The 72,089-nt window shown below is 35.4% G+C and overlaps 1 protein-coding gene across 6 annotated transcripts; it reads left to right on the plus strand.

The window, feature by feature from the left end:
• Positions 1-16,651: 16,651 nt before the first annotated feature.
• Positions 16,652-30,035, plus strand: LOC141664241 (protein SWOLLEN 1-like). 6 transcript variants are annotated; one of them, XM_074470150.1, is made up of 18 exons: positions 16,652-16,988; positions 17,699-20,118; positions 20,304-20,477; positions 20,551-20,766; positions 21,195-21,308; positions 21,485-21,819; positions 21,916-22,382; positions 23,193-23,245; positions 23,331-23,432; positions 23,517-25,085; positions 25,158-25,354; positions 25,597-25,705; positions 26,368-26,548; positions 27,727-27,794; positions 27,875-27,984; positions 28,089-28,919; positions 29,038-29,129; positions 29,744-30,035. In XM_074470150.1, exons 2-17 carry the CDS (start codon positions 17,709-17,711, stop codon positions 29,125-29,127), a joined length of 7,026 nt encoding a protein of 2,341 aa, XP_074326251.1. In that variant the 5' UTR covers positions 16,652-16,988; positions 17,699-17,708; the 3' UTR covers positions 29,128-29,129; positions 29,744-30,035. The 6 variants fall into 6 exon arrangements, with proteins under 6 accessions (XP_074326251.1, XP_074326254.1, XP_074326253.1 ...); XM_074470153.1 differs by having other exon boundaries at positions 23,523-25,085; XM_074470152.1 differs by having other exon boundaries at positions 23,334-23,432.
• Positions 30,036-72,089: the final 42,054 nt, after the last annotated feature.

A 72,089-nucleotide genomic window follows, 5' to 3' on the forward strand; every position in this document is an offset into this window, starting at 1 on the left:
TAAATTTTACTCATTTCATTCTAAATAAAATCGTTGATTACATATTTATTTACATTATTAGATAAATATCATAAAGATGACTTTGACGTCAAGTATTACTACTTACAGATGGATATGTAGTCAAATAGTACATTAAAAGTTTTATGACTGACTATGTCATCGTAACTTTTGTATTAAATTAACCATATATGTTATTGTTTGCAAATGTTTGTTTAAATATTTATGCGACGCGTTATATCATGTTTTAAATATTTATTTTACATTTAAATAATAAATCTTGCAAAACTAGAGTTTGTTGCTTTGGACGTGTCTAGGGATAACTATCTATTTCGGGTGGTCGATACGGATTTGCACCATAATGTTAATGGGTTAAGATACCATGGAATCAGGAAAAAACTCAAGTGTTAAACAAAATACCAAAGCTATCATTTTCCTTATACATCATATTCATGAAAATTTAAAATTTGATTATCTAACTAATAAGAATCCATTCACCCTTTAGAATAATCTCAAAAATAGATTCGATCACAGGAAACTTACTCTCATGTAATGGATGGAATCACTTTTAATTTTTTGATGGGTATGAGTTGTTGTTAGGTAATGAATAACACACAGAGGGGGGGGGGATGAATGTGTTTTACTGTTTTTGGGCTTTTCTTGAAAGTTAATGGTTGAACAAAGTAAATTAAATCTTGTAGAGAAAAGTGTTCATGCAGAATTTAAATTTGCAGAAAATAAAGAACACGGATCTTTAAAACTCACTTAATTTTATATTAAAAATTAAGACTGTTTTTCTATAAAATTTCTAAACTCTTTGATGTTAAAGAGCTCAGCTTCTTCTTGAGAGTGATACAAGAGATTTGATCTAAATTGTTACAACTGACTAAGAACCAGTGTTAACTTTATAACTCAGTTAACTGTTGGCTTACACAGTGGATAATAAAACATGTTATTAGCTTTTCTAAACTGTCACTTGTCATTTCTATTTATAGAAAAACAGATCTTCCATTTCTGGCTTAGCATATCTTTAGCATCGCGTGTTTACTTTAATCTTCCTCTGTCAGTTAATCTTTGCCATTGATCTTGCACACTTTTCAAGCTGCTTTTTGTAGACTTGTCAATCCAGCTGTTGGATTGTTTGTTGATTGTTTATCTTGGATATTGAAGTGATCTTTAATTCTGTACTTTGAGACTGTACCTCGAGATCTCCAGTTTAAATTTATAGAACACTTGACATCTCGATAAGTATGTAGGCTTATCGAGATCTCTAGCACTCCATATTTAATTGGCTTGTATAGATCTTCAGCTTGTCGAGATCTCTAGTCTTCACATCTTCATTTTCATTTATCGATAAATCTTAGTTCTCTAATGGAACTTGACTTATCGATAACTCAGAGTTCTCTACTGAATGTAGACTTGTCGATAACTCTGAGTTCTCTAGTGAAGGAATGACTTGTCGATATCTCCAATCTTCAGTTCTTCAATTTGGCTTGTCGATATCTTCCTGAGTTCTCTAGTAGCTTTCCTGACTTCTCCACTCCAAATTCATTCATTTCTTTTATCCCGGTGGATATTGCTCATCCGTCGAGTAGTGATTGTATCCCGACGGATGTACCTAACAGCAGTCATCCGTCGGCTAGCCAAACTACTATCCCGAGGGATGTTCCTCATCCGTCGGTACTCTCTGCAGCTCGAATGACTTCTCTATAACATTAAATATGTTACTTGTAGAGATGTTGACTTAGAATATTTTTCTCCAAACAGATTTATTCAACTCCAAGCTTCTTCAAAATTCTTCTGAGGCATGATCTTCTTGAGCTTCTTCCAGATAGAATCCTTAGGCTTGATACTATTTCAGGAAAAAGACTTCAGTCCGCTCCTTTGCATTTTTATAGACTTTAAGTGTTACAAGTACAAAATATAAATTAAGATAACAATACAACTTACTCAGGGTTGACAAGATGTCTTAGTCTTGTTAAACTACAGGCATGTCTTTTACAACAATCTCCCCCAATTTGTGAGAAGATTGCTTAACACAAATTCATGTCTGTTAACAAGACTAACCCCAAGTTTAACATGATGGAAGATAAAATTAATACATAGAGCTTGATATAATTACAACTTGTACAACATAAGATTCACAAGGTTCAGTGGTTATAAGATTCAGGTAAAGACAGATTTTATATCTGCTTCATTTCTAAGTTGATCATTCAATTTGTCAAGAATTTCAAGTTCTTCTATGATAGGTGTTCCACTTAGAGCTTCTACAAGTTTTTGTCTTGTTGTCTTAGAATAACCTTGATCCAGAAACTCTATGCAGAATCTTGAGACTCCACCAACTCTAATGTTTAGAAATCTCCCATCTTTAGAAATTCTGCTCATTCCTTTTGCTTTCAACTCTTCTGATATTTTTATGTACATGTCTATCTCTTCATCATGCCTCATTCTTCTTGTTTCAGCTTTAGTCTTATCTCTTTTCTTTGTTTCCTCCCTTTCACTCAACCATTCAGCTAGAGATGATCTCCATGCCCTTGTAACAGTATCCTTGCCTTTAAACAAACTTAACACTCTCTTAATTTCTGTAGGAGCCAAAGAATCCATTAAGCTTTTTTCAAGAAGAGTGTATGTACCATCTTCAAAATAAATTCTGACTTCTCTCAAGGATACAATCCAAACTCTAACAATTTTCTCAGCTAGATATTTGAAATGGTCTTCATCTGAGGTGCACCAATTTAGAGGTAGAAAGTCAGATTACTTAAAGCAATTATAGATGGCCCTTTCAGTGACTTCCACTTTCTTTGCAGGCTTGACTTTCTTAGGCTTTCTCCTAACATATTTTAGCTTGAATTTTAGTGAAGGTTTGGCTAAGGGTAGGGTTGTCATTTTCTTGAGATTTGTGTGGCTTGAGGTGATTGGAATTTTTAGGAAGGAGTTGGCAGTTTGTCTGTAAAGAAATTTTGGATTAGATGTTTGGGAAGGTTTGATGTTGGAGATAGTTGATGTTGTGGGTTGAGCTGAGGTTTGAGATGGTTGTAGTTGGATTTTTAGGGTTGTTTGAGTTTCTGAATCATCATGAGGCTTTCTACTCTTCCTCTCACCTCTTCTCTTCTTTTCTTCATCGTTCTTGTCATCCTCCTTCTTCTTCCCTCCACCCTTGCTACCAGATGGGTTACTGGACTGACTAGGATTTGAGTCAAAAGGATTTTGATCACTCTTCTTCTGCTCATCATCATCCAAGTCATCATTGTTGAACTGAGTTTTGGGCAAGTTGGCTTCTGCATTTTCCAGATATCTCCTTAGTAGCTTTATCATTTCTATATCATCATTGTTTTTGTTTTTTTAGCTTTTAAGCTAGTTCCTAGGTTCGTGATAAGCCTCTTGTTGCTCATGTCACATTGTTTGGGGATATTGAAATGTCTGAATTATCTGGTGGTTGGACAGATGTATGTTATACCCTTGCTTGACTGTAGATATGCTTCAGGAAAGGCAGCTACCTGAGCATCTCTTAGTGTAGTTAATAGCATGGTATCTTCACGAGTTATAGTTCTAACTTTGCAGATAAAGATATCTAACTCAGATGCCCTCCTTGAGACAAGGCAATTGAGGGACACTTGCATACATCTGTCTGTCTCTGAGTCATTTGCATTAACCACTATCCTTTCTTCCAGAAAGTTGTCCTTATTGACCTTGATCACTCTTATGAAGTTGATTGTCTTGTCCAGGGCCTTTTTATATGTGAAGTGATTATTGTTGAGAGAAGCTTTTAAGGCTTTGAGTAGCTCTTCAAACTCTTTGCTCAGACTAGGTCCTTCAATAGATCTAATAAGTCTCTCCATGTCAATATCAACTTTTTTAGTCTTTTCAGCACCCTGAACTTGCTTTTGAGCCTTTGATCGTGTCAACCTAGCCTCTATCTCCCCCTTAGTCTTGTTGACATGCATTAGAAGATGAGTAGGAATTTCAGGCCTTACTTGTTCAGGCAGAGAAGGTAGTGGTATGTTGAGTTTACCCATGATGACTCCTAAAGCTACATAATTCTGCATTTGAAGATGCTTATGGGAGTCCACCAGAGTTTGGATATCTGTTTGTTGGCTCTTGACAAGAGATGTCAAAACCTGAACTTGTGCATTGAGAGAGGAGTTGGAGTCTTGCAATGCTGTGACTTGACCCCGTAGAGACTGAATTTGCAGATTTGTTGAAGTGGATCCAGGATGATAAGAGCTGCTAGATGTGCCAAAATGTTCTTCTATATATAGCATCTTTGATCCCTTCCATTAGAAATGCTGAAGGCTTAAATCTACTCTAGTGAAGTTGATCCAGCTGGACCTTGGTCTCATTTGAATGAGTAATTTGTTTCTAGATCATTTCATGGAGATTGGTGAAAGATTGTTTGAGGTTTTTGACTTCAATGGAGGCAAGATTCATCCTAGCCATTTGCTCAGTAAAATGCTTGAATTTCTTAGAGATCTGCTCTTGAGATGGTATGATCATGTCCATCTTCTCATTCACCAATTTTCTTATTCTGTCTTCATGGCCAGTAAGCTTGATTTCAAGAGCTTTACCAAACAGATGAAATACTTTGAGCTGAGCTTTGTATACATCTGTAATGGCATCATAGACAGCTTCTGGACTCAATTCTTTTGCATTGCTCCCCCGAATAGTTACATACTCTTCTCTGAATCTGGCCAGAACTTGATTCATCTCCAGGGTAAAGTCACCAGACAGCCATGCATCCACATTCCCATCTGGCTCAGCATCATTGACAATTTTCTCCTTTTGCTCCTCAACCTCTTCATTATAAGAAAGCATGATAGCTTGATAGTCTTGGTTGCTCATGTCTGAAGTCAGAAGACGTTGTGAGATGTTGGCCAGTCCAGAGATCTGCTCTACTAGTAGATCATCTACATAAGTTGATTGAGAGGAAGATTCTTGTAGCCACTGAGAGAGTATGTGAGGTTGTTGAGGTTGAGAGGTGGATGGTTCATCAAAAATACCCGTGATTGAGATCACAGTTTGACTCACAGATTGTTCTGTGGTTTTGACAATGTGTTGTTCTCCACTTGTAGTGGGAACCTCCAATTGAATTGGAGGGGACTTGACTGGGTTACTGTCATGTACACCAGCCTCAAACCCTTGTATATCTTGCAACACACTGCATTTGAATGTGCTATGCTTGCCTCCCTTATGACAGGATCATGTGTAATTGTACTCCTAGCTTCAACTGCAAAGGCAATTTCTGCTAGGGTTGTGAGGGGAGTTGTTGCTACATGAGGAACCTCCAATTGAATTGGAGAGGATTTAGATAGCTCCCCCTCGGGAGTACTACCCTCAAACCTTTCAGTATGTGAGGAGTGTTTTGCACATAAAGGTGCATTAGAAGTATCCATTGGGTCTTCAGTAAAGAATGATGAATCCTTCATATTTATGACGGTGTCATCAAGGTCTACCCCAGCATGTAGCCTTTCACCATCTGAATGAGGTGTCTGGGTGGTGAGCAGAGCTTCTTGAGCTAAGTCACTTGATTTTTGGTGCACTTGAGAAGTGGATTCAAGTAGAGTTGGAATATAAGAAATTTTAGTTATAAGAATTTATTGCTCAGCTGTGAGTGTTGACAGCTCCCCCTGAATAGATGAGGGAGCTTCAAATGATGTGACCTCACAGTGTATGCCTTCATTGTTTCTCCTACCATACACTTGAATTGCTTCTTGTGCTGGCTGTGTAGACTCACTCATGGTTGCTTTTACAACTGCATCATGTTGGGAGGATGTAGAGGAGGGTAGAGTGGCCAACTCAGTTTGTTTACTCCTTTTGGATCTTTTAATCAAAAGTGTTTCTCTTTCAGCTCTCTCCTCACCACTCTTAGTTATCACAACTAGGTTTATCCCTTTTCTCTTCTTTTTACTGACCTCACCCTTTTGAGAGGATGAGGTAGTTGGTTCCCTAGCTTCTAAAGGTTGTGAAAGAATGGTTGCAGCTTGGGAAGATCCCTGTTGGTGATTTTGTGTTTGTACTTCCACAGGTTCATGAATCATAGTTGTGCTAGATTGTGCATTAGATCTCATGTCAGGCATATGATAAGGATAAGTCCTAAACCTCTCCAACATAAATGAAGTGATTTTCAGACTTACATTGACCTTATTCTTTATAGTAAGTGAGCTAAATATTATTTTGGACTCTTGCTTACAATTGCCTATTTTAGTATTATCTATATCATTCAGTAGGTGTATGTCAACTACTTTATTATTTAAAGTGGACATAATAAATCTAGGAAAGAAAATTTCCTTACCTCTAGCTGTCAGAGGCATAATCAGCCAGGTTGGAAGTTCTTCTAGGATTAGCAGACCAACATTCAGGTGTCTGTTGTGGGCAATTGAATACACCAGCTTTTGCACAACACTTGAGATATTGTCATATCCTGTTTTTCTGCAAGTAGAGGCCCTTACTACTGAGTCAAAGATGAAAGACCACTCCTTCCTTAGATTGGTTCTGTTTAAGCTTGACAGGTTGATTCTCCCACCATAGTTGATGAAGTCCATGAACTCAGTCAGCTCATCAGGAGTTGGTACCTCCACCAGATTCTCAGTTGGCAGCCCCAAAGCTCTATTCACATTTTGATCATTGAATTTTATTAGTTGGCCTCCAATTGTGCATGTCACCACCATAGAAAGAGAGTTGTTGTTTACATCAGTCCTCAATACAGCTGTAGTCCAGAATTCATGCAGCACACCTAGATACAGTACTGGATTAGCAGTCAAAGCACCTGCAAGATAGGATTCAACCAGCAGCTTTACAAACCCCTTAAAACTATCAGGGGCTTGGTTTGCATCAGTAAAAGCAAGATAGTTGGTTCCTTTCTCTGGGATAAATGTCCTTGCAACATTTTGAGCCATTGTTGATTGATGATAATGAATGGGTAAGAAAATTTTCTGAGAAAGGATGAAAAAATGAGAGAGAAATCGGTTTTGGATTGAAAGCTAGGTCACTAAAGATCTCGAAAGTTGTAAGTAAGTGTATGTATCGAGAAGTTTGGGTATTTATTGTAAAAGTAGATTACTTGTCGAGAACTCAAAAATAGACATTTGGAGTTTGTCTACCGAGAAGTCATTTTGAGAAGTGAAGTACATATCGAGAAGTCATTTTAAATTACTCTTTTAGAGAACTCAAAATTGACTTATCGAGATGTCAAATAAATACCCAGTTTGTCCAAAAAGTGGACTGAAGTAATTCCAACTTTTATTTGAATAAGTTCAAAATAAAATCAGAATGAATTTTCCATAAGTATTTTACCAAAATAATTTATTAATTTAAATTATCTCAGTTCTAAGTTATTGATAAGTCAAAAATTGCACTTGTAGAGAACTCTGTGAATAAGCACTACTAGAGAAATCTACAAGGACTTATCAATAAGTCACTTTTAATCCTATCGAGAAGTCACTTGAGAAGTCAGTAAATAGAGTTATCGAGGACTCACTCGAGAAGTCCTAAAATGACTTGTCGAGAAGTCAATTTATACTTATCGAGAACTCGGTTCTCTATATACTTTTGGGTTTTTGTAATTCTGCCTTGTGTTAATTTTATATATTAAGAATGTAAATTAGCAACTGGGCAGTTTACTTAGAATTTGAAAAATTCTATGTTAATTGAATTTTGAAAAAAAAATACACATAGATTTCTGAAATATTCATAATTCATATTTCAGTTAAATTCCAATTTAATCAAATTGATTTTGATTTACTGGAGATTAATCTTCTGCAAAATATTAACTAAGTTATTGCCTTAGGATGAAGAGTTAAACATTCCAATTTCACCTACAAGTCTAGTGAAAGTTGTTTCATCCAAAGGCTTAGTAAAAATGTTAGCTAATTATTTTTTTGCTAGTACTAAAATGAGCTCTTGCTAAACCAGGATACAATTTTTTGAAAAGACAAAATTGACAGCTTCCAATGGAACTCTTTCTGTCAACCCTGCATCCAATAAAATCTCCATCTATGTAACCAACAGCTTCAAAACTGATTACCCTGGATACCATAATCCCAATTTAAGCTTCCTTCGAGTATCTGAAGATCCTCTTTCTCCCCCTGAGATGTGCAATTAAACTCAGGTGTATGAAATGAGCTTCCATTTTCATAATTCTCTTGTTGAGTAGTTTCTTCATTTTCTAATTCTGACAGACTTCACAAACTTCAACTTGAGCAAGCTCCATCTTAGGCATGTCTCTTACCTACTCCTTTTTGACAAGGTGTTAATTTCCTTGAAAATCAAGTGAGACAGATTTTTATGTCATAGCTTGTTTATTTCTTCTGATACCTTGGCGTAGAAGCAACAAACACTATTCTTATTTATTGAGTCAAAATCTTCAACAAACAAGCTTCATTTCCTTGCTCCTTTCAGAGCAACTTCACCAGTTTTCCTGCTGATAATCAGTGCATTCTTCTTTGTTGAGTAAGGCTTAAGGTCTTTATTTGCAAATTTGCTAACTCTGAGAAGATTTACTTCAAGACCAGCTATCAGTGCTACATTATCAAAGACAACATTTTCAGAAACAATCTTGCCATCACCTATTGTGAATCCTTTGTTGTTGTCTCCAAAGGTCACCAAAGGGCCAACTTCTCCCTTAAAATGTGATAGCAGGGCTTTACCACTTATCATATGCCTGGAGTATCCATTGTCTATGGTCCAGATGACTTCCTGCACTAAGCCCTGCACACAATGAGTCTTAGGTGTGTTTGGAAACCCATGCAGTATTGGGTAGTTTCTTCTTAGTAACTTGTTCAGCAGAAGTAGAATGAGTAATTTTAGAAGAGATAGAATTCAGTTACTGTTGTGCACGTTTTCCTTCTGATGTGGACTCATTCCATGTTTCTTTAAGGTCCACTCTCAGTTTGTGGCAACTCTTCATTACTTTCAAGTTGCAAGGAATGCAGTCAAACTTGGCACATAATGAATATGGATCATTTGAATTTTCATTGTATTTGCAAGTTCCTTCAGTTGGCTTGCTAACAACCTTTTTACAAAGGTGAGTTAGATGATTTGTAGAGCCACATTTTTCAAACTTCTTTCTAGGAGCATTTGCAACATAAGCAAAATTATTACTTTTATTTATCCCTATTTTCCCATTTCTATTTCTCCTTTTCTTTCTTGCATCTTCAGTTTTGGTTTCTTTAACAGGAGTCTTGGGACTTTGTATGTTCATGAGCTTCTCTTCAGTATTGGAAGACTGAACTGATTATTCAGTTTTCTTCTCTTTATCTTCATCAGCAATTTCTTGCTTGATAATCAATTCTTCTTCACTGAAATTGACTTCACATGCTTCAAATATAGGTGCATTAACCTCTTTCAAAAAGGTTGGAGCATTCTCAGTTTTCTGTGCTTTCTCTTTGTCACCCAACAGTCTTCTTTTTGTTATTCATGACATCATAGTCAAGGCCAATAACAATGTTTGCACACGGCTTATTCTTTTCATGATATTGTCCGACCAGTTCGGATGCATTCCTGAAAGATTTTATCAACACTTCATTCTTTTCCAGCTTTTCCCTGAGCACTGCTTCAATTTCATTTGCACACTTGAGCTTGTTTTTAGATGAGCATTTTCTTGTTTTAAAGCTTCAAGCTCCACCAACAGCAATTCAGATTCTTTCTTCTCACTTTCAAGCTTCTCATTTATCTTTGTTAATCTGCTAACTTCTTCATTAGCAGCAATCATGCTTGTGTGAATGTGAAACATTTTTGTGCTCATCTTTTCAACAGTTTCCTTGTATTGATTTATATTTAAATCAATAGTGGTAAGAGTTGGTGTCTATGCTTTTGATGAGGATGATTCACCTTGCTCCAAAGCCATTAGAGCATAGTTTCCAACTTCCTCATCTTCATCATTATCTGAATCATCCCAACTCTTTCCCTCCGCAATGTAAGCTTTACTTTGTTGCTTTTTCAGAAGAGCTTCATACTTTGCTTCTAGTTCAAGATAAGCTTTGTCTTTCTTAGCCTTCTTGGGTTTCCTGCATTCTGTAGCAAAGTGGCCTATTACATCACAATTGAAGCACCTTATATTAGATCTGTCAACAGATCCAGTTTTGTAACCACTCTTGCTATCAGAATTGTACTTCCCTTTTTCTTTCCAGCTGTTGTCTTTGTTGAACGACTGTCCTTTACTCCTGACGTACCTTGGCTTCTTTACTCTAATGTTAGAGAATTTTCTAGCTAAATAAGCCATTGACTGATTTAGCTCATCCAGTTCCTCAAGAGTATAAAACTCATCTTTTTTCAATTCTAGTATGACTTGCTCCTGTGAATCATTTGTTCTCTGCCCACTTGTTGAGGCAGCTGAAGTTTGAGATCTTAGTTTATCATTGAATGTTTGGCTTTCATTTACAATTAAAGCACTTGAACCTTCCACAACATGTCCTTGACCAGACCTCAACGATTGCCTTTGAATCATCTCTAGTTTATATGTTTTGAGAATTCCATATAGAACTTCCAGCGTTATTCTGCTCAAGTCTCTCCCTTCCCTGATTTCTAAGATTTTCTGTTCCAAATGATCAGGGAGAGTAAGCAAGAACTTTAGATTTACTTCTTCAGCTTCATAGTATTTGTCAAGAAGCTGCAAGTCATTTATCAGCTTGTTGAACCTTTCAAACACATCAATAATGTTTTCCTTTGGTTTAACCATGAAACCCTCATACTGTGAAATCAGTATCCTTCTTTGATTAGATTTAACTTCCTCAGTTCCTTTACAGAGTATTTCAATCTTTTCTCATATTTGCTTGGCAGTGTCACAGTTGACAATATTATTGTACATCACATTGTCAAGTGACTCAATCAATATCAATTGCAAGCTGCTCTACAGGGAAACTTTCTCCTTTTCAGGGTCAGAATACTCAGCAAGATCTTTTGGAGCATAATGGGTTGGGATAACCATGTCTCCATCTGTAGATTCCTCAACTCGAACCATAGGAATGAAGGGCCCATTCTTGAGGATCTGAATGTAGAATAGATTGGCCATACTGATAAACAACATCATTTTCTTTTTCCAAAGAGTGTAGTTAGCTTTGTCAAACGTAGGAATTTTGATGCTACTGATTTTCTGTGTATTCACTCTTCCAAGATCATGAATCTGTTTATTTTCAGATTTTGCTTTGATACCACTTGTTAGGTAATGAATAACACACAGGGGGGGTGAATGTGTTTTACTATTTTTGGGCTTTTCTTGAAAGTTAATGGTTGAACAAAGTAAATTAAAACTTGTGGAGAAAAATGTTCATGCAGAATTTAAATTTGCAGAAAAAAAAGAACACAGATCTTTAAACTCACTTAATTTTATATTAAAAATTAAGATTGTTTTGCTACAAAATTTCTAAGCTCTTCGATGTTAAAGAGCTCAGCTTCTTCTTGAGAGTGATACAAGAGATTTGATCTAAATTGTTACAACTGACTAAGGACCAGTGTTAACTTTATAACTCAGTTAACTGCTGGTTTACACAGTGGATAATAAAACATGCAATTAGCTTTTCTAAACTGTCACTTGTCATATCTATTTATAGAAAAGAAGATCTTCCATTTCTGGCTTAACATATCTTTAGCATCCCGTGTTTACTTTAATCTTCCTCTGTCAGTTAATCTTTGCCATTTATCTTGCACACTCTTCAAGCTGCTTTTTGTAGACTTGTCAATCCAACTGTTGGATTGTTTGTTGATTGTTTATCTTGGATATTGAACTGATCTGTAATTATGTACTTTGAGACTGTACCTTGAGATCTTCAGTTTAAATTTATAGAACACTTGACATCTCGATAAGTACGTAGGCTTATCGAGATCTCTAGCACTCCATATTTAATTTGGCTTGTAGAGGTCTTCAGCTTATCGAGATCTCTAGTCTTCACATCTTCACTTTGACTTATCGATAAGTCTTAGTTCTCTACTGAATGTAGACTTGTCGATAACTCTGAGTTCTCTAGTGAAGGAATGACTTGTTGATATCTTCAATCTCCAGTTCTTCAATTTGGCTTGTCGATATCTTCATGAGTTCTCTAGTAGCTTTCCTGACTTCTCCACTCCAAATTCATTCATTTCTTTTATCTCGATGGATATTGCTCATCCGTCGAGTAGTGATTGTATCCCGACGGATGTGCCTAACAGCAGCCATCCGTTGGCTAGCCAAACTACTATCCCGAGGGATGTTCCTCATCCGTCGGTACTCTCTGCAGCTCGAATGACTTCTCTATAATATTAAATATGTTACTTGTAGAGATGTTGACTTAGAATATTTTTCTCCAAACAGATTTATTCAACTTCAAGCTTCTTCAAAATTCTTCTGAGGCATGATCTTCTTAAGCTTCTTCCAGATAGAATCCTTAGCCTTGATACTGTTTCAGGAAAAAGACTCTAGTCTACTCCTTTTCATTTTTACAGACTTTAAGTATTACAAGTACAAAATATAAATTAAGATAACAATACAACTTACTCAGGGTTGACAAGATGTCTTAGTCTTGTTAAACTACAGACATGTCTTTTACAACAGTTGTATGAAAAGATTGGGAACACGTCTTATGGACGTTGTGACAACCTGCCTTTATGGGTCACTTGATATAGTGACTTTCATATGAAATTTCCTGAAAGATTAAAGTAAGAGGAAATAAAGCCTCATCATTTATTCTCAAGTAAATTATAACGATCAAAATATGGCTTTAAGTAGCATGGTCGTATATGGTATAACATGCTTAGTGAATACCAATTGAGTGAGGGGTATAAAAATCAAGTGTATTTATGTATGTTTATTAAAGGATCTCAAATTGGTTTTGTTATTATTATTGTATACTAACATAAATCTCGTGCGATGCACGGGTTCCCGTTAATATTTAAAATTTTTATTTATCCTGTCATATTATAATTTTAAAATATTTAAATAAATTAATAATAATTATAAATTTATTATAAAAATAATAGGATAACTCATGGTCATAGTTTAGTAGGATAAGTATACTATATTTAATAGTTCAATAATTTAGTAGTTTAGCTGATATATAACACTATTTATTTATATATTTTTAATAATATGATAAGTTGTGCTTGTAGTTTAATAGGATAAGTAGACTGTGTGTAGTAGTTTAACAATTTAGTAGTTTAGTGGATATATAACACTATTTATTTATTTTTAATAACCAAAATTAGGGAATAACCGTTGAACCAAATTATACCCCATTCTGATTATTATAGTATAGTATAGATGTTGATGATCTGAATATTTGAGGTAACCCAGAATAAGTTTATAATGTCACCAATTATTTGAAAAATGAATTTGAGATGTAAGATTATGGAAATACAAAGTTTGGATAGGTATACAAGTGGAGCACTTGTCTTCAGGAATATTTGTTCATCAATCAACCTACATAAAGAAAGTTCTTGATCGGTTTTACATGAACAAATCTCATCCACTAACTAAACCAATGGTTGTTTGGTCACTTGAAGTGGAAAAGGATCCATTTCATTCTGAAAAAGAGGATGAAGATGCTTTTGGACCCGAAATTTCATATCTTAGTGTAATTGGCGCTCTTATGTATATTGCAAAGAACACACAACCTCAAATTACATTTGTAGTCAATCTCTTGACAATATTTAGTTTTAATCCATCTAAAAAATATAGGGATGAAATCAAACATATATTGAGATATTTTCATGGAACAATTGATCTTTGATTATTCTTTCTAAATAATTCAAAATTGCAACTAGTTGGATATGCAGATGATGTGTACCTATCAGACCCACATTTTGGATGATCACAAACAAGTTGATTATTCACATATTGTGGAATTGCTATCTCTTGAAAAGCTACAAAATAGATGATTGTTACAACTTCATCAAATCATGAAGAATTACTTGTAATCTATGAAGCAAGTAGGGAATGTGTCTAGCTAAGATCGATAATCCAACATATTCGACAATCGTGCGGACTATCAAATATCACGTACCTATAGTCTTGTTTGAAGATAAAAGAAGGATTTATTAAAGGAGATTAAACAAAACATAGCTTACCAAAGTCCTTCTATACACACGAATTACAAGAAAATGGTGACATTGCGGTGTAACAAGTTCGCTTGAGTGATAATCTAACGGATATATTTACAAAGTCACTACCCACGTTAACTTTTGAAAAACTGTGAAATACAGTCGGAATGCAAAGATTAGAGAACTTGTTAGGGCTGTTCAAAAAATCCGTCAAACCGTGAATCCGGACTAAACCACGACAATCGGAACCAAGAAAAACTGAAACCGTCAAAATCGTTACTAATGGTTTGGTTGACCGGGTCGTTTATGGATAAATGGTTTGATTTTAGTTTGTAATATTCTAAAACCGGTTAAACCATACTGGACTGTTATATAATAATATATAAAAAGTTCTATTATAAAACTATAAATTAAGATTTTGATTTATGGTTTTATGTGTCAATAGGTGTATAGGTGTATGTGATGTCAAAAACATCAAACTACTTTAAAAATAAAAACTTAAGCTAAGTGTTAACATGTTGTATTTTGCGCTAATTATGTACTTCAAATTTATTTAAATTAAATAAAAGGGTATGCATGTTATTTATAAACTAAATATTTAGAAATATATATTAGTATTTATATATAATATATAATACATACATGTAATAATTTTCATGTTACATCTACTTAAATATTTGTTTTGTTGTAAGTTTAACAAAACCGAAATAAAAATAAATGAGTAAAACTCAAATCGTGGTTCGGAACCGAACCAATCCAATCCATTATTTAATGGTTCGGTTTGGTCTTGCCATTTAAATGGTTTGGTTTTGATTTTTTAAAAACCGTTCATACTTGATCGGTTTGAAGAAAGCGAGAATCCGGTTCTCCAGATCAAACCAATATGTAAGCACCCACTAGACTTGCTATATCAAGATGTCAACATGTGAAACTGTACCTTTTTTTTCCTCGTCAAAGTTTTTAATCTCACTAGATTTTCTCTTGCAAAATTTTAATAAGGCAGTCAATTTCTAAAATAATTAACATTAATAATCAAGGGGAGTGTTATAATATTAAATTATGATTATCAATGTTTAAGTCAACTGGAAGTCTTAAAAATTCACATTTACCAAGACGAGACGGTGTAAAATTCACCTATAAATAGGTCAGCTTGGTTATAATTGTATAAATACGAAAGGGAACAATTATTCATTACTTGTATTTAACCACAATTCATTCATATGCATATTCTCAATTCAAATTTCATATATTATTTCACTTTTTTGCTTGAATAGTTAATATTTTACGACCCGCTTAAATTTGTTGTTACTTTTATTTAAATTAAAAAAACTAAAACTTTGCTTCCTAGTTTTTTAAAGGGAAAGAAGTAAGTGATTAGAAGATAAAGTACTTTCATCTCATTTTTTGAGTGAAAATTTGTTAAATTTGCATTCAAAACCCCTTGTTTTCGCTTCTTTTAAAAATTTGGGAGCATAATTATGAGTGCAAGTAAAACTACTTTACTAGCCCTCCATTTACTTTCTTAACTTTTTAAAACTCGGGAGTAAAAGGAATAAATGCCCCAAATGTCACTATTTGGGAAGGATGACCCTAAATGTCACTTTAGAAAAAGATGACCCAAAATGTCACTTCAAAATGAAGTTTCGTTTACTGATTATGTACATACATCAAAAACGCAAGTGCGTGCTTCGTTTTCATTTTTTTCATTTTTTTCATTTTTTTCAAACTTGAAAACGTTAATTCAAAACATGAATTGGGCCAAAAACTCAACTTGGTCTTCCGTTTTCCCTTTTCTTATAATTTTTAAAAGATTAAGAACGACATTTCAATTAGTATTTTATAGAATAACGCTAGTTGTTTTGCATATCTTTTTTATTCTTTTAACCTAAAATGCTAGATAATATTATATTTTTAAGTTTAAAACGCTACTTTAAGAGATATTTTGTTCGTATCTTATTCATATATATAAATATTTTAATAATTTGAAACCTTAAATTGAGAATTGGTAAACACAAAAATAGTAAAAAGTGGGCTATAATTTAACAATTTTTTAATATTTTAGGATTCACCGACCCCCTTTTAGGTTTTAGAAATATTAAAATATATATTAATAAAACGTAGGCCGATTTAGTGTTTAGGATTTAGGGTTCAAGACATAAAACCCTAATTTATTCTAGACCCTAAATCTTAGGAACCGACCTCTAATTATTAACCGTTTTTAATATATTAGAATTCACCAATTCCCAATTTGGATTTTAAAAATATTAAATTATATATATATATATATCAATAAAACACAGACAAAACACCTCTTTTAATAAAGTTTTGAACTTGAAAATAATATTATTGAGTATTTTGGGTAAAAAAATGCAAAATGATAATGCATTTGCCGTTAACATTGATAACAAAGTTTGGAATCACGTTTATACTTTTAATAATATTATTTAAAATTACGTTTTTCAATTTGAAAAATAAAAAGAAATAAAAAAAATGTAACACGTAATTAAGTTTTTCACCAATAACAAAAACTGCAACTAAAACTCCGTTTTAAAATGATTTTTGGGGCAATTTTTTCCGAGAGTGACGTTGAGCCCAAATAGTGTCATTTCGGGCATCACCGGCTAAAAGTTTGTGGTTATACCCGTTGACTCAACCGGGTTAATTGCACCCAAATTCAAACAAATTGAAAAAAGAAGCCCTAATTGTCAATAACATTTCGTCACTTCACTCGTTTATCACTCTCTCTTCTCACAACTCAAAATCACGAATCTCTCTCTACATATACACACAAATTTAACATCTATACATACACACGGCCAATTGTTATCAATCTTCTCTATCAAACGACCTCACTTAATTTGTGTACAATTAGTAAAAGGAGTTGAAACCCTAGGTTTATGAAGCAGATAGTCAATTGATCAAACAGAGGTTTTGATTCTGTATCTATATGGAGGGAGGTAGCGTCTCTACACTTACTACTTGTTATGGTACTATTCATTTCTCTATTCTATTTGTCGAAAACTAGTTACTTATTTTCGAATTGTGCTGAATATTTGTTAGGTAATTATTCGTTCCTGTTTGATATAGAAAGTGTATGTAATTAGATTATTGTGCGTGTTTGACTATCTGTTTGCGTAAATGTTTACGTTTTTGAGTTTAATGTTATTAGGAAGTGTGAGTAGATTAGGTTTGTTTCGATTTGTAAATAACGTATCTCCTCAAAGAGAATTATATGCAAGGGTTTTAGTAATTATTGTACGCGCATGCGTAGTTGTTTGCCTGTATATAGCTAATACTGTTTTTAGCATGGTTAAGAACCTGTTTCTTATGGAATATTTTTTAAACAATTGATTTACAAAAACTTGTATTATTCCCTATTTTGGACCGTGTAAACTGTTGGGGTAAAAATTGCGTTTTTCTAAATTGACATGCATCTTTTTATTACACAGAACTCTCTATGTACATAGACATATATAAATCATGTAACATAATTTTTTTTTAGAGATTGAAAGTGAAAATAATCAATAAAATTTATATAGAATGATGATTGATAGGGGGTCTGTAACATTAGCTGACACCTTAAGAACCATTTTCCCTTTCGCTCTATGTCTAATATATAGAAAGAGAAAGAAAATTTATATTTTCTATTTCTAGGATTGTAGTAAGTTTGGCTCTTTGCTGACATTGATATTTTTAGGCATACTCCAATGGATTATGACAACGATGACTCTCAAGACCATAGTCATTGGTTAAGTGGTGAAAAGAGCTCCAAGCCACCTCCAGTTTTGTGTCCTTATGATCTTCCAAAGTTCGATTTTGATGATAATCTCCAAACTCAGCTAGACTTTGATCCTTTGGTTGAAAACGAAGTTTTTCTTGGAATTTCAACTCAGGAAGACAATCAGTGGATTGAGGATATCTCCCAAGATAGTGGTGCAATTGAGTTTACTTCAAGTGCAACGGAATCCTGTTCCATTTCAAGGCGTAACAATGTTTGGTTTGAGGCAACATCCTTAGAATCTGTTGAAATGTTGTTAAAAGCAGTTGGGCAGGAAGATAGCGTCCTTGGAGAAGCTGCTATAGAGGAATCATATTCTGAAAATCAGACAGGTAGTTTAGTAAAGGAAATGGAGCCTATTCTAAAGCAAGATGATGAAGTGGATGATAATATTCTCACACAATCTGTATCACAGATAGACATTGTTACGGATGGGTCGGAAGGTAGTGCTTTGACTGATAATCCTAGTGTTGTATATACGTCAGATGCTCAAAGAGATAATCCCCCCTATTGTGGAATCTCTGGTGAAAAAGAATTGAATCTTGCTGGTATGGTCATTGTGACTGAGGAAAATTTGGAACCTGATAGAAAGTGTGATGATGCCGATGGAAGGGAAGCTGAAAATTCAATTCTTAAATCACCAACCGACAACACCATGGAACTTTCTTCTGTCTCCGGAGTACACTTAGGGATAGTAAACGTGGAGAATGCAGGTTCTGTTACACATAATGTTATTTTTAACTCTGGAGAAAAAGAATCGAATCTTGCTGGTATGGTCATTGTGAATGAGGAAAATTTGGAACCTGATAGAAAGTGTGATGATGCCGATGGAAGGGAAGCTGAAAATTCAATTCTTCAATCACCAACCGACAACACCATGGAACCTTCTTCTGTCTCCGGAGTTCACTTAGGGACAGTAAACGTGGAGAATGCAGGTTCTGTTACACATAATGTTATTTCTAACTCTGGAGAAAAAGAATCGAATCTTGCTGGTATGGTCATTGTGAATGAGGAAAATTTGGAACCTGATAGAAAGTGTGATGATGCCGATGGAAGGGAAGCTGAAAATTCAATTCTTCAATCACCAACCGACAACACCATGGAACCTTCTTCTGTCTCCGGAGTTCACTTAGGGATAGTAAACGTGGAGAATGCAGGTTCTGTTACACATAATGTTATTTCTAACTCTGGAGAAAAAGAATCGAATCTTGCTGGTATGGTCATTGTGAATGAGGAAAATTTGGAACCTGATAGAAAGTGTGATGATGCCGATGGAAGGGATGCTGAAAATTCAATTCTTCAATCACCAACCGACAACACCATGGAACCTTCTTCTGTCTCCGGAGTACACTTAGGGATAGTAAACGTGGAGAATGCAGGTTCTGTTACACATAATGTTATTTCTAACTCTGGAGAAATGATTGATCAGGAGAACAGAGATCAAGTTACCGATATATCTGCTGAATCCGTAGATGCTCTTCTTGCAGACAACTCTGAAGGAGTTGTGGAACATAATGGTCAGAGCACAGAGTCCACTATAGTTGATGAAATATTAAATGGAAGCACAGGTAAAACTTCTGCCGACAGGGGAGAATATCCACATTGTGTTTATACAATGGTGGAGTCCTTGATAGAAAGTAAAGTCGAGGTTTACACCACCACTTCACAGGAGCCTTTAGAATTACCTACGAAGGTGGACAGTCATTTGCGTAAAGAATATGTCGACGATATAACTTCCAAACAATCCTCTCAGCATTGCAAGTATGTGGTATGTTCTGAAGGCCGTGAACCTCTGCATGAGGACTCTCCTGCAGTCTGTCAAGGGGATAGGAGTCATGATGAGAAGGCAATTGAGGCTAAAGATACAGAGCCTGTGCCTTTAGCGACTCCAGAGCTTAAAGTGGGTTGTGTTGAAGATAGTAAGTGTCTTGGCAATCAAGTGGTTAGCTTAGAGGGCCAAAACATTGTCATCTGCAGTAATGAGGTAGACACTTCATCTTGTCCAGAGATAGAGATGGATTCTGAGGCTGGAAAGGATAAGTTTCTTGAAAATAACCATCAAAGGAATACAAATGTTTCATTAGCGGCGTCTGTGTTTGTAGACGATGCGTCTGGTAAACAGGATGTCGGAAGTGCTGAAGTTCTTGATGGTCTTTCTAGTTTGACGAGTACATGCTCTTCAGCTGAGTTGCTTATGGGACGGTCTGTGAAAACAAATTTGATTCCTGAAGGTTGTCGATTACCTTATACACTTGGCGAATCAGAAAAGTCGATAGAGAAAGATATTGATTATCAGGAGGTTGCAAAATGCAAAGCTTCTAGCGGCACCCAAGAACAAGGTTTGTATCATGAAGCAGGTTTTTTTCTTAGTTTTTCAAAGCACACATCAATAGTTTTTCATAAGCTACTGAAATTGCTTTCTTTGGTTAGTCAGCTGTTCCTCTTTACTTTGTTTAGAACAATTAGGGAGACCCCGGACCAAATTCATCCTATTGCAACACACGTATTAAATCTGTTTTTGCAGCTGAGGAAGTTAGTTTCAATGAGCCGGCTGAACCTGAGGTTGGGGTGAATTCTGTGGACGATGACAGAACATATGCAGCTGAAACTGAAGGCCGTGAAGACACAGACTTGTCTTCTCTGAAGGAATCTTTAGAATTGGCAACTGGTCTAAAGCCTGTGAATGAATATGATAAAGGTACCTTTTGTAAAATCACACTATAATTACTGCATGGGACGGTTGCTCAGCTATGGTAATATATGTCTTGCAGCTAGCCAGGGCGACCAAGAAGCAACTGATGCTGGTACAGAATGCTCCGAGAAGCTAGAACTGTGTTCCGCTTCAGTCATTTTGATAAAGAAGCCGGTTGATGTCACTGCAGCAGCAGAGAGTGATGATAATAATAATATACCGCTTCGAGAACCAGGGGTTTTCGAGCCTGCTGCAATGGAGATACACGACAAAGCGGCATTGGTAGAAGCTTCAGGTGACTTATATGTGTCAGTTTGTTTGACAAGCCCGCTGTCCTTTTGTATTTTCTTGTTTTGTAGTTTTTACATTTTTCTGGTAATCTTATTGTTTCGGGACCCCTCCATTGTCCACATTCTTACTAAAATGTACTTAATAATATGATTTTTAGTTAATGGCACTTCCACTACAAACCTTCATATTTAATATAAAGTTGAACATTTATTTTCCTTGCTTCTCAGTTGTCATGACCTTTACTTGTCACATCTTGTAAAACATATGCATTTGGAGTCTTGACATATTCTTATTAATACTTCGTTACATTTACTGTACAGATAATTTTGTAGTTAAACATAAAATATTAGATTTCTGTGATTGGCAATACAAGAACTGGTGTGATAAATGCCGTCTCAGTGCTTAACTCAAGAAAATTTGTTGATCTTACAGAAGCTATGTCAGTATCTGTAGCGGAGCCCTGTTTGGATCAGAGAAGAAATGATCATGAAGCTATTGTGTCTTCTGAGACCCAGATAACTGAACAGATTGGGCCTAGCACTAAAGGCATGTTTGTGACTGTATTTTTTTATATTCTAAATTTAGGTTACAGCTTTTTGGGGTCTTTTTTAATATTTCTTCATGAAACGGTTTTAATTTTGCAGTCTTAGTTTCTGGGAAATCTTTGAACTACTAATAATAATATTAATAATTTTTTTTATTATTATTGTATGATTGATTAGATGGAGGTCAAGCTTCTGTTGATATTGCCTGTCCTTCCACGTATGGTTATGACGGTATGAATGAAGATGGACGCTATCCTGTGCACTTGTTAGAAGATAACTGTGAAGGAAGGAAACTGGAGATTAAAGAGACAGCAAATGACAGTTTCCAGCATACTAAGTCGCTTGATGCTGATGGAACAACTACATCCGTTCCTTTGCCCCCAGAAAATGAAACCACTAGAGAATCTAGTAGCTTTACCTTCGATGTCCGTCCATCCATTGCTTCGTACGAAGGGAAATATGGTGGGGGTTGCCTATCATTTCCCAGCATCCAAGTAGACCAAGTACATACAGTATGCTTTCACAATTTAAATTTGAAGCCCGTTGCATTTTATCGAACTCGTCCTAAATATTTTGATAATTTGTATAATATTGGACCACCAATGCAGGAAATTAAGGGATCTCCTTTGGCACCTATTAGCACCCAGATGGTGCCAGAGGTTTCTCGTGAAACTCCTCAGGCACCTCTAGTCATAGGGGAGAAGGCACATGTAGGTGATAAAGTAACTCCTGAGCGTAAAACGAAGCGAGCTTCTGGCAAGGCAACTGTTAGAAGTGCCAAGAAAGGAAACAATGTGATGGAAGTCATATCTGGAATTCAATCAGATGAAGTAAATAAATCGCCAGTGCCCATTTATACTCCCAGGACTGGGCAGCCCTCGCAGTTTAGAGAGTTGAAGACCTGTAGCGATGTTGCAAGAAGTGGTACAAAACCAGTGGCCTTGCTTCCTATCCCCCCATCCAATCTTCCGGATTTGAACACCTCAGTTCCTACAGCTTCATATATCCAGCAGCCTTTCACAGATCTTCAGCAAGTGCAACTACGAGCGCAGATATTTGTTTATGGATCTCTTATGTGAGTTTTACTCCTTATCACTTAAATGTATTATTGCATTACATGATTACCCAAATATATCAATGGAATATATCAGTGATTACATAATTGCATTACCTGCATTCTGAAATATTGGCAGGATTCGGATAACTGCATTCTTTTGTTTAAAAAATATTTGACTTGATTACATAATTGCATTACAGAAGAACTTAATGCTTTGTGTACAAAGGCTAGACTCCTATCTTACTCTGATATGGGCCATACGCCCATACCCGTGTCGGACACTTGGGCACAATACTTATTTCCTGTTGTATTTTTAAAATGAATGGTGGACACTTTACCCTAGTGAACAGCCACACGTAAATAAACTTCGGGATGCAAAAAGAAATAGATAAGAAAGGAGAAATGAGAAAAGAGAAGAGGAGAAGAAGATTACTGCATGCAAAGTCCTCTACAAAGTCATATTTGGTTCAAGTTCTATTGTTATTTTTGCTGCAAAAATTTCATCTATGATACTTTTCAATAATAAGTTATACAGGGACAGGGTCCTGTATCCCAGTTTCCAGATATTACCCAAGTCTGGGTAACAGAGTAGACTCAATGACACGGGTTTTTTTCTTTAAAGTGTCATTGAGAAAGGAAATAAGCAGTTGCGTGATCTTAATTAGCATAAGTATATCAATGGAAGATGTTGTCACTCTAAACAGTAGATTCTTGACAATATGTGTGTCAGTGTGTACATTAACAATTAGTTGGTAGATCATTTCTCTTGTTTATTAATTGCGTAGAGTATGAAGTTTCTAAGTTATGTTAAATTACGGCTCTCTGCAGACAAGAGTCCGCACCTGATGAAGCATGCATGATCTCAGCTTTTGACCAACCTGGTTAGTGTATATATAGCTATAGCTCCTTTGCATCTTCATACTATTATGCAAGCTTGTGACTAGTGTGTTATATAATATTTCTTAGAAGGTGGTGGGAATGTTTGGGGGCCAGCTTGGCGTGCCTGTGTTGAAAGGGTTCAATCTCGGAAATCCCATTCCAGCAATATGGGAACCCCTATACCATCAGGTTCGGATCTTAGTATCTCCAGTGTGATTTTATATAATTGGTTTGGCCATTTGTCTCATTGTATATCTGGAATGTAATCGAAAGGTGCAGGTGGGAGGGCTTCTGGTCAACTGGCTAAACACAGTGCACTTCAAAATAAAATTCTCCCTTCAACTTCAGGTCGATCTATCAGCAAGAGTATACCATCACCAGCTGTCTCTCCTATTATACCTTTATCCTCACCCTTATGGAATGTTTCGACCCCTTCTGATGGTTTGCAGTCCAGTGGCATGCCAAGTCATCAGCCACTTAATCCATTGAATTCTTATCAGGTACCCGGGACAAGGAATTTTGTAGGACACACTCCCTTGTGGCCCACTCAGAGCCCTTTATCAAGTATGTGGACTGCTTCTCCACAGACTCCTGCCTCTGATGCAACTGCTCGATTCTTTTTGCTTCCCAGTACAGAACCTGTGAAACCAATCCCTGTCATAGATTCATCTTTGCCAAGTTTTCCCGGCATGAACATTGCAGTACTTCCATATGTTCCTTGTGATAGCAGCGGTACTTCTATTTCTACTGGTACTTCCCAGCATGATATAAGTAAAGCGGCAGCCATTCCCCGGTCTGCTGATTCTAAGCCTAGAAAGAGAAAGAAAGTTCTTGCTTCTGAAGGTTCTGGCCAAATCCAATTGCTTTCTTCAAACCAGGGAGCATCAGTCTGGCCCCCTGGTGTTAATAATCAGTTTTTTCCTGTTCCTGAGACTGTTAGCCAGAAGTTGTTGCTTCCTCAATGTCGAACAGAATCAGCGCAAACTGCTGCTGCCAGTAGTCTCTTCTCTACATCAATTGCTGTAACTGCTCCTGATCGCTCTAAATCTGCAAGCAGTCCTAGCAAATTTCCTGCAGCTGTGTCTCCCATGTTTTCTGGAAATCAACTTAATAGAATGAATCAGAATCCGGGGATGAGTGTTGTCCCAGGAGAGACATCAAGTACAGTTGAGGAGGCTAAGCTACATGCTGAGACTGCTGCCGCACATGCTGCCAAAGCTTTTAGTCACTATCATGATATTTGGAACCAGTTGACCAAACAGAAGGATTCGGGTGTGATAACTGACGTTGAAGCGGAACTTGCTTCTTCAGCTGTGGCAATCACAGCGGCTACTTCTGTTGCAAGGGCAGCAGCTGCGGCAGCTATGGTTGCATCAAATGTTGCTGTCCAAGCAAAACTAATGGCCGATGAGGTAACTTTCTCAAGTGCAGTTATGGATCCAACTCCTAGCAATAGTTTAAGTAACACAAGTTCATCAGCCATATTAAAGAGAGGGGATGGAAGTGTGTCTTCCAGCTCAATCATTGCAGTTGCCAGGGAAGCAGCTAAGAAGAGGGTTGAAGCTGCTTCAGCTGCCTCGAAACATGCTGAAAATTTAGATGCCATTGTGGAAGCAGCTGAACTGGCAGCAGAAGCAGTATCTCAAGCCGGAAAAATACTCTCTGTTGGTGGTTCTTTGCCTTTAAGTGAGTTAAAAGAATTAGCTCCGGTGGGTTCTGAATGGAGTGCAGATAAACACACTGCTGACTGTGATCAACCAAAAGCTTTTACTATTGAGCTCTTTAATTTTTCGGCGGAAGAACCCAACGGAGGACCATCTGGTGTGGAGTCCAAGAAAGCTGGTATATTTTCTTTCTTAGAAGAATTTTGTAAAGCTCGAAATGGTTGTAACTCCGTTTGTGATGGTTTTTTAGGTAAATTCCCAAGCCTGAAAAAGGGATCATTCAGGGCTCAAAGAGGTGGCAGGGCATCTGAGTTGGAAAAAAGTACGGGTTTCGTCCCTGAAGAAGAGGCTGAACTACGATCTTTTTCTTCTATTTCTGATGATGCATGTGCTAATGCAGTTGGACCATCAATTGAAAGTGGGATGAAGGAGGGGTGCCTTGTTGAGGTTTGTAAAACAATTTTTTTATGGTATACAGTCTTTTGACTTGCGTTTTGTATATTAAAGCACCACATAAGCTTTTCTGGAACTTCTTGCATATCAGCTGTTCTTTTGCATGTGTTTTTTTGTTGCTGCTTATTATAATAAGGTTTTCCTTCAACTGAGCAATGTGACTTGCTGACTTTACATACATATATGTATGGTTACTTTATATTAACTGTGGATCATCACGATATTATCAATTGCAGGTCTTCAAAGATTGTGGCAATTATAAAGCAGCATGGTATTCAGCCACTATTTTGGAGTTGAAGGACAGAAGAGCATATTTGTGTTACACCGATCTCCAAGCAGAAGAGGGTAAGATCTTACAGATTTAACTGTGTTGTTGCATTGTGTGATTGATTTGGTTGTTTCCGTCAACATGTAATACACAACATTACAATAAACTTTCATCAAAATTTTCTTGCTGAGGCCATCAGATAGAGATATTTGATCTAAGTAGTCATTTCGGTTCAGCAAAAAATCATCACTAACTACATATCAAACCATTGTATCATGGCAATATGTGGATCATCTATCATTATTTTATAAAAGAATTCATTTGGACGTATATCTTTGAATTAAGTAAAAAATGTTCATCGTTTTTAATACTATTAACAACTTATTCATTTTGCTGAGTAATTAAAATAAAATACACGAGTTGGATTACTAGATCTATATTTTGAATAGTCGTGGTTATGTTTGTAATTTTAGTGATTGATTATTTAATAATCAACAGGATAGAGATTTGATAATTTGTAAGATCTTTTTAGTTCATTGAAATTATTAGTTTAAGCAGGTTCACGTATTCATGATTACCCGTCTAATCATAACAGCCATCATAGAGAACTTTAGATGGAAAACACGTGGATATGAAATTCCTGGGCCTGATGAACATATGTGTGTGAGCTAGTATGTTTTTCCCCCCAAAAATTAATACTTTTGGACCTTATTAACCATTTGGTATTCGATATGTTTAGGGATTGGGAATTTAAAAGAATGGGTGCCACTTCAAGGTGATTATATTAGCATGCCGACAATTCGTCTTGCCCATCCTACAACCAATATGAGATTTGACGGAACCAGTAGGAAACGTAAAGCAGCAGTGGTGGATTATTCATGGTTAGTTGGAGACAGAGTGGATGTATGGATGCAGGATTGGTAAGTATGTTTGTGTGAAATATACCCATGTAGTTTTTCTGATTAGGTCCTGCCTGATCTTATTGCTCCCTTGTGTTGCTTAAAGCTGAAAAGTAACTTTGCATGGACTGATTAAAGCAACAGTGACAACCTTCAGTTTTAAGAATTAAATTCTTTAGTATTGTTATGGCTAGAATTATTGATGTTCGCTACTGTGAGCATCTAAAATCGTATTTCTTTGCTTTGTACTGTTTAGCAGCTTAAGAATTGTTTATTTGAATCACACAAATTACTTGTAACTTAAGTATACAATGCGGGTATCTGACTTTGATAGAGTGGTAAAACCGGAAAATACCACGTTGTAGTTCCAAACTTAATCAAACATTTCCACTTAATCCCTGCACAGAATGCTAAAATGTCACTTAATTGAGACTGGAGGAAGTAGTAATCTGCTCATGCGTGGAGGCACACTACTGCAATTTAAGCTATGCAATAGTTGTTAAGTGCATCAACTATCTTCTAACATATTCTAATAGGCCAGTACAATGTTATCATCATTGTGTTATTAGATCTGTTCCTCCATCAGGTCGCGAATCGAGATTGATCTTATTTAATATTACTTGAATTATTAAAGCTGTGTAAATTGTGTAATATTTAGAAAAGTGGTGTGATAAATACACTTGCTTCGCTGTAATGATTATTTTTTGGTTTTAAACTGGATAAGTTTTTTATGGTCATGCATGTTCTGTAATGGCTATTTTATAAAGTAAAGTATCCATGGTCATGTTCCTCATAATTAATATCTTAAGTTTAGGTTATTTATACTTTATAACCTTCAACCTGTTTTTTTATCAAGTATTACATTTTACAGAACTATCTCTTTATTTTATTTTGTTTTAGTGTGTGTGTGTTTTACGTTTACCCTATAATTTTTGGTTTTCTGGGCCAGAATATTTGCAGTTTCCGTCCTTCCATTCATTGTTCAAGATGTATATGATTGTATCTAATGTGAATACATATGCGTGGGAAAAAATCCACTTATTCTTGAATCTTGATTTTTTTTAGTTGTAATGTTTTTTTAAGATTTTTGCTTAGTGCAATGCATTAGCTAAGACTTGGAAGAACTTGTTTGATTATCTTTAATGGTGCTATGATTAACAAGTATTGTTCCTCAACATTCAATTTGCATTTTTTTTAAGCTGGCGCGAGGGAGTTGTAAAAGAGAAAAGCAAAAATGATGAGACTATGTTAATAATCGATATCCCAGGTATGCATGATCCTACATAGTGAAAATGTTCTCAATTTTGATTAATAGTTTAAAAGAATTTCGTAAAAATAAATTTGCAGCGCTTGGGGACACATCCGTTGCAAGAGCTTGGCATCTTCGGCCAACTCTCACTTGGCAGGATGGGAAATGGACTGAGTGGTCCAGTCCAAGACTGCACTCCCCATCCCAGGTTCAATATGATATTTTTTTCAGTTCATGGAAATTTGTCATTTTGCTTATTGCTTAGTTGAATACCTGCTTAATTTTTTGATTGAAAAAGTATTCTTCTTTTAGGGACATGTGCCACAGGAAAAAAGAATGAGGCTGGGTAGTCCTGTAGAGGCCAAAGGACAGGAAAAAAATTCATTAGGTGTTGATCTTGTAGAATCAGGGAAACATAAAGAGCCGAATCTGCTGCCTATACTCGAAAATGAGAAAGAATTCAATATTGGTAAGAGTACAGTGAAAGAGAATAAACAACGGTCACGGAGGACACTGAGAAATGGTTTGCAGAAAGAAGGTTCAAGGGTGGTTTTTGGTGTTCCTGAACCAGGAAAGAAACGAAAATTTATGGACGTAAGCAAACATTCTGATTCTGATCAGAGCAGGAAGAATATGAACACAGATGATTCTGTTAAATTTGCAAGGTATATGGCACCTCAAGTGTCAGGATCTCGTAGATGGAAAAATTCTGCCAAAATTGACTTCAAAGAAAAGCAAGTTGCTGAAGAACCAAAAGTTTTTAGGTCTGGTAAACCACCAGTTGCCTCTGGTAGAACTCAGCCTCGAAAAGTTAATAACTCTGCCTTCACTAAATCCTCACGTGCTGCTACAGTAACAGATAGAATTTCAGACGGCGCCATAAGCAGCGAAGAGTATAATACTTGTCAGGACAATCTGTTGGAATTCGAATCTGTTTCTGATTCTCAGGATACATCGGAGGTTCAAACTTTAGTTGCTCCGAAAAAAGGTTCCTCTTCTAATGATAGAATCGAGAGGCATAATAAAGGAAAAAGTGTACCTTTTGGTGGAAGAATGGGTAAAAAAAATGAACTGCAGGAAAAATTAGTTCCTGAGTTTGTTGAACAGCGTAGATCATATCGTACAATACAACCAACTTCAAGGGTAAGTTTTTAACTCTAGTTTTTTTATGGCATCTTGACAATGAACATATTAACAGACCATCATTAATAAGCCCTTTTATGCTATACTATAGGACTTACTGATTGTATGTCTCTTGCAGCTACTAGAGGGATTGCAAAGCTCGCTGTCCATTACAAAGATGCCTTCTTCCAGTAGAAGTCATAAAAACCAGAGCAGGAGTAAATTTTGAAGGTGAGTGGGGCAACTCTATCTTAACAATTGAGGAGTCACGTGATTAACATGGTTGACTAGTTTTAAAGTAAGAAATCGGTTCAAGTTGGTAGTATTCTGCAAAAATGAGTTCTTGGAAATCGGAGAGTACTCGGAGAACTAATATTATTTTTGTATTTTTACTTAACTATTAAATTCACCTGTTAAATTTTAGTGTAAAAATGTTAAAAATATTTTTTTGTTATTTATTAATAATCTATTTTAACTACTTAGTAATATTTTTAATAATATACTATTAACATTTCTGTTCAAATATCACTATCACTTGATAATTCTTATCAACACAACTAAAAATAAATTATGATACTCAAGTACATATATTTTGCGCTATCACTTAAATTAATACTAAAAATTTGAATGATTCAAGATAAGGTTTGACTCATAGTACTTGGAATTTGACCTAGTTGTATGAAAATCAGTTTTGGACCCGAATCGGTACAACTCGGATCGGATCAAACCTTGTAAATGGGTGGGTACTAGGCCGACTCAGCGATTTTGGAACATTACTTATTGTACGCACTACGTCTGTTTATGGCTTGTTGAAGTATTGATCATCTGCTGGATATTTTTGACAGGAAACACCAAGGTTAAGAGGATTTTTCAGATAGAATGTTGATCTTCAGCAGAAGATAACTGGACGACCAATGTAATGTTTATATTTGTAGCTGGTGGTAAAAGTAGGAGATATCCTTTGTGGTGCTTAAGTTGTAGAAAATGTTTGATGTTCTTCCTGGTGATTAAGCTGTAGAAAGTAGAGTAGGTGGTAGATGTTCATATGTCTGTAGTTACTCAGCATTTATGTTGTGATATCTGGGATTCTGATCTTATTTGAAAGTTTGCATATGGATGTCAACATGTTATGTTGAATTTGCAATTCTTTTAAATTTATTTTCTTGCATCTTCTCTAGTTAGAGCAAGCTAAAATGGTTATCGGAAATGATATAAATTAATGGTTAGCTAAAATTTGCTGAAACCCCGCCGCGTTAGTTGTAGCTATATTTAAATAACAATATTTTGTTATTATTATTATTAGTAAAATAAAATGGGTGATAAAAGCATACATTTGTGGTTGGAGAAAAGGAACGAGGGTGAAAAAGAAGTGGGAAATGAGTGAATGAGTTTTAGAGGATATATAGGTAGAAGACCAAAACAGAATATTTATAATTAATTATACTTAAAATGAGTCGATGGTTAGTGTGGTGTTTTTTAGTGGATAGCTATATTTATTTACAACTAAATTATGTAGTATCTTTGTATGTTACTTAAAAATAATATAACTTATATAAACTCATAGGATTCTATTTATTTAGAACATCTATTACATATTTTTAAGATCACTCTTAAATATAATAAAAATTATTAACTATTAGCAATTAAATGTACATTTATCTAATATTCTTTATATTCATTTAATTTTTATATTATTAAAAGTAACTTAAAGTGATGGAAGTACAAAATAAAGGGGAAAGAGTGAGAGAATTGAGGAGAGAGAGAGGAGATTCTTAAACTTTGATGTTTCTAAGAGCAAGTCCCAACACCTCCCTTAAAATCCCTTAAACATGCTCTTAACTCCAAATATAAGAAATATGATAAAAAATTACCCTCCAACAGTGTCTTAGTAGTTCCTTATATCACTAATACACCTCCCTCATGCCTTATTTTTAAAAGCAAGTCAAACAGTCTGTTAACAGATTCCTTATAAATATTATAAAATATTAACTCTTAGTGATTTAAGACATAATTTTGAATTTCAACTCCAACAATATTCCTTATCTTCAATCCTTATAATAATAATAATAATAATAAATTTGAATGGGATATGAAAGGAAGAGAGAGAAAAGAATTAAAAGGAAGAGATAAAAATCAATTTTTTATTGATAAAAATGATATAAGGGATGACTTGTGATTTCTTAAAGATAAGGTACGAGAGAAGTGTCTTAGTGATATAAGGAACCACTAAGACACTATTGGAGTGCAATTTTATGTCATCTTCCTTATATTTGGACTTAAGAGTATGTTTAAGAGAGCTGTTGGACTTGCTCTAAGGAACTACAAGTCATCCCTTATTTTATTTTTATCAATAAAAAATTAATTTATCTCTCTTCATTCTAATTTTTTTCTCTCTCTTTCTTTCATACCTCATTCAAATTTATTATTATAATAATTATAAGGAATGAAGATAAGGATCATTGTTGGAGTTCAAATTAAAAATAATGTATTAAATCACTAAGAGTTAATATTTTATAATATTTATAAGGAAATTAAGAGACTGTTGGACTTGCTCTAAGAGTTGTTTGGAGCTCAAATTTAAGCATAGCTCTTTATTTTTCTAACTTAAGAGTGTGTATGAAGAGATCGTTGGATATGCTATTATCAAGACATAAGGTAGTACAACTGCAACAACATTTTTTTATTTTGGTCACTTACCATTATTTAAGTCCAATAAACTAGTTATTCAAACTTTTAAGTTGAAATTTAAGGAACGAGGACAAAAATTATTTTCCAACAGTCTTTTAATGATTTTTTTAAATCACGAAAAAGTATCTCCAACATACCTTTAACTCATTCTTTAAATTAATATTAAAAAATTTGCTCTTAACAAGTTAGTAAATTGGTCAAGAACTCCAACTATACTCTTGATATTAGCTATTTATTCATAAATTATTAATAAACCAATTCCACAATAACCAAAAGTTGTGCAATGATTGGTGAATATAATATTTTTATTAATAAAATATAAGTTAAGAGCTACCGGTTGTTCTTAAAAATGAAAAGAGAGAAGAAACTTTTAAAGTTTTAAAGAACCCTAAGAAGTCTCTTAAAATATCTCCAATAGTATTGGTTAAAATAACATAAAATAGTAATTATGTAAAATTTGTCTAATATGTTAGTTCATTTACTCCGAAGGAGTTGGCTATTGTCACATCTGTGTTCAAGAAACACACACGAGCATGCATTAATATATAATAAGAAGCCATTTATATGTTATTAAAGACTTTAACTTTGTTACTCGTTATTTTCAATAATTAGTAGATAATATATATTGTTAAATAAGAAGAATATTATATGTGTACCTGTGTATGTATTCAATGATTAGCTGCTTATGTGTTAGCTTAATATTTTAATATTTTTATGAGAGCAATTACTATATTTTATGACATAAATATAGATTTGTATTGTTCTAGATTATTAATAAAATTTTAGGAAGAGATTCGTATTTAGATGTTTAAAAAGTGAAGGACTCTTATAGCACTTGATTTTAATTAATATAAGTTAGAATATAAGTTAATTGTAATTTCAATATTAATTTATTTATAAGAATTTATAAAATGTAGTAATAATATTTCATCAATTATTTATTTTTAAATGAATTTCTGATTTTATTTAATTGCGGGTCCAATGTAAAATTCAAAAATATTTCAAACAATTATGGAAATTTTTATTTTATTAGTTTTCAATTATTCCGGGAATTTTAAATTATTTCGGTAATTTTTGTGATTATTTTTAACCGTAATTTGGTTCGTTAAGAAGTAAAAGTGGGACGGAACCAGCAGGGGGTACGTGTCACATTAAATCTCAATTTCTATATACAAATTGATACGTGACAGGTTTTTAGGAGATAAACAACACAAAAAAGAAGAAAAAAAAAACACACACACCGCCATACTCCCGCCCCTCTTTCTTCCCTTTACTCTGATTTTCCCCGTTCCCATTGAGTTTTCCGGCCGCCATGGAAGTTTCCGGTTGCTTGCTTTAGCTGGGTTATGTTTCTGCTGATTATAAATATATATACATACGTTTATGTGGGTGTGTATATGCGTATGATCAGTGGTGTTGGTTTGCTTTGTGCCGCCCCTTTTTGTTTTCCGGCCAGGGCGATGGTGACGCGTGTGGGTGTTGTGCGCATGTGTGCGTATTGTTGTTGTGTTAATTCGAATCTTCTTGTTGGGGATTATTCGAATTGTTTTTTCATTTTTGGTGAAAATTCGATGAAATATTCTTAATTTTTCGAATTTTATTTTTGGATTATTCCAAAAGTTTAATCGGCGAAATTTGCATTGGAAACCCGTATTAAACGGGTACCACCAAATTTTGCCGCCGTTAGCGATGAATTTCGATGAGCTTACGATGGACCGTAATGATTATTCTGAGTCCTACCAATTACTGAATATTATTTCCGTAATAAGAGTTAGTCGTCTATACATATTTAAGTCGTAATTGTATAGTTGGATTGTGAATTGTGATTGATTGGTAGTTATAATCATATAACCTGCTACTTGGATTCTTGTTGTGCATGTTGTAAAGATGCATAAACGCTTGGATTAACTAAAGGCGTTGTGACCGTCAATACTATAATATCAAAGATAGGCCTAACTAGCCTTTAAACGTGAATTAGTAGTCTTTGTTGCTATCAATGTGAATTTCTAGCCTTTGTTGCTATCAGTGTGAATTTCTAGCCTTTTTGGCTATCAACATGAATTATGAGCCTTTGAGACAAATAAAGTGAAACAATGTGAATTCCGGAATGATACTAAAAGATTAATTGGTCACAACAATAAAAGTCAAGAAAATATTAGAGTATAGGTATTCATGTACATGACATAAGTATTTTGTTGTTCTTTTATATGTGTTAAATCCGTTAGAGTAAAAGTTATAATGATTTATGCTCATTGAGTTGCAACTCGTATCAAATGCAAATAGTTTACAGGTTATCCTAAAAACTAGACTTTTGCGTGATATCAAGTTGGAGTGGTAATTACTGGCTTAAGTTACAGGTCGGCCAACTAATGCTCTGTACTCCCTACTCTTCAGTTATTGTGTATATAGCTATATGTAGCTAAGTCTTTTGGGAAGTTATTTGTAATATTTTGTGTCGAACTCTGTTTGTATAATTTAAGTAAAAATGTGGGTTTGTAATTGTAATATGTTGGTGAGACTGCGTAGCTGTATGAACAGTTACGTGATAACTCAACATGAGAACAACACTAGAACATGACATGTTAATAATACTGCGATTACACAAGAAATCAGAAGAGATGAAGACAAGGCAAATACAAAGAATAAAGATTAGAAGAAAGCTTGAAGTCTGTTTACGGGTCATTGAAAGAAATTCATTAATATGATCATGCCTTAGTGAAGAATAAAGGTTAAAGTCCTTTAGGGTTTCAGAAATGATGAAAATTCAGTGTATAAGGGCTACCAGAAGATTTCAGTGTATTGACATTGATTAAGGATAGACAAAGTATGAAATATAGGAATATGAAGAATTGAAGATAGGGTAAAAGACAGAGGTTAAAGAAGACAGCTGCAGTCTTGAAGTTATACTCACTAACATGAGTTCATTTATATGTTCAAGCGTCGGTGAAGAACAGTGAATGAAGTATTCAAGATTGTAGTAGCAATGAAGAAGTTGTCTAAGTACTAGAAGGATTCCAGTGAAAGTACATTTGTTTATTGACAGTCAGTATTCGAAGCGATGAAGTTGTTGCAAGCTTAACAATATAATCAAGAATATAATACGAAGACCTAAATCGCAGCTAGTCATCTGTGAACCAGACCAGTTGCACTAGGCGTCAATGATTTGTGAAAGGAATCTGAGTATTATCATTAGGAATATTGTTAAGTGAGGATTCGTATCTGAAGATGAAGGTTATATGTTTTATACGAAGACTCGGAGAGAAGACTTAAAGATAGGACAACTTTGGAATTGCAGTGCTCTACAGAAACTAAGTCAAAGTGATCACTACCTTATATTAGGAGTCACCATGATCAGTATATTGAATGTCAGAAGCAATATCCTGGAAATACAGTTCAATATTTTAGTACAAGAACTGATCTTGACTTGGTACGAGTCTCAGGGAAGAAACATGAGCAGAAATAAAATTCTAAGTGCATGTATGCACCCCTTGGTCGCTAGTAAGTATGCATGGGAATTTTTCAAAGTCAAGATTTCTTACTATGACTACTGGGTCGCAAGTAACTTGCAAGTCAGGAATTTTCTACCGCAAAACACCTTACTAGGGAGAAGGGTCGCAAGTAACTTGGAAGCTATAATTGGCTAAGGAAAAAAATCCTACATTGCTCCACTAGGTCGCAAGTAACCTTGCTCTAGGAAACTAGGTCGCAAGTAACAAGTTCATGCCTAGAAACTAAGTAAAAACTCCTCTCCTTGGTAAAGAAGGTCGCAAGTAACTTGATACAAGGGGTTATCGTCGCAACTCCCTACAAGGAGTAGAGGTCACAAGTAACTCCTTCCCTTAGTAAATGAGGTCGCAAGTAACTCTTCCCTTGGCCAAAGGAGTCGCAAGTAACTCCTAGAAGGAGATTATGGTCACAAGTAACTTGCTAGGTTGAATTTGACTAAGGCAAAATGCACTCTAAGGCTTCATGGTCATAAGTAACTTGTTAGGTTGAAAAATCTCTAAGGCAAAGCCTCCAAGCTTCCCAAGGTCACAAGTAACTCTCAGTCACACTTCATTGATTACATTTAATTGTTTTATGTGGTAAATAAATGGCCACACATTTCACTTTGAATATAAGTTTACACAACAGAAGCTGAATAAAGAACTAAGTATTGTTCAGTGTTTTCATCTTCTTCTCCAACAAAAAAATGAGAGGTGATAAAACAACAGCAAAAAAAATTTAGAGAAACACAAGAAAATTATATATCCGTTTAACTTCTCACCTAAGAAACATTATAATGCCCGGTTTAACTATATATTCTTAAGGGCATTATAATCGTTATCCGGCAATTGTATCCTTAGAAAAACATAAAGATAGATCATTGTATATGATTTGATTTTTAAATCTTTGTAGTAGCTAGGAACTTTGTTATTCTTATATTGTAGCCGGTAAATTTATTTACCGGAGTGTAGCAACATCCTCGCGGATTTATATATGAATATATTTCCCCGAATATCTTGTGTTCGTTATTTTAATGTCCTAAACACTATTCACCTCAAGAACACGGAACCACTAACCGAACGCTAAATTATATATCCGCAAAAAATTCGAAAGAATTTTTTAATTTAATGATTATCGTATTCAACCCCCCTTCTACGATACTTCGGGACCTAACAATCGGTATCAGAGCTTGTTAATCGATATACAGATCAGATCTGGTGTGTTAGCCCAAACAATCAAGTTCTCATATTTTTGAATTTTTTTTAATTTTTAAAAACTATCAACATTTGAGATTTTTGAATTTTAAATAATTTGGACTTATTCCCGAAATATTTCTAACTCTCAAAAATTCAAAATTTGTGGAGTTCAAAATATTTCAAGCCAAAGGTTCTCAAAGGATTGGTGGACTCAAGATTCCTCCGAGCGTTAAAGATGATTTTAATCTTTCGAAGAAAACAAAGACCATGTGTTATTCAGACGAAAAATTCCCAAACACGAAAATTTTAAATAATGGTTTTCTTATTCCAATGTAGCTAATTTCAAGACCTACGGAAGAAAATTATGGAATTTTCTCAAAGGTTTACTCCATAGGATGCCACTAGATTTTCAGATGAAGGAAATGTATGAAATTTCTACGGGAATAATTTTTCTCGAAGATTTTAAAGACAACTCTAATGATTTCAGATTATACAGTCACACGGTGGTTTGTACCAATACTACGTTTATCCGGGAATTACAGAGATCAGAAAGGCAGGATTTGTGGAGGTCAGAGAGAATAATGGGGACATGCAAATATCTCAGTTACATGCATTAAAATTGGAACCTCGGGACAGAATGTAAGAGTTACTGTAGCTGAATCAAAAGAAGTTCAGGTAGAAGTACTTGAGGGACTGGACGTCAGGGTAGTGTTTCACATGTCAGGGAAGTTTAGTCGCATCAGATTCACAAGGAGTACATAAGCTATATCCAAGGATCAAGCCTATCTATTCTGTAGCGGAGACTTTTACAGATTCAGTTCAATAGGTGATTACAAGACTGAGATCGGGACATAAACAAGATTTGACAGTTATAGTTGTGACAAGATATATGCATCAAAAAACTATTAGGGGTTTTGCTATAACAGAACAAGAATGTTGACAAATAAGGATGAGTAGGGATTTAGTTGACGAGTTGAGATAAAGGTGGAATGTTTTCTTAGGGAAACAGCCAATCAAAACTTATAGTGCATATAGAAAGAGTTGGGATGGATCAGATGACGAGAAGGAAGATCATGAATATCTTGCTTTCATAGCAATCTCTGAAGATGATCTAACTCACATATCTCATGTTTCAATTTCTTGAACCACTACAATATATTGCTCTTAATATTCAATGCATGCTAAGATCTTAGTGTTTAAATATTTAACACTCGCACAAGCATGATAGCATCACACATAGATAATGCTGAATTAGTTCACTAGATTATTTTTCTGGTAACTAGGATTGGTGTTTAACTTGTGCATGTTATATTAGATGATCTTAAAATATGTGTTTGGATATTTGTTGAACATGATTTATTGCTTTAGTGAGATATATGTTTTCCAGTACTTAAGACCTTTGTTTATGCTTATTTGCTATATCCTATTACAATCTGATATATTCAATTAATCTGAATTTTTTGTTAAGATTTATTAGTTTATAATTGGATTGAGATAGATAGAGGAGATACATCAACATGATTGTACTAGATATCTTTAATTATTTATTTGTTAATTTTGTTTGTTCCATATCATGCCCGTCTTGCTTAATTCTTATGTGTAATATTTTAGAATGAATGCCATGTATTCCTAATATAATGCTTGCTTATTTTTATGCCATGAAAGTATCTTTTAGTACTTGCATTAATTATAGAAAAAGCATGTTTAGGATTATAATAGGGCAAAGACTGTTAGTCCTCCTTATGTAAGGTTGAAACCATTTTTCCTTATCCTAGAGACAAAGTTTTCAAAGGTATTAAAATGGAGAAAATGGTCACTCAAAGATAAGAATTAGCATGATAAGGTTGCAACTGTTGTTATCTCTATTTATAGTAAAATCTCTAATCCATCTGGACCCAAAATGATTAGTTGGGTACCAAGAACTGTTAATCCATTTATGAGTGCAAGACATAACAGGTTAATTGATTCATATGTATTCTTGGTATTTGATACTCAAGGCATATGATAAAAGAAAGAGCCTCATAATCAAATGTGATAAAAAAAGCTATTACGTCAATAATCTTTGGAGATGACAGCAAAGGTTTTCATCATGGGACAAGCTATACAGAAAAAGGATGTCATCATACATTCAACAATTGCTATCAATGAAAATTACTAATCATTGGTGTCACTGATAACAATTGAAGCATCTTTCTTGCTGAAGAATCAAGGCACAAATCCTCTTATCAGACATTTCTACATCAAAGGACAAAATGTCAATTCAATGAAGGATTAGTGTCTCATCTGAAGCAGGAAGGTTAAGAAGCTTGCTCTGGTTAAGAGTAAGGAAATGATATGCTCGTGGCTAGACTGGAATCTCAGGAAATGTGAATTCAATGGTTTCTACTAGAAAGCTTCATCTGACAAAAGTTTAGTTATAGCAATAGAAGCTCTCACCCTTGAACATCAACTCAAGGAACTCTTTTGTAAAAAAGGGGTTAGTGAGAGGATTGCCTCATCTGGAATTCAGAAGGATGATAAATGTGAGTCATGTCAGAAAGAGAAGTCAAAGACAACATGACATCAAAGTAAAGATATACCTTAGTGATGGTGGTTGACTACTCTTATTAAACAAAGTTGTTGTCCGTGCGTTCTCAAGACAAGCCATCACATATGGTGATTGATCACATCAAAGAAGATCAAGCTGGAAGTAACTGTAAAAGAAATGATCTTGTGGTCAGATAGTGGGACTGAATTCAAAAAGCAGTTCTGATTAATCTCTGTAACATCAAGAATATTTTGAGACATATTCAGCACTAGGTGCTCCGTGTCAAAATAGAGTGGTACAAGGGAAGAATCGGAACTTGATTAAAGCAGCAAGGACAATGTCAAGCAAATCAAGACTTTCTAAATGCCAAAGGGCTGAAGCAGTCAATACAGTTATTCACAAGTAAGATCAAGCCTTGATCGAGATGTATACATGAAGACCGCTAATGAGTTAATGGCCAACAATAGCAAACACTGGATAACCTGAAAGTGTTTGGAGAGAATGTTCTACAGAAGCAAATAATTAAATATTTTCAGTTGTTTGAAGATCTTGGAATTTACAGCTAAGACTTGTAAGGATATTCTTCAGGGCTACTCAGTGGAGTCTACAACCTACAGGCATTTGTGGTTGATCAACAAAAGGTGATAGACAGTCTAAGTGCATAATTCAATAACTTTATGCTCCAAGCTGTTAAAGGTGAAATTAATGGTATTGATGATTCATATCCAAGTAGTAGAATGGCAGTGTATCTACACAACTCATTACTTCAATGAGGCCAATCAGCACAGGTAAGGATTTTCAGGAAATCCCAGCAATAACTTAGAGGGAGCAATAGAAGGATCAACTAGTCAGACACAACATCACATTGAAAATCAGAGGACACTAAAGAACAAATCTGCTGAGACAAAGGGTTTGATGTCAATATTATTCCCAAAGTCCAGTTCTTAAGTGATCCAGATGGTGGAGTAATGATTAGAAGGACTACTGAGTATGAATGATTATTTCTCTAGTTTTATATCTGAAGAAGAAACTAAGAAAGTTATAGAAGCTCTGATAGATCCGGATTGATTGGGTGATTGCAAAGCAAGATGAACTCAATCAGTCAGCAAGCAAATTGTAGGGAAGCTGGTATCCAAACCAAATGACAATTTTGTAATTGGTACAAGGATAACCAGAAGTCAAAACTGGATGAAAATGGCATTGTTACGAGGGACAAGGCCAAACTGGATGCTAGGTTATTATTTGGAAGCAGTATCTAATAAAAAGCACCAGTGACGAGACTTGAGGATATTATGACATATCAGGCACCTGATGCACATTCAAACTTGTAATTGGACTCTAGTAGATGTGTACACGTGCACTTCTGGTTGGTGAGTCAAATGAGGAAGTCAATGTACAATAGTTCATGGATTTTGCAGTTACAGATCTATTGGACTATGTATATCTCTTATTCACAAACTCACTTCAGGATGGTATGAAATGGTACCTTACTCAAGAAATCGTCAAGGACATGGTATGACACTCTAACTGAAGTTAAAGTTAAATATGAACTAGTAGAGTCGTCATATTAATAACTCTCTTATCATTAGGCATGAATATAATGTTATATATGTGTAGTGATATAATGATAATGTTATATGTTGGTCTACTAACAAAGACTCGTGCAAGATTATTTGCTAAGTAATTGCAGAGTAGGTATGGAGGATCATGTTGGAAAAATTGCATTTCTTTTTAGAATTACTTCAAGCAAGCCATTAAAATAATTCTTTTAGGAGCTCAAGCTAGCCAAAATAACAATTTTTTTAGGAGCACAAGTAAACCAAAGGAATGATGGCAATACAAGTAAATTAAGGATCTTTTGAAGATGCAAAATTGGAAGATTCTGAACATGCCAAAACTACTTACCAACAAAACTACTTAAGCTTGTTCAGTGCAACTCCGGTAAGAATGTCAAGCAATAGAGGTATGACAAGCTCACTCTTTTACTCAAATACTGATACACAATATGTAATGTTCTCAAGATGCCAAAGTGCAAGGTTCTAAGTAGATCCTAGAGAATACAATCTTATAGCTGTTAACAAGATAATTAAATATCTAACGGGAACTTGTGGAGTAAAGTACCTTAAAGATATTGTGCTTAACATGTTTGGCTATATAGATATAAATTACGCAGGTTGTAAGAAATACAAGAGAAGCATCTCTGAAGCTGTCAACTTAAGTGACAGGAGAAGTGTTATGGATAGAAAACTAGGGTGTATTAATTGCTGTACTTATTATTAGAGCTCGGGAGCTCAAGGCCTTTAATGGTTGCTCTCGTATTTCGTTGCTTAACTCTGCCTTTACGAGATGCCTACGTATCTCTGTGAATTAGAGAATCAAGCCAAAAAATGTAGTTCTGATTTGTGGGGTGAGGCCCCTTATATAGATGTTGGGAGCCCTTGAATTGGACTAGAGTTGGGAGACTTGGTGGGCAAGTCTCTGAATTAGAACCGACTTTGGAGTCCTAGGAAGTAGGAAACTGATTCCTTATCCTATGAGATTTCTTGGAGGCCAATCTCCTAGGAATTGTGTTCTCACTTAGACTTTATTAATCAGCTGATTTATCCCTTATTAATTAATTATGAAATTAATTAATATTCAGGGTTATTGGGCTTTCTTTGTTCCATCAGGCCTGATCAATGTGTTAACCTTCTTGGTTTGAATGTCATACATATGGCCTTCTTTAATGAGCCTTTATTCGTAACCCAAATCAAATGTAATAAATGCAATATTAATGACGCAATGAGGGTTTATTTTACTCCCTATCATTTGCCCCCAACTTCTGGGAAACCATAAAAGGTTTTACAGAACTTAAGTTCATTTGTTCCCTTACAGGGTATCGTTATCGCGTAAAGCGTGGAGCGACCTACAAAATTACAACGATTTGCCTTGTTCAAGGTTTCAGGGTTGTTTTGGAAACTCCCTATTACTTTCTTTTTACCTTACTCCCTCTTTTTAGGAATTTTCTGGTATTTTTCAGGAATTTTTCCTCAATTTCTGAGATTTTTCCTCTATTTTCCAGGAATTTTCCCTTAATTTATGGGATTTTTCCTTAATTTACATGAATTTTCCCTTAATTTCTGGGATTTTCCCTTAATTTACAGGAATTTTCCCTTAATACTGGGATTTTTCCTTAATTTCTGGGATTTATTTCTAATTTCCAGAAAATATTCATAATTTCCAGGAATTTATAAGGAATTTCCTTAATTTCTCAGGATTTATTCCTAATTTTCTGACTTAAATCGACCAAAAGTCAAGCAAAATCGACCAGGATTCCTGATCGAAATCGATCAGGATCCTGATCGAATTAACAGCTAATTTGCCATTTTAGTCGACAAGATTTCGATCAGGATTCCTGATCGATGATCGTGATCGAATTATCTTGGATCTTGTTGATCGATCAGGAATTCTGATCGAATTATCTTGGATCTTGTTGATGTGTTTTAAGGGAAAATCGACCAGGAATCCTGATCGATTCAATCAGGATTCTTATCGACTTAGACTTATTTTTGACACTGAGTTCTACTGGAAAATCGACCAGGATTCCTGATCGATTTAGTCAGGATCCTGATCAATTTGGACTTGCTTTTGACACTGTGGTCTTTCTGAAATTTGATTAGAATTATTCTCTCTATCGATCAGGACTCTGATCGAATTAAGCGAATTTCTATCTCTCTAATCGAATGGAAATTCGATCAAAATTTTATCTTTTTCGACCAGGACTCTGATCTAATTAAGTGATTTTTCACCCCTCTAATCGAATGAAAATTCGATCATAATTCTTCCTTTTTCGATCAGGACTCTGATCGACTTAAGTGATTTTTTACCCCTTTAATTGAATGAAAATTTGACCAGGGTTTCATTCACCATCGATAAGGACTCTAATCGATTACTTTAATTTAAATTTTGCTCGATTTTTGACCTTTCAGTTTCTTTTTCTGTTTCTAGAATGTCCCTGAACTTTCCTTTTTAGTGGATTTTCTTAGATTGGGCCTTGCCTCTATGTGCTTTAGTCGATTCACATTCCTGAATTTTCGGCTATATAAGTGAGGTGAGAAGTGAGAATTCTCATTTCACTTCTCACTTCTCAAATCCTCTAAAAAATCTCTCTAGTTCTTCCTTAGGAAAGGCGATTTTCGGTGAATTCCTCAGCCGCAGCTCCACCGTTAGTCCACCTCCTTCTTCCTTTTTCTGCATTTCAAGTAATGGCGGATCGTGATCTTGCTCGCCTGAAAAAAATGAATTCATCTAAGAGAGGTACTACTTCCATATCCAATCTCTTTATACTTCCCTCATAGACATGATAAATTCTAGGGGGTGAATATCCCTCATTGTCTAGATTCTTATAATCACGGTAATACATTTCATGAACTTGATGGTAGGATAGAGAGTCTTAATGCCACGTATAAACTTCCCCTAACCTTAGAATTACTCCGGCCACTCCCGGGGATACGACTTGTAACTGGGAGGGGGATACCATTTCCATCTATCGAGGAGCCCTAACCACATGTCTTAGTTTTCCTTTCCATGAATTCATTCCGCGTCTCCTTACAGATGTGCAAATAAACCCATGTCAGCTTCCTCCAAATGCATGGAGAAATATTTTATGTTTTGTGGTGTTATGCCTTAGGAACAATTTCCCTCTTTCTGTTCTTATTTTCAGAAAAAAATTCCAATTCTATAACAGTTCTTTAACTCAACCGGGATGGGTTTTTATTCGCCAACGGCCCAGAATTCCCTATATTTTTGATGGAAACTCTATAGTGGAGAATAAACCAAAATGGAGAGATGAGTTTGTTAGGTTAATATGGGCTGAAGGCGATTGGGCTACCTTTTTTCTTAGGTCCTTTTGCAAGGAGTAGATGGCAGCCCTGCTAGTATTAGGCTGACCGACGATGATGAGGTTGTTTATCAAGCCCTCATTTCGGATGATGGCAAAACAGACACCTGGACTATATTAGAGGAGTTCTCTTTGAAGAAAGTGGGCCTTTCTCAGGCCAGTGATAGGGGTAATCTTAACCTGTTTTTTCTTTTCTCGTTTATAATCTGCCAACATTTATAAATTTTAACTCATTCCTTCTTTTATTTCAGCTTGCGAGGCCATCAACAACATGAACAGGCCTAAGGAGGGGGAATCTGGCCGCCAAAAGAGTGCCAAGCTCAATAAGGACCCCAGGAGCAAGCCTGATGCTCCTACTTTCCTTAGGCCCCATGTTCCAGTAGTGGAACTGGGGGATGATGTGGATCCTCCACTAAAGGAGCACTCCTTTAGGCCCAACTGGGGTTTTAGGAGAAGTGACACGGTGGTTGGGTCCACCAAGCACGCGAGGGATTGGTCATACCATTCCATAACTCTCCACGACTTCACTGACATTGTCACGGGGAGTGACATTGAGTCCATTGAGCTCCTGGGTTCTCAGGCCCAAGCTACGGTAACATTTCTGTCTTAAAAATAGATTTTTCAATATTATTTGATTTCGCTTTTAATTTCAACTTTTTTTTTAAATCTGTGTTAAATCATATTTCTTTGTGCAGAGCAACACCTACTTCCAGGCGGCCCTTCATCAAGCTAGGTCCTGGAAGGGGAACTCAGACGAATTTGAAAGGGAGATGAAGAAGTGGAAAAAGAGGGTCGAGGTCTTGAATAAGAAGCTAAAGACCAAGAGGGAGGAGCTATGCAAGGCCCATGCCGAGCTGGTTAAGCTTCGGAGTGATAAAGAAACCATCATCGATGACTATATGGATTCTGAAAAGTTTAAGAATCTCATGGACATTCATGATGAGGGTCTTTATCCTCTTCATTTTACCCAAAGATGGGATGCGGTGGTGAAGGCAGATTCTGAGAAGCATCCAGGCTTAATAGATCCCAAGGACTTTATAAGTCCTGAACAGCCAAAGACAGAGGATAGCCTGAATGCTCTCTTCAACTCTCCCAAGAATGATGATCGTATCCTAGATCCCAGCACTACTTCTCCTCCAGCTTCTCCTGCAAAGGATGTCGAGCCTTCTGCTAATGCTGAGAAGAGAGATACTGAGAAGGAGCAGGGAAGGAAAAGGATGGCTCCAACATGGAGGAGTAGTTTTCTTTATTCTTTCCAGACTTATGTTTGTTGTTTTTATCCTTAACTTATAGTACTTTGAACTTATTTCCCTTCGGGGATTATTTATGTTATCATGAGTTGTTTGTTTGCTTTTCTACTATTTTTTTCTAATTACCTGTACTATTTCATGGGAATTAAATGGTTTACTAGCCTTTTCATAGCTTTCCCTTACATTTCTCCGTATTTGTACTAGAATAGATAAGCGAACTCAATCATACATAGGCTGAACCAAACGGTTCTAGGATAAGTTTATGGAAACTTTATTAATTGTAAACTCTTGGGATCCATCCCTTACATAATTCTTCATAGAACTAGAATTTGAAATAATAGTCTAATAAAATATGAAATCCTAAGCAAGTAAAGCTTCAAGGTGCTTTTCAACCTTGTTACCACTATAGGATTTATAAACTATAGGTAGTAAACTTTCAGGTTTTGAGCATGCCAAGTCCGAGGTACTTCTTCTCCTTCCATAGTCTCCAACTTATAAGTTCCTCTTCCTTGAACACTCTTAACCTTATATGGCCCTTCCCAATTCGGGGTGAGCTTTCCTTTCTGCCCTACTCCGGAAGCTTCCACCTTCCTTAGGACCAAATCTTCTTGCCTAAAGAATCTTTCTTTTAACCTTAGGTTGTAGTAAAAGGAGGCCTTTTTTTGATATTATACTATCTTTGCATTGGTTGTATCTCGTACCTCATCTATCAAGTCCAGGGCTAACCTTTGCCCTTCCTCATTTTGCTCAGCATTGTATGCTTGGATTCTGGGAGACGAGTGTGATATTTCCACAGGAACAACCGCTTCTGCCCCGTAAGCTAGCATAAATGGTGTGGCTCCTGTAGTAACTCTACAGGTAGTTCCATAAGCCCAGAGTATTGGAAATACTTCATCCACCCAATTATTTCTGGATTTTTCAATCCTCTTTTTTAGCCCATCTAAAGTAATACGATTCGCAACCTCTGCTTGCCCATTAGCTTGAGGGTGAGCGATAGAGGTGAATCTCAAGTCAATTTCGTTTTCCTCATGGTACTTTCTGAACTCTTCATTATTGAATTGTGTTCCGTTATTGGTTACCAAGATTCAAGGAATTCCGTACCTACACATAATATTTTCCCACAAGAACTGAGAGACTTTCTTAGTTGTAATCTTTTCCAAGGGCTTGGCTTCAATCTATTTGGTAAAGTAATCAATAGCCACAATAAAGAATTTTCTTTGTGCAGTAACCACCGGGAAAGGTCCGAGAATATCCATTCCCCACATAGCAAAAGGGATTGGGGAGTTTATCGAAGTCAACATTTCAGGAGGCTGCCTTACTACAGGAGCATGTTTCTGACATCGATCACATCTCTTAACATAATCTCTGGCATCGGCCATCATCTATGGCCAATAAAAGCCTAAACGGGTTATCTTATGTGTTAGTACTCTGCCCCCAAGTGTTGCCCACATATACCTTCGTGCACTTCTTCAAGAGCCAAAAGTGCCTCATCAGGTCTGAGACATCTTAGATAAGGAACAACATAAGATCTTTTGTACAGAATCCCATCAATCAAGGAATATCTCAGCGCTCGAACAACCAATTTTCGTGCTTCAGTCACATCATTTGGCAACCAACCAGTTTGAATGTGGGCCTTAATGGGATCTATCCATGATGTCCTACATTCTTTCCTCTCTTCTGCACTTCCCCTCTGTTGTTGCTGTCCCGGACTAAGTACTTGTTCATATTTCCTTTCTTCACTTGGTCCTCAATGAAGTACTTGAATGATAAGCAGTTTTTAGTCTTGTGGCCATGGGTTTTATGATAATCACATTACCTATTGTAGGGCCTGCTCTCCGGAGGAGTTTGCATTGGCTTTGAAGGATAATAGAAGGGCTTGTCTTTTACCTCCTTCAAGATTTCCTCCGGGGTCATGTTGAGAGGAGTCCAGTCCGGCTCCTGCTTTGGCTCCCGAGATTGCTTCGTGGTTCCTGGATCACTCTTTGACTCCTGCTTAGGATCAAGTCTCTGAAAAACTGGAGTAGTTTGTCTTTCTTGGCTTTGGTTGCTTTGCTTGAACTTCTTATCCTGATGGTAACCCCCTTTCAGTCGGTCATCAATGTTTTTACTCCTGGACCCCCCATTCTGGGTCATCCTCATTGCCTGGAGCACATCCGTTTCCTTTATGAATCTGGCAGCCATGGAGTAAGTTGCTGCCATACTTTGCGGCTCCTTATTGATTAGCTCCACGATATATCTCTCATTGTGCTCTGGGTCCAAGTTTCTCCTGAAAATGCTCAAAGCTTCTCTCTCATCCAAGATCGAGACTTTATTGATTGCATCCTAGAACCGGTGCATGTATGTAGAGAGGGACTCATTGTCATGCTGCCGGATTGTCTCCAGGTGACACATGTGCATTTCATGCGTTTTGTTTGCTCGAAATCTTCGAAGGAAGGAAGCGCGGAACTCCTTCAAACTATGGATGTTGTAGGAGGGGATCCTGCTGAACCATCTTTGGGCCCCTCCCTTAAGAGTTGAAGCGAAGAATCTTGATTTCGTCAAGTCATTGTAGTAATATATCTGCGTGATCTTCTCAAAGTAGTTCAGGTGTTCCTCCGGGTCTCCTAGACCATCAAAGGATTCAAAGTTGTAGTGCTTCAAGTTTTGCTGCCGGGGAATGGCTTCCAAGGAGTGGCTGAAGGGAGTTAATGTTTCTCCAATTTCTACTCCTGAATTTCTGTCCATCTTTCTCTGTAATTCATAGATCATATCTTTCAGGTCCTTCTGCTTTTCTTCTTCTTCATCATCAGAAATCAGCTCCGGAGTAGGGTCTCTCCGGGTTCTCTTGCTCCTGGACTTGGCCAGTAGCTTCTCTTCTTCTAGCTGCATTCTCTTTTGGATCTTTAGCTCAAGCTTTGCTTCTTCCTCTTTCCTGATTTGCTCCCGCACCTCTTCCAACTTTCTCTGCTTAGCAGCTTCTGCTTCTTTTTTATTGTCTTGATCCTTTTTGTTTTTCTTCCCCTTGGCTCCAATTCGGTCAAAAATAGATCTCTTAGATTGCTGGGAGTCCCAGGACTCCTCCGGTTCCTCCTCGAGTTCGGCTTCTTCCTGGAGCCGTGTTTGCTCCTGCATGTAGTGCCTGATTGCTTCTGCCAGTTCATCATTTGTAAGGTTGGCCATGTGTTCTTCGGCCACCGGGATATTAGTGTAATTGTATTGGTTCAGCTCAATAAGGCTTCTGGCATCCCTGGTGTTTACAATTCTCTCCACTACGGGAGTGTGTAGTGGTTGCTCCTGGAACGTTTCTCTCTCAGCTCCCGGATCAAGGGCCTGGGAGTGGTCCAGCTCCTGGACCTGAGTACTAGCAGATGGTCTCCCAGAAGTATGCTTCCCTGCTCTTGCCATTTCTCAACAATACCAACAAAAACTAACAACAATATGCTACACAAAGTATCAATCTAAGGTTGCTTTTTGACAATTGCAAAAACTACCTAGAATTACAACAAACACTAACAAATAGCTTCCTGGGACTAGTTTAAACAATCTTCTGGGACTACTCAACAATATGGTAGAACAAGTATAACAGGGTTGTAGAACACAAAGGCAATATGTAAACTAAAGCAAAATCAGGGTTCTAAAATGATCAAAACCAATAATAGCACACACAAACGTGGCTTAAATCAACGAAACGGGCTCACACAAACGCGGCCTAAAATAACGAGCACACACAAACGTGGCTTAAATAAACAATATTCATGCTTGTGAAATAGTTGGTTGCTTGGGTTCTTACAAGTTGAATAAATGGACTCTTATAAGAGCTTGTTGATGAAGGTGAATCCAGGGGCACCGAGACCCAAGGATGGAGAGCCCCTCATTCTAGCGCCAAATGATAACTCCTGGTGGCGGGGCCGCTCCTTCGACGTCGTGCCTGGATCCTTCTCTTCTGTGGGGGTGTAGTTGTGGTGGGGTTCCTGCAAAACAATACCGGAAGGGGGTTTTGGGTCCCGCGGCGCCTCCGGTGTGAGAGTAAGAACTCACTTTTGGGGAAGATGAAGATAGATATGGATGCAAGGTGGTTGTGTGTGTCTATGAGTGTGAGAGAGTGATTAACCCCAAAACCTTACCTTCTTGGGCTATTTATACCCCAATGATAGGGTTTTGGGGTTGGTACCTTTAAATCGCAGCCATTGGTTCTGGGAGCGGAGGACACCTGGCTGGAGTGGATGTTTTATACGTGTCAGTACGGGACTGGCTGAGGAATGTTCTGAGGATCTTCTGACATGTGCCATGATTATTCCCATGGTTGATGTGTGACAGTTATCCCCATCATGTGCTTGGGCCAGTGTCTCACGTGCTGGGATTCATCGAGGTTGGGCTTGCGGGACTGGGCCAGTCAGGACTGGTAGTGTGCAGGACTAGTAATTCCAGGAGCTGTGTGGAGTTAGGAGTCCCGGACTAGTGCTTCCAGGAGCTGTATGGAGTTAGGAGTCTGGGACTAGTCCTTCCATGAGCTATATAGAGTTAGGAGTCCGGGGTTAGGCCCTGCATGAGCTATATGTCCTAAAACTATAACAAACCTATCAAGAAAAGGTCGGAATACCTTATTTATCAGCACCTTAAATACAGCTGGTGCATTAGTTAATCCAAAAGGCATAACTAGAAATTCAAAATGACTGTATCATGTGCAAAAAGCAGTCTTGGGAATATCTTCCTTTGCAATCTTTAACTGATGGTAACTTGATCTCAAGTCAATCTTTGAGAAAACACATGCACCTTGTAGTTGGTCAAAAAAATCATCTACTCTCGGTAATGGGTATTTATTCTTTACTGTAACCTGATTCAGCTTGCGGTATTCTATACATAATCTCATGGTACCATCTTTATTTTAAACAAACAATACCGTCGCACCCCAAGGTGAAACACTTGGATGAATATATCCTTTCTTCAGTAGCTCTATCAATTTTTTTCTTTAATTCTCTCAATTCCACTGGTGTCCTTCGATATGGAGAAGTGGAAATTGGTGTTGTACATGGGAGAAGCTCAATAGAAAATTCTGTATCTCTATCTGGTGGCATTCCTGGAAATTCTTCTTGAAATAACTCTAAAAATTCCTTAACCACGAAAATATATTCAAGTTTACTTGTAGTGGCATTAGTACCAACCACATGTGCTAAATAAGCATCACAACCATTCCTAATCATCTTAAAAGCTTTCAAAAGGGACACTAAACAACTTAGTATGTTTTGACGATCACCACAAAATAATACTCTATTTAGACAAGGAGAATCAATCATAACTTCCTTGGTACAACAATGTACTTTTTCCCGATGTCGAGATAACCAATCCATGTCTAGTATTATATCAAACTCACGGAAAGGTAAGACTATCAGATATGTATATAACTTTTCCTCACTGATCTGAATAAGGCAATCTCTTTATATTTTATCTACAACTACTACTTCACCTAGTGGAGTGTGTACATTCACTTTAGGATCTAACGTGTCATGATTCTTTTACATATGTGATGTCATTTTAGATGATATGAATGAATGTGTAGATCTAGGATCAATAAGAACACAAAATTCTAAGTTATTGAAAAGAACTTTACCAGTGATTACTTCAGGTGATGTCGTGGCTTTATCTCTGGTTAACGCAAAAACTCGTGTATTTGTAGGTGCGCTAGAGCTCTGTGCTCTAGACTAGCCAATACTTCCACTTCATGTTCTATATCTACATTGTGTGCATGCAAGTATACTTGTGGAGCATGTGATCCACTTTTAGACTGTTGGCCAGCTGCTACTCCCCTCCCTTGTGCAATAGGAATGTGAATATCTTGATTCATATCCATAGACCAGTGACTTATATGCATATAGGTTAAAACTATATAATTATAACTTATCATATGCACATGAATAAAATATATGTCCTAAGAATCATATCCCTGCTCTGATACCAACTAAATGTGATACCCTTGTACCTCATTGTATTTAAATAATTCAATCTAATTGAATATATACTCATAAAACTAAATAGGTTCAAGCGCTCAAATTTTAAATTCACAAAAACATATGTATTATGTTAGGTCCCGAAGTATCATAGAAGAGGGTTGAATACAATACTCACTAAATTAAAAAATTCTTTCGAATCTTTTGTGGATATATAATTAAGCGTTCGGTTAGTGGTTCCGTGTTCTTGAGGTGAATAGTGTTTAGGACATTAAAATAATGAACACAAGATATTTGGGAAATATATTCATATATAAATCCGCGAGGGTGTTGCTACACTCCGGTAAAAAAAATTACCGGCTACAATCTAATAACAACAAAGTTCCTAGCTACTACAAAGATTTACAAATCAAATCATATACAATGATCTATCTTTATGTTTGTCTAAGGATTCAATTACCGGATAATGATTATAATGCCCTTAAGAATATACAAGAGTTAAACCGGGCATTATAATGCCCTTAAGTACTGGAAAACATATATCTCACTAAAGCAATAAATCATGTTCAACAAATATTCAAACACATATTTTTAGATCATCGAATGTAACATGCACAAGTTAAACACCAATCCTAGTTACCAGAAAAATAATTTAGTGAACTAATTCAACATTATCTATGTGTGATGCTATCATGCTTGGGCGAGTGTTAAACATTTAAATACTAAGTTCTTAGCATGCATTGAATATTAAGAGCAATATATTGCAGTGGTTCAAGAAATTGAAACCTGAGATATGTGAGTTGGATCATCTTCAGAGATTGCTATGAAAGCAAGATATTCATGATCTTCCTTCTCGTCATCTGATCCATCCTAACTCATTCTCTATACACTATAAGTTTTGACCGGATGCTTCCCTTAAAAAACCATTCCATCTTTGTCTCAACTCGTCAACTAAGTCCCTACTCATCCTTGTTTGTCAAGCTTCTTGTTTTGTTGTAGCAAAACCCCTGATAGTTACTTGATGCATATATCTTGTCACAACTGTAACTATCAAATCTTGATTCTGTCCCAATTTCAGTCTTGTAATCACTTCTTGAACTGAATCTGTAAAAGTCTTTGCTTCAGAATAGATAGGCTTGATCCTTTGATATAGCTTATGTACTCCTTGTGAATCTGAAGCGACTAAACTTCCCTGACACGTGAAACACTGCCCTGACGTCCAGTCCCTCAAGTACTTCTACCTGAGCTTCTTCTGATTCAGGTATCAGTAACTCTTACATTCTGTCCCGAGGTTCCAATTTTAATGTATGTAACTGAGATATTTGTATGTCCCCACTATTCTCTCTGACCTCCACAAATCCTGCCTTTCCGATCTCTGTAATTCCCGAATAAATGTAGCATTGGTACAAACCACCGTGTGATTGTATAATCTGGAATCATTATAGTTGTCTTTAAAATCTTCGAAAATTGTACCCATAAAAATTTCATTCATTTCCTTCATCTGAAAATCTAGTGGCATCCTATGGAGTAAGCCTTTGAGGAAATTCCACAATTTTCTTCCGTAGGTCTTGAAATCAGCTACATTGGAATATGAAAACCATTATTTAAAATTTCCGTGTTCGAGAATTTTCCGTCTAAATAACACATGATCTTCGTTTTCTTCGAAAGATCAAAATCATCTTTAACGCTCGGAGTAATCTTGAGTCCACCAATCCTTTGAGAACCTTTGGCTTGAAATATTTTGAACTCCAACAATTTTGAATTTTTGAGAGTTAGAAATATTTCGGTAATAAGTCCAAATTATTTAAAATTCAAAAATCTCTAGTGTTGATAATTTTTGAAAATTAAAAAAATTCAAAAATATGAGAACTTGACTGTTTGGGCTGACACACCGGATCTGATCTATATATCGATCAACAAGCTCTATACCAATTTTTAGGTCCCGAAGTATCGTAGAAGTGGGGTTGAATACGATACTCACTAAATTAAAAAATTCTTTCGAATCTTTTGCTGATATATAATAGCGTTCAGTTAGTGGTTCCGTGTTCTTGAGGTGAATAGTGTTTAGGACATTAAAATAACGAACACAAGAAATTCGGGGAAATATATTTATATATAAATCCGCGAGGGTGTTGCTACACTCCGGTAAATAAATTTAACGGCTACAATCTAAGAACAACAAAGTTCCTAGCTACTACAAAGATTTACAAATCAAATCCTATACAATGATCTATCTTTATGTTTGTCTAAGGATTCATTAATTACCGGATAACGATTATAATGCCCTTAAGAATATAGAAGAGTTAAACCGGGCATTATAACGTTTCTCCGGTGAGAAGTTAAACGGATATATAATATGCTTGTGCTTCTCTGTATTTTCTTTGCTGCTGTTTTTTTACCTCTCATTTTTTTGTTGAGAAGAAGATGAAAACACAGAACAATACTTAGTTCTTTATTCTGCTTCTGTTGTGTAGACTTATATTCAAAGTGAAATACGTGGCTATTTAATTACCAAATAAAATATTTGAATGTAATCAATAAAGTGTGGCTGAGAGTTACTTGTGACGTTGGGAAGCTAGGAGGCTTTGCCTTAGAGAATTTTCAACCTAACAAGTTACTTGTGACCATGAAGCCTTGGAGTGCATTTTGCCTTAGCCAAATTCAACCTAGCAAGTTACTTGCGACCATAATCTCCTTGTAGGATTTATGTGCGACTCCTTTGGCCAAGGGAAGAGTTACTTGCGACCTCATTTACTAAGGGAATGAGTTACTTGCGACCTCTACTCCTTGTAAGGAGTTAGTTGCGACTATAACCCCTTGTATCAAGTTACTTGCGACCTTCTTTACCAAGGAGAGGAGTTTTTACTTAGTTTCTAGGCATGAACTTGTTACTTGTGACCTAGTTCCCTAGAGCAAGGTTATAAAAGTATTTTTCTTAAAAAGAAAGGAATAAAATTTAATATTTTATTCCAGTTTAAATAATTTTCAAAATTTTATATTTAAATTTCGGGTTATTGTATTGTCGATGTGTAAATTTATATCTAAACTAAAGCTCTTTTCGAAAATCTGGATTTATTGGTTATGCGAGTATAAGTGTAAAGTGATTAAGTGGTACGTGTGGTTTCAATCGTATGATTAGTTGCGATAATTTATGAATCTTATGTAAGTATATGTGAGATTTCTGTGAAATTATATGTGCACAATTTTCTAAAATTTTGGTTCATATCGGCCAAAATGGTGAGTTTTAATTATTAATATTCTTGGAATGGGTCATATATTATTTTTAATATCCGGGATATAACGTGTAATTATTTTTATCAATAAATAATTATTATGTGATTATTGTGTGATTTTTGGTGTATTATATGTTAATTGGTGTCAGTGTTTGGATGTTTAAATATGGTAAAATTTGAGTATTTTAATTTTTATATGTCCAAAATAAAGTATAGATAATTTTGATTTTTTTCTATTAATTTATATGTTGTTATATGATTTTATAAAGGATTTATGGATTTATTAAATTACTTTTCTAAGTAATTATAAATTATTTTGTATAATCGAGAATCGTCCAACTTAAATTATTTTTACGTTTTTACAACCTGGAAGTCTCGGGAAAACTCCTTCCTAACCTAATTTGATTATTCTGAGCATTTTCCATGTTTTGACTTTTGCGATCCGGATTACGGTTTTACGCGTGCAGGTTCCGGCGCAAATTTTTTGATACAATATTCGTTTTGGTAAATCGATAAAACTCGTATTTTCGAGAAACGGGATATTTTGATTAAATTATTATATTATCTTCTCATAATTCGTATAACCAAAGCGCTGAGACCAAGACTGTATTTACAAAAAGTCTGGTTTTGATAATTATCCCAAAACATGTGCTAAATTGGACCAGTTTTATTAATAGTTAATGATTAAGTATTCCATTTTTATATCCGATATGATCCAACGGGGTACCAATATTCCGTAAATATAAATAGCAAATACAATATCTTATTTTGTATAAGTAATCATAAACAAACTGTAAAATTATATTATTTCCAAAGAAAACCCCTAGAATTTATCGTGTTTTTCATAATCAAACGAGGATTCGAAGACGTTATCGAACTCCGATTTGGGCGTGCAAGTAGTCGAATCGAAACTCGTGATGAGTAGAATCAAGTTTCATAATCCATATTACTGCAGATTCAACAGGTTATTTACTGGTTATTTTATTAAATTTGAATTTAATCATGATTAAATTATGACTTTTTGATTTTGAAGTTGTTTATGTGATTTGATGATGCATGTTGTAGATAATTGAATTCTAGTCCATTTGGTATATTATATGTTGAATTTTGAGTTCAATAACATGTTCAAATTAAGGTTTGATCTTCAAATTCAAACTTAGGGTTTATGCTATTTGAATATTTTTAATTGAAAATTAGGGCTTTCTTACCTAGGGGTTATTGATGCAATTGATTGGTATCATTGGATAGATCGTGTTGACAAGAGTATGTTGAGGTTGGTTTGAGGTTCGAAGGATACGAGAAAAAGCTCGCCGGAAAACTCGAACTCGTCGATTTCCGGCGGCTTTTCTCGGTGATTTATGGCCATTCGAATCAAACCAAATGCATGATGATGTTCAGGACAGTTAATTGTTGAGTTCTTTAGTTTTTGGTCGAATTCTGGGCAGGTCGATTGTTGCCGGCGGCTTTTTCCGGTGAAGTAGGGCGGCGACTGCAAAATTGCAGTTTGCCCCCCTGACTTTTGAAGGTGGTGATGTTTACTCACCCTATTTTCAGTTTTGTTAAATCAGTCCCTGTAGTTTCTAAAGCTTACAGATTTCAGATTTCAGTTTTAAAATCTTTTAAAATTATTTTGTTATTTATTTTAAATCTAAAAATACTTTTTAATTATTTAAAAATTCAGAAATAAATCTAAATTATTTAATTAACTAATTTTAGTTAATAATTAATTATTTAATTGGTTAATTTATTTAAATATAAATTGATTAATTAATTTAATTAATTTTTAATTAATTTTAATTAATTACCTAATTGGATTTAATCATTTATTTTGATTTAAAAATCCCAGAAAATAGTTTCGAGCTTTAAAATATTTTTCTAAATTACGTTCAATGCTCGATAATTATTATTAAATGATTTTAAGGTCAGATTCGGGTATTCGAACCATGTTAATTGTTTATAAAATGATTTGTTGACCCGTTTTAATTCCGAAAAATGTTCAAATATTCGTATTAAATACCAGAAAAATCATTTTAACCCCGAACCTTCTTTGAAAAATTATTTGTATCGAATACCTTGCGTGCTATATGCTATCTGATTGATGTGTAACATCAAAGATCTACACCTTATATAACCATTGAACTGTTGTTCATCCAATACATGATTCTTTTACAGGCTTGAAGCCATTCTTCATATATACCCTGATATACCCTAGTGATACTCATAAATTTCATTGTGCTATGAAATAAATGTCTTATCCATGTTAATTATGATTATGTTTTATTGAATTACAATGTTTATCATACTGAATTATTTTGGAATTGGATAGTTTTCTTTATGTGGACCAGATTCGTGGTCAGACCAGACTCGTGGTCGTATTAGGCCAATGTGTGCCTTGGAACCAGTTTATAAAGCAGGGTTGTGTGCCTTTCTCGGGGTTAGTGCGTGACTGATCAGCATCCTAACCTTAATTTTAAAATTTAAAATGAATATCCAGTTCTAATGATTGTTTGACAAAGAACTTGATTCCTCTAAATTATTTCAATTTATCATTGTTTAACCTCAGTTACTGTCATTATAAATTGCCGAGCTAGTTAGCTCACTCTTGTGAATCTATTTATGTCTTCTATAGTTAAAAAAGAAAAGTGTTGGTAACGAGGATCCCCAGTCCAGTATGGAGGCTAGGATTCCAGGTTGAGTTGGATCCAACTAGCAGGAGCTTTATGTTATAGTTTTGAGTTATGCAAGTTTGTAGGAATGATTTCATTATCAGTTGTAAGTTAAATTAGTTGGAATTTGGTAGGATGTAATAAAAGTTAAGATTGTGGCTTGTTATCATACTTTAACCTGTTGCGATATGTGGTTGTGCAAATAAGGGTCATTGCATAGAATATTTAATATACAGGTTTATATTGTGTGTGTGTGTATTGTGAACCCCAAACTTCTGACCTGGGTTTGGAGGGCGTCACAGGTTTGGTATCAGAGTTACAGGTTTGAAACAAGCCTAGATTGTAGGGATTGGGTAGAGGGTTAGGATTAGGAATAAGAACTAGAAAGATAGGATGTCGAGAGGTTGAGTGCGACTATGTAGTAGGTTTTGGTATGGTTTATGTTATGATTTGAGATTCTTATCTTGCGATGTGATTTTTAGATAACAACGATGGCAGGTCCTATTATCCCTGTACCATTTGATCATTCAGAGCCTTATGTTCGAGGACCGTCATCTCCACCCAGATTTAATCCACATCTTGTTCTTCCACCAGTGTTAGCTGTATTACCTTCTGTTGTGACAGCTGCACCACTTCGAGCTATTCCACCACCCTCTGATGTGAGACCACCTATTCGTGGACCTTTACTTACTTATTCTTGTTATACCGGACATTCAGTTGGAGTGCATATTTTCAGTTTGAGACCTTTCTTATGGAGCAATAACATCTACGAGGATGGATTCGAGAGCTACAGTATATTGTGAATACCTGAGATATTGAGAAATGTGAGAAGAATTTTAGAGAAAGGATCCATGTGTTCTGGAGGATAGTTGCTACCAGGTTATATGGAGCCACTAGTGAGCATGCCACCCTTAATTATCTTGTGGAGTGGACTAGATGAGTTTTGAATGAGTTTGAGAAGATTGGAGATCTAGAGTTTTCTTGGAATTAGATGATGGTGTTATGAAAGATGTTATGTGGTATGATATCACCAGACTTTTGTCTTGGTATATAAAATAGACTTGTCGACCATTGGATAGACCTGTTGTACTTAACGATAACAAAAATGATGATGGGAGTATTACCAGTATGGAAGCCTTGAAGTAAAGTTATGAATAAGCTAATATGTAACGATAAATGAAGTTTTCATTGATTAATGAAGGCAAATGGACCCAATAAGGGGTAGAAGATAGATTGAAGTGAATGGACCCTTATGTGATTGTTTCTTTAATTTGGTAACTTGTTATGGTTAAGGAGGACAACAACCAACTCATATAGTAATGATGATCAGATGTGCGATTTTCAAAAAATTTAAACAAGCTTTCGAAAGAAACTTTCTTAACAAAATTTCCAAAAGTCTTTTGAATAAAATAAGTTTTAAAAATTGGTTGTCAAGTTACTACTTGAGTTTCTTGTTTGTTATAAGAACCAGATTACCTAAAAGAATACTTGTTCCAGAAATTAGTATGGATAATTCAGAGGGCCAAGTGGACCCGCTATTACAGAGAAGTTTCGATTATTCTCAACAGAAGAACGCAAATCTTGTTTGATAAGGTTAACAACAGAATCAATGTATAGAGAAATTATTCATCCAATTCTTGAGACTATTAGAGTTTAAAGAAGCCTGAGCATGATCGAAGAAGGTTGAGAAAATTTTATAGTTTTCTAAAGAAAGAATATTATTAGCAAAAGAGTCAATATGTTGAATGATTAAAGGTTATTCTGAGTCGCATAGATGAAATTTGAAATTATGATTGTAAATCCTGTAAGAGCGTAATTATGGTCGAATTATTAAAATATTAAACATGGAAGTACGACGCTAAAGACACAAGACTTAATAAGTAAGAATCTATTAGAGTGATCCATTTATGAAGGCAGTTTAGAGGACTTTCTGAAGTCATTATATGACTTGGATTGGGATTTATTGATCAAATGATCTCTAAAGGTATATATAAGTAAAATATGGTTGGAGACTAACGGTATAATTCTTTTCTACAATACAACAGTATATATTCTTCTCAATTCTTGAATAAGTATGAACTTCTTTCACAATATGTTCTATGAGGTGATAAAAAAAAGAAAATTGTTGTATTCCTTTCAAAATCATTTTCCCCTCAAGTTTTGCTTTCTGATTGAGACAAACAGTGTTATGGTGTGACGCTTTGTCGGAATGACAAAGGGTCTGGTGGGACACCACCTAATCATGTGTTGTATGCCATATGGTATGAAAGACTGGCCATCTTTAGTACTAATGTGGTTGTCTCATTAATATCCAAATCATTACTCATTCTCTCTGTTTATTAACTTATGGATCCTTCCGATTATTTTGTGATACTGTTGTTCTTTACAAAGTTTTCCAAATAAAAATTGACATATCACGAATCAAGCGGGCAAAGCTCCAGCAACTGAGTTTGCATGTTTCAAAAAGTGGAAAGCCAGGACATCTAGCGAAAGATTGTAAAACACCATCCCAGTCAGTAATGCGATGCGTTGAGGATCGTGAGATCACTTCCGATAGTGGATGAGCCTCCAAGAGTGAGAATTTATGATATGTTAGTGAAATATGTTATTCAAAATACGGATGTGATGAAAGAATGCTTACTGTGAAGTCCTTAAGTGCTAAAGTATAAGTAGATTCGGGAGCAACTAGATCGTTTATTTCTCTAGGTTTCGTTGCTACGTTGAACTGCCCAGTTGAATTGTTAAATGAGATTATGACTGTAGAATTAGCAAATCAGGAGCGTGTATCTATTAACCAAGTATGCACCAATTGTGAGATTGAGATTTTTGGAATTAAGTTTTGTGCTAATTTGATACCATTTAAGTCAGGAAAATTGGACATTATTATAGGAAACAGACTGACTATTTAAGCATAATGCTCAGATAGACTGTCGTAATAAGAAGGTAAATCTGAAAATGCTGAAAGAGAATATGACGACGTTTATAGTTCGAAGGCAAGTAAAGAAGTTTTTAATGATGATTCAAACTAAAAAGTTATTGTGGCAAAGATGTGAGTACTATATTGATTATGTGAAAAAAATAGAAGTCAGGAGCCAGCAAAACTTGAAGATTTTCTAGTAATCAATGAGTTTCTAGACGTGTTTTCACATGAGTTACCAAGACTTCCTCCAGAGAGAGAAATTGAATTTGCAATCAACTTAGCACCTAGAATGGAACCTGTATTTAAGGCCCCTTATAGAAGGGCGTCAGTTGAAATGAAGAAATTGGCGAAGAAATTACAAGAATTATTAGAAAAAAGGAGTAATAAGACCTAATATATCCCCGTGAGGTGTACCAGTATTAGTTATTAAGAAGAAAGATGGAAGCATAAGATTACGTATCGACTATCGGGAGTTCAATAAGCTTACTATTAAGAACACGTATCTGTTACTTTAAATCGATGAATTATTTGATCAGCTAAAAGGAGCAAAGTATCTTTCTAAAATTAAATTTGAGATCCGGATATCATCAATTGAAGATTAAACCTGAAGCCGTATCGAAGACAACTTTCAGAACTAGGTACGGTCATTATAAAATTTTAGTAATGCCTTTTGAATTGGCCAGTGCACCAGCAGTATTTATGGACCTGATAAACAGAATCTTTAAGGAATATTTGAATAAGTTTGTAATTGTATCATGATTCACTTGAAGTTAATGAAGAACCATGCGGAGCATTTAAGAACAACTTTGGGAAATTGGAGAAGGGGGAAATTGTATGCTAAGTTTTCAAGATGTGAGTTTTGGATTGCAGGAAGTTCAATTCTTAAAACATAAAGCCAGTAATGGAGGAACTACGATGGATTCAGCAAGGATTGAAGCTATTATGAATGGGGAGAGACCAAAAACACTAACAAAAGTGAGAACTTTCTTAATATTGGAAGGACATTTTTGAAGATTTATTTAAGATTTCTCGAAGATTGCAACACCTTTGACAAAGTTTACCAGGAAAAATGAGAAGTATATATGAAACGAGAAGTATGAAGGAAGATTTCAGGAGTTGAAGGAGAGATTTAGCATGGCACCGATTTTATCATTTCCAGACGGTCAAAAAGAGTTTGTGATTTATAGTGATGCTTCTCATAAGGGATTAAGTTGTGTTCTGATGCAGCATGATAAAGTCATTGCATATGCGTCTAGACAACTGAAACCTCATGAACAGAATTATCCTACTTATGACTTAGAATTGGCAGCATTAGTATTCATCTTGAAGATTTGGAGAAATTATCTATACGAAGAAAGGTGTGGGATTTATATGGAACATAAGAATTTAAATTATATATTCATACAAAAAGGGACTTAGAATGAGATAGCGAAAATGGTTAGAATTGATCAAGGACGATAATTGCACTATTAACTATCACCCAGGAAAAGCAAATGTGGTGGCAAAGTGATAAGAGGATAAGAGAGAATGAATGTGTCGCCTGTACTGGAAGAGTTATATAAGAAATTTCAGAAGTTGGAATTGGAAGTCAGAATTTGTAATCTAAATGAAGCAAAGATGTATAATATGACCTTTCGGTCGGAGTTACAGGAAAAGATGAATAGATGTCAAGAGGAGATAATGGACCAGTATGTTAAACAGTTTAGTAGGGGGAGAGATATGCACTCAGAAAGATGATCAAAGTATTTTCACATTTTCTTCAAGAATTTAATTTCAAGATATACAAAGATTTAAAGAAGAATTATTGATGGCCGGAAATAAAAAGGGAGATTTTGAAATGGGTTAGTAGGTGTTATATGTGTTACAGAATTAAAGCAGGGCATCAGAAACCCAGTGGATTATTACAACCGTTAGAGATTCTAGAGTGGGAAATGAGAGCATATTGCAATGGATTTATAGTTGAATTACTAAGAACAAAAGCGAACCACGACGCCATTTGGGTTATAGGGGACAGACTAACCAAGTCAGCTCATTATCCGCCTATTAATTAAAGATTCTCATTTGATGAGTTGGTTCACATGTATTAAAAGGAGATAGTAGTCCATCATAGAATCCGAAGATCCACGATTCAATTCAAAAATTTTGGAGAAGTTTTGAGGAATGTTTGGAAACCAAGTTGGATATGAGTACAACGTATCATCCACAGACTGACTGCCAAAATGAAAGAACGATTCAGAATATCAAGGAGATGTTATGTGTTTGTGTTACTGATTTTAAAGGAAATTGGGATAAAGTTGGAGAATGTGAGATATTTGGACCAGAGTTGGTGCAACAGACAAAAGGAGTTGCTAAAGTTATTCCGAAAAGATTAATTGCAACGCAGGATCGTCAAAGAAAATATGCAGATCAAGCTAGAAAGGACATGCAGTTTGAATAAGGAAATCTAGTTTTGTTAAAAGTGTCACCATGGAAGGGATTGTTCAGATTTGGAAAGAAACAAAAAAAGGAAAGCTGAGTCCTAGATACGTTGGACCTTTTGAAATTTTGAAGCGTATCGGAAAGGTAGCATACGAATTGGCGTTACACCTGCATATAAAGCATATTCATAATATCTTTCACGTGTCAATGCTTAAGAAGTACAATCCAGATTCTAGGCATGTAATCGAGTACGAGCTGAGAGAATATTCATTTCGGTAAATCGATAAAACCCGTATTTTCAAGAAACAAGATATTTTGAAAAAACTATTATATTATCTTCTCGTAATTCGTGTAACCAAAGCCCTGAGACCAAGATTGTATTTACAAAAAACCTGGTTTTGATAATTATCCCAAAACTGGTACTGAATTGGATCAGTTTTATTAATACTTAATGATTAAGTATTCCATTTTTATATCCGATATGATCCAACGGGGTATCAATATTCCGTAAATATAAATAGCCAATACAATATCTTATTTTGTACAGATAATCATAAACAAACAGTAAAATTATATAATTTCCATAGAAAAACCCTAGAATTTATCGTGTTCTTCATAATCAAACGAGGATTCGAAGGCGTTATCGAACTCCGATTTGGGCGTGCAAGTAGTCGAATCGAAGCTCATGACGAGTAGAATCAAGTTTCATAATCCATACTACTACAGATTCAACAGGTTATTTACTGATTATTTTATTAAATTCGAATTTAAACATGATTAAATTATGACTTTTTAATTGAAGTTATTTATGTGATTTGATGATTGCATGTTTTAGATAATTGAATTCTGGTCAATGTTCAAATTAAGGTTTGATCTTCGAATTCAAAGTTAGGTTTTGTGTTCTTTGAATATTTTCAATTGAAAATTAGGGTTTTCTTACCTAGGGGTTATTGATGCAATTGATTGGTATCATTGGATAGATCGTGCTGAGAGGAGTCTGTTGAGGTTGGTTTGAGGTTCGAAGGATACCGGAAAGAGCTCACCGGAAAACTCGAACTCGTCGGAAACTCAAACTCGTCGGTTTCCGGCGGCTTTTATTGGCGATTCGTGGACATTCAGATCAAACTAAAGTCATGATGATGTTCAGGATAGTTAATTATTGAGTTTTGCAATTTTTGGTCGAATTCTGGGCAGGACGATTGTTGCCGGCGACTTTTTCCGGCGAAGCAAGGCGGCGGTTGCAAAATTGCAGTTTGGCCCCCTGACTTTTGAAGGTGGTGATGTTTAATCACCCTATTTTCAGTTTTGTTAAATCGGTCCCTGTAGTTTCTAAAGCTTACAGATTTCAGATGTCAGTTATAAAATCTTTTAAAAATTATTTTGTTATTTATTTTAATTCTAAAAATACTTTTTTAATTATTTAAAAATTCAGAAATAAATCTAAATTATTTAATTAATTAATTTTAGTTAATAATTAATTATTTAATTGGTCAATTAATTTAAATATTAATTGATTTATTTATTTATTAATTAATTTTAATTGATTACTTAATTGAATTTAATCATTTATTTTTATTTAAAAATCTCAAAAAATAATTTCGAGCTTTAAAATATTTTTCTAAATTACGTTCAAGGCTTGATAATTATTAGTAAATGATTTTAAGGTCAGATTTGGGTATTTGACCCCTGTTAATTGTTTATAAAATGATTCGTTGACCTGTTTTAATTCTGAAAAATGTTCAAAAATTTGTCTTAAAAACCAGAAAAATCATTTTAACCCCGAACCTTCTTTGAAAAATTATTTGTATCGAATACCTTGCGAGCTATGTGTTATGTGCTATCTGATTGATGTGTTATATGCCTATGTGTTTATTTTTGACTATTTTAGTCATAACTTTCAATCCGTAAATCGGATTAGGGTGAAACAAAGGGTAGATGAAAGCTTATGACATCGATGTGATGATTAGAATATGAGATTGAGTCTTGATAGATACTTGTGATACTTAGCAGAGTAAACAAGGAATAGAAAAAGAAAGCAAGTGATCATGAATAGAACTGAAGCGTAGAAAAAGGAAAGCAAGTGGTTAGTGAGTAAAAGCGAGGCATAGAAAAAGAAGACGAGTGGTGGTTGAATAGAACCGTTAGACAAGTGCAAGCGAAGTTGGAAATCATTTATGATAAGGCAAGTGTTCTTAAAACTTCTTGAGATATATTACAAATATACCCTAATGTTCATATTATATATTACAAATACTTTAAATATACTTGAATCAAACCCAATGTTAGCATGTGATAGTTGAGTTGCTTAACCCTAAATCCTGATCATATCATCTGATATTTGAGCTGTAAGCCTTATTCATTGTGAACTATTGATTGTCAAATACCCAGATACTAAACAACACAATTATACGATACTACCCCACAAATAGATATACACCATATACCAAACACTGGAACAGAATTGTTCAAACATACAAAAACTTATATACTCTACAATACCATGTAACATCTAAGATCTACACCTTATATTGTTAGTGTTTGTGCCCTAGAGACAACACTATTGTGTTTATATTATAAAACATCTGGATTATTAATTATGATTCTATGGATTATTATTTAGTAATTTATTGTATCTTTATTTTCTGTGATAAAATGTTAGATTAATAAATGTCCTTGGAATATAATATGTAAATCTATATCTCTAAGTACGTGACTTAGAAATTAGATTATAAGAATAGTATTATTATTCCTAAAGGTCCCTAGTCGAGTATTATTATTAAGAGACGATAATAAATACGTTAAGACTAATGTGTTTGTTGACTGATGATCACATATCATTGATCATGGGTATGGTGATACAAAAGTCAAAACACAGGCACATGTATTAAATGCATGGTGCTGGATTGACCCGTTGTGAGATACTACATGTTTAATGTGTCATAAGTTAATCTCACAGTGATAATGATGTATTAGTCCTTAGACCTGAAATCATTATATTTCTATACGAGTTAATATACTTTGATACTATTAAAAACATCAATGTAATCATTGGGTATATTATGAGTCGTTTGAGAAATATGAATGATCTAGATGGGATTTAGCCCTCCTTTATTAAAAGAGTGATATTATTGGCCTCTTGATTGAGTAAGACTATAAAATGCAAGGTCGTGCTCAAATAGTGATTTTTTTAATAGTTTACTCATTGATCAAGGAAAGAAGGATTAAACGCTTGCAGAAGATAACACAATGCATGCCTCGAGTTTGATCTATAATATAAGGCTAAAGGGATTATATTACATTGTACATTATTCACGAAAGGTTTAATTGAATTACCAATTATTATTACTTGGGTAGCAATGATGTATTACTAGATACCACTCATTGTTTATAATTTTATTATTGGAAAATAAAATTATTGCCAACGTAATAATAACCTAAAGGGTCACACAAAGAACGTTTAAACGGAGTATTATTTAAATTATGAATTTAAATATTTTACTATTATTAATAAAATTTAATTATTAAATTAATTAAGTAAGTAAGACTTGATTAATTGTATATTAGAATTCGAATTTAATAATAATATAAACTCAAATTAGAATGGGTCTTTAGAAGCCCATCAGGTTTAGGGTTAAGCCTTAATCCTCTCTCTCCCCTATATATATATTAAGATGTATAATTTTAGGGTTAGTCGTTGCATCACGTTTTTGGAGAAAAACCCTAGCAGCTCTACATCTTAGAGAGGCTAGAGAGAGAGAGAGAGACGAAGGCAATCAAATTGGCTAGTACCGGCTCCGGTGATCGTTGGATGATCGGACGTTCGTGTATATACCTTTGGAGAGCAGATCTTCGCAAGGAGGGTTGTTGTGATTCATCAGTATAAGAACGTTCAAGGAAAGCTTTATTAAGGTACTTGATCTTATTCTCCATAATCATTCGTTCATTATACATAGATCCTGAGGTAGGGATTCGAAATTTTGATTTTCCGCTGCGTTTATATGCTCGAATCCCTAACAATGGTATCAGAGCTATGTGTATAATGGGATGATTTGGTAACGTGTTTAACAGTTTTTCAATATATTAAGCATGAATCAGATCTACCATGTATGTATGTGATACGGTTTATGTGTGAGATTTAAAATGCATGATGTTATGTTGATTTATGATCGAATTGTTATGATGAGCTTTCTGTATATTCACGTGATATTTACGTATATGATGATACTAGCACGTAATATTATGCCATGATTGATCAGTATGTGATTTGTATGTTAGACATGATATCTGGTTTAAGATAATGATATAAACTGTTGGACATATGGTGTATTGACATGATCTGTTCTACGGGGAATGATTAGTGTGTATAGGATACATACTTCTGTAACTACATATGATGCAGTAAGGGTAGAGACTGGTTCAGATATGATCTGTAGTTCTGAAATTGGATTTCTGCATTAGACTGGTCATCCGTCGATGGTTTTATCCGTTGATGGATTTATCCGTTGATGGTTTTATCAGTTGATGGATTTATCCATTGATGGAGTTATCCGTCGATGTTTTTATCCGTTGATGGATTTATCCGTTGAGATCTGTTGATGGATTTTTGAAATATCCGTTGAAACTGCATTTGATGCAGTAGCTCGACCCCAGCCGAGGTATGCCGCCCCCAGACCCCGCCCGGGGCTGCCGCCCCAGACCCCCACTATATTTTGTTTTTCTCAAGTTCTTTATTTGTTTACTTGAGCATGGTGCTGGTTATGGCCTTAAAACCTTTAGATTAAAGTTTATGGTTTTGGTTTTATAAATATGACTTGCATGTCGTTTTCATTATTCTTGTAATTATTTAACCTCGAATGTAACTCGAGTTTTATGTAAGTACATTAGTATAGGTTGTTTTAATGTAATGTACTTCAAGAAGGGATGATCCAAGAGGAGTAGCAACAATTGAGACAAGAAGAATGAAGACTTGTAATTGTAATTGTATTTATATTATTAACCATAGATTGACCTCGATCCTTTCATTAGCTTGGAAGGATCACATAGGATAAAGGCCATAACTCAGCATGTTTACATACCGCACTTTACATATTGATGTATGAATGTATGTATAGAATAGTTAATGATGCATACTTTAATTTGATTAATTATGCATGAATGTATGTATTAGATACATCACCCATGCCATGCCTGCTAAACAAGATAAAATTTGTAACGACTCAAGATTTTAAAATTTACAAATGATTATGAGATTCTCGTGTTTATGAAACACGGAATGAAATATGAATCTTCTTTATTTCCGATATGGGGCAATTTTGTCAACAACGGGTTCATTGAACTTGTAAGGTTGTGGGTTTTAAGCGAGACTGGTGTGACTCATCCACTACCTGGAAGTCAAACCATTGACGAGTATTGATTTGAAGTATTTTATTCAAGAAAAACTTGGGAATCTCTTTATGATGGGATCATGATCGTTATAATACTAACAAAACCCTAATGTTTATATTAAGTTGTTTGATACCTTCCAATATGTCCAACACATTAACCCCTAGATCGATAAGGAGTGGGTTCTCCAGAGCGAAGTACTCCCATCTATCGTGGGATGGCGTGTTGAAGTATATGATATATTTTTAGACTTTTGGGTTTGACTTAACTAAGTTACCACAATAGGATTTTGAACTTAGAGACATAGAGTTTAGTGAGATTTATTGGATAAATGTGAATAAATGTTGTTCCGCTGAACTATCCAAGAGTTATATAGATGATATATTTGATAAATGTTGTCTACCTTATTGAATCATGTTTTAGGAGTAAAGCCAAAGCTGAACTAAAACGTTGTAAAATTTGGATCTTGGCTCACTAGAAAGTATATAGAAGATATTCTTTTCGAATTAATAGTTAGGGCTATTAATTTGATAAAAATAGTGGGAGATATATATTTTGAATATATATGAATAATCACTTGAACATAATTTAATACTCATCTGTAGACTAATTTATCTTATGCACTTAAACATTATAGATAACAAATGGCAAACAATTCATACAACTTCTTTGTGTGATCAGTCCTTGAGAAGGACAAGCTGACAGGAACAAACTTCCTTGACTAGCAAAGGAACTTGAGGATTGTCCTCAAACAAGAGCGCAAGCTCTATGTAATTGATATCCCTCGCCCTGCACCTCTTTCGGAAGGAGCATCCCGTGCTCAACATAATGTTTATCATAAACATATCGATGATAACACGGATGTTCAATGTCTTATGTTAGCGACCATGAGTGTTGAACTTCATAAACAACATGAGAATATGGATTCTTATGATATGATTGAGCACCTTAAACGTATGTTTGAAGGACAGGCTCATCAGGAGAGGTTTGATACTTTTAAATAGTTGCATGCATGTAAGCAGGGAGAATGTGATCCGGTTGGACAACATGTTCTAAGAATGATAGGGTATATGGAGTACCTTGCCAAGTTGGGTGCCCCAATTGCTATGGAGCACCAGATTGATCTTATTTTACAATATTTAAATAGCATCTATTCTCAATTTGTGATGAATTACAATATGAATGAGATAGACAAGAACCCAACCGAATTGTTGGCTATGTTGAAAACTGCTGAGACCAACGTTCAAAAGGCGTCCCCTGCTCCCATGCTGATGGTGAATAAGGGGAAGGCCAAAGGAAAGGGTAAATGGAAAGGCAAGAGGAAGATGGGATCTAAATCTAATGCCAATTTAAAACCTAATCCGACCAAGGCTTTGAAGCCTAAAGGTGGTGTTCCAAAGGTTGGTGATTGTCACTATTGCAAGAAACCAGGTCATTGGAAGAGGAACTGTCATGCTTATTTGTAGGATCTGAAGAAGAAGGTTGTTATTGTTGCTTCTGATTCAGGTATTTATGTCATAGAATTCAACGTGTCTACTTCTACATCTTGGGTATTGGATACAAGTTGTGGTTCTCACATTTGTATAAATGTGCAGGAACTGCAGGGAAGTAGGGCATTGACGAAGGGAGAAGTCGACCTACGAGTTGTAATGGAGCAAAGATTGTTGCTTTAGCTGTAGGGACTTATCATTTATCGTTGCCCACTGGGCTTATTTTAGAACTAGATAATTGTTTTTACGTGTCTGCGATTTGCAGAAATATTATTTTGGTTTCTTGTTTGGACAAGAAAGGTTTTTCATTTTTGATTCAGAACAATAGTTGTTCCTTTTCATTCAATAATGTTACCTATGGGGTTGCACGTTTATTTAATAGTTTATATGTTCTTGATTTAGATACTCATGTCTATAATATAAATAATGATAATAAACGTATTAATATAAAAGACTCAAATTAAACATACCTTTGGCATTGTCGTTTAGGTCACATAAATGAGAAACGCATTTCCAAATTACATAAAGATGGTTACTTAGATAAGTTTGATTTTGAATCATATGAAGAATGCAAATCTTGTCTCATTGGCAAAATGGTTAAAGCTCATTTTACCGGACAAGGTGAAAGGGCCACCGAACGATTAGGACTTATACATAGTGATGTATGTGGTCCAATACGTACGATGGCAAGAGGTGGCTTTTACTACTTCATTATATTTACTGATGATTTCAGTAGATATGGATATGTGTTTCTTTTGAAGAACAAATCTGATTCTTTTGAAAAGTTCAAAGAATACAAGGCTGAAGTGGAAAAGCAAATAGGAGAAAGTATAAAAGTTCTACGATCAGATCGTAAAGGAGAATACTTAAGCCTCGAGTTTAAAGGTTTCTTGAAGGAGTGTGGTATCGTATCACAACTTACTCCTCCTGGAATGCCTCAATGGAATGGAGTTTCTGAGAGGAGAAATCATACCTTGTTGGACATGGTACGATCGATGATGAGTCTAGCAGATCTTCCAATAAGTTTTCGGGGTTATACTCTAGAAACGGCTGCATATACACTAAACCGAGTTCCAACTAAATCGGTTCAAAAGACTCCATATGAGATATGGACTGAGAAACGTCACAACATGTCTTTTATGAAAGTATGGGGATGCGAGGCGTTTGTGAAATGCTTGGTGTCTGACAAGCTGGGACCAAAATCGGATAAATGTTATTTTGTGGGATATCCTGAAAAAACTAAAGGGTATAGTTTTTATAATCCTACCAAGAACAAAGTGTTTGTTGCTCGAACCGCTGTATTTCTTGAAAGAGAGTTACTTTCCAAGAAAATTAGTGGGAGGACTATAGATCTCGATGAAGATCGAGTTATATAAAATAATATTGAACCAGAGTTGGAAAATGAGCAGGATGAACATCAAGATGTTCCTGCTCCGGAAACACAGGTTGTTCGTAGATCTAGTAGGACTCGTCATGAGCCAGAGAGATATTATGGATTTCTCTTGACTCAAGATGATGACGTAATGCTTATAGACAATGATGAGCCTCTTACCTACCAAGATGCTATGAACAGTCCAGACTCCAAGAGATGGCTAGAGGCCATGAAATCCGAAATGGAATCCATGTATCAAAATAAAGTATGGACTTTAGTTGATCCATCTGAAGGGGTAAAACCTATAGGGTGCAAGTGGGTTTTCAAGAAGAAGACTGACATGGATGGTAAGGTACAGACCTATAAAGCGAGACTAGTGGCAAAAGGTTTCAAACAAGTTCATGGTATAGACTATGATGAGACATTTTTACCAGTTTCTATGGTCAAGTCCATTAGGATTTTTCTAGCAATAGCTGCTTACTACGATTATGAGATTTGGCAAATGGATGTTAAAACCACTTTCTTAAATGGGAGCCTTGAAGAGGATGTATACATGATACAACCTGAGGGTTTTGTCGATCCCAAGTTTGCTAAGATGGTCTGTAAGTTGCTTCGATCTATTTATGGATTGAAGCAAACCTCAAGGAGATGGAATCGTCGTTTTGATAAAATAGTCAAAGAATTTAGCTTTATTCAAAACGAAGATGAACCATGTGTTTATAAGAAGGTTAGTGGGAGCCATGTGGCATTTCTAGTACTATATGTAGATGACATATTACTAATAGGGAAGGACATACCTTCTCTACAGACTGTTAAGACTTGGTTGGGAAATAGTTTCTCCGTGAAGGACTTAGGTGATGCTACCTATATATATTAGGAATCAAGATCTATAGAGATAGATCAAGGAAATTAATCGGCCTAAGTCAGAGTACATACATTGACAAAGTATTGCATTGTTTCGGGATGCAAGAGGCAAAAAGAGTATATGTCCCAATGTCTCATGGGATATTAATCTTAAAAGACAACTGCCCTAAATCATTAGATGATGAGGGCCGTATGGGCAAAGTTCCATATGCTTCGGTAGTTGGATCTATAATGTATGCGATGATATGTACTCATCCTAATATTTCGTATGCCTTGAGCATGACGAGCAGATACCAGTCTAATCCTAGTGAGGGTCACTGGACAGCTGTCAAGAATATTCTTATGTACTTGAAGAGGACTAAAGATTCATTCTTGGTGTATGGAGGAGATGAGAAGCTAGTTGTAAAGGGTTACACTGACGCAAGCTTTCAGACAGACATAGACGATTCAGTATCTCAGTCAGGTTTTGTGTTTTGCCTTAATGGAGGTGTTGTAAGCTGGAAGAGTTTAAAGCAAGAGACATTAGCTGATTCTACAATGGAAGCTGAGTATATTGTTGTCAGTAAAGCAACCAAGGAGGCTGTTTGGATACGAAAATTCATAACGGGACTTGGTGTGGTTCCATCGATCACAGATCCAGTTGATCTTTACTGTGATAATAATGGAGCCATTGCGCAGGCTAAAGAACCAAGGTCCCATTCCTGAGCAAAGCATATACTTAGGAGATATCACCTTCTTCGAGAGATTAATGAAAGAGGAGATATACATAAATGTAAAGTGCATACTGATGATAATGTTGCAGACCCACTGACTAAGGCTTTGTCGCAGTAAAAGCACGAAGGTCATACTAGTTCCATGGTATTAGATACATGGGTGATTGGCTCTAGTGCAAGTGG

Source organism: Apium graveolens, chromosome 6 (genome assembly GCF_009905375.1).
Source record: "Apium graveolens cultivar Ventura chromosome 6, ASM990537v1, whole genome shotgun sequence".
NCBI classification, from domain to species: Eukaryota; Viridiplantae; Streptophyta; class Magnoliopsida; order Apiales; family Apiaceae; genus Apium; species Apium graveolens.

Excerpts from the sequence above, each read along its gene's own strand:
- LOC141664241 (XM_074470150.1), top strand. The coding sequence starts at position 17,709 with ATGGATTATGACAACGATGACTCTCAAGACCATAGTCATTGGTTAAGT. Across the intron at positions 25,706-26,367 it reads CGATCTCCAAGCAGAAGAGG|GGATTGGGAATTTAAAAGAA; the intron begins GTAAGATCTTAC and ends CGATATGTTTAG. Across the intron at positions 28,920-29,037 it reads CAATACAACCAACTTCAAGG|CTACTAGAGGGATTGCAAAG; the intron begins GTAAGTTTTTAA and ends TGTCTCTTGCAG.